General features: G+C 48.1%; 1 protein-coding gene and 1 long non-coding RNA gene across 3 annotated transcripts; one reads left to right on the forward strand and one right to left on the reverse strand.

The window, feature by feature from the left end:
- Window positions 1-8845: 8845 nt before the first annotated feature.
- On the reverse strand, window positions 8846-45793 carry CLDN14 (claudin 14). Of its 2 annotated transcripts, XM_059392330.1 has the most exons (3): window positions 45687-45793; window positions 43145-43282; window positions 8846-9948 (listed from the first exon to the last, which is right to left on the reverse strand). In XM_059392330.1, the coding sequence occupies exon 3, from the start codon at window positions 9900-9902 to the stop codon at window positions 9189-9191; it is 714 nt and encodes a 237-aa protein (XP_059248313.1). In that variant the 5' UTR covers window positions 9903-9948; window positions 43145-43282; window positions 45687-45793; the 3' UTR covers window positions 8846-9188. The 2 variants fall into 2 exon arrangements, with proteins under 2 accessions (XP_059248313.1, XP_059248312.1); XM_059392329.1 differs by lacking the exons at window positions 43145-43282; window positions 45687-45793 and adding an exon at window positions 21256-21359.
- Window positions 21546-35346, forward strand: LOC132012386 (uncharacterized). The gene is made up of 4 exons (XR_009402603.1): window positions 21546-22202; window positions 31239-31541; window positions 31669-31755; window positions 34391-35346. It is a non-coding gene; the product is annotated as an uncharacterized LOC132012386 (long non-coding RNA).
- Window positions 45794-71285: the final 25492 nt, after the last annotated feature.

A 71285-nucleotide genomic window follows, 5' to 3' on the forward strand; every position in this document is an offset into this window, starting at 1 on the left:
CATCTTTTTTCTTTTTTTCCCTTGCTACCCGTCTCGACCCTCTGCCCTACCTCTCAAATTCCTCATATCAGAGAGATCATATGATATTTTTCTTTCTCTGATTGGCTTATTTCGCTTAGTGTAATACCCTCTAGTTCCACCCAAGTCATTGCAAATGGCAAAATTTCATTTTTGATGGCTTCATAGTATTCCATTGTGTGTGTGTGTGTGCGCGCGCGTGTGTGTGTATTTATATATTCCATTATTATATATATACACCACATGTATATCACATAATATTCCATTATATATATAATATGTTCTATTTCACACACACACACACACACACACACACACATATATCTCACATGTTCTTTATCCATTCATCTGTCAATGGACATCTGGGCTCTTTCCATAGTTGGGCTATTGTGGACATTGCTGCTATAAACATTCGGGTGCACGAATGTTTCGTCTGCAGTCTTGAATTGGAGGTTCCCAATTTAAAAGGATAACTGACAATGCTGTGAGAAGAAAGCCTAAGAGTGAATAGGACCCCAGAATTGTCCAGGATTCTTACGACCCCTTCATCTTTACAAAATGAACTTCTATATCCCTTTTAATACTCTTTGCCCTGGAATCTACTTTGTCTGATATTATTATAACCACTCCACCTTTTTTTCTTTAAATCAATGTTAACATTGTATATTTTTCCATCCTTTTACTTTTAGCTTATTCTGCCCTTATTTTTAAAGTAGATTTCTATGCAGGCATCATAGAGTTGGGTCTAGCTTTTTTATCCAATTCGACAATCTCTATTTTTAAAACTGAGGCAATTAGTCCATGTATATTTAATGTGATTATTGATATGGTTATGCTTATATCAAAAGAACATAATTCTAATTTATGTATCTGATAACAGAGCTTCAAAGCACATGAAGTAAAAGCAAACAGAATTGCAAGGAGAAATAGGCAGACCTCAATTTATAATGAGAGATTGCAACACTCCTCTCTCAACAATTGGTAGACCAAACAGAAAAGTCAGGGCAGACATCAAAGAACGGAACAACAACAGGACAGAGAGATACAGTCAAGGAGGCAGTCTGGAGTCTGGAGCAGTCTGGCGGGTCTGAGACCCCCAATTTGTGTGAGGAAGGCTCTTGAGAGGGAGAGAGGCAGAGAGGAAGCAGAACCAGGGATTAGACAAGTGAGCTGGAAGGTTTGGATATAAGACGGGGGAAGCTTAAAGTCTTTTCTTTAAACACAAATGAAAAGATTTTACTTTCATGAAAAGAATTCCATGCATGGAAGACAAGATGTGCGAATGCTCAGAGCACCAGACTGGGACTTCTGTGCTGCTCACCAAGGACCCTGATTTAGCCATCACCCTGACCACATTTAGGCCCAGTAGGGGACTGCGTCTCTCTGCTGTGTATTATTGACTCTCCCGGAGAAACGAGATTCAACCTCCACTTGGAAAAAGGGCTGGGCTCTGGGGCACTGTACAAAATACATCCCTACTTTTTCTTCTCCTTTTCAGCTTTGGGCAAGTGGAGTTTCCAACAACTGAGAGGCCCATGATGCTAGGGGGCCCTGTTTTCCACACAATGTGGCCCTGGAAAGTTCTGTGCAAAGAGATTTTTAAAATAAACGAAGTCACATGTAAAATATGTAAGAAGAACTGCATATCTAAAGGGATTCAGTAGCTTTGGGGGAAGCACAAAGCCGTGAATTCAACCGCAAGTCACTTGTTGAAGAACTACCTTGTGCAATGCCATGGGAATAAAGCTCCCTAGATCAGGGAGATTCACAGTCTCATGGCAGACGGAGGCAAACACAGGGAGAGTTTTAAAGAAAACAAAACAAAACAGAATAAACATATCCCAATTAGGAATGTCCACCCAGATAAATGATCGTAGAGTGACTATAACTGAGTAACTACCACCCAGATCTAGAAAGGGGACATTAACAGCACCCAGAAGACACCTGAGGACCCCCTGCCCGTGACTGAAGTAATGGTACTGATTTGCCTCCTCCATTCTGGGAACAGAGGTCGCCATTGCTTCCCCTCCCTGTCAACACTTGATATGTTCAATCGTTTACATTTTAGCCATTCTACTGTACATGTAGTGATATCTCATTGTGGTTTGAATCAGAACCGGATTTGATTTCAGAGAATCAAAGTTGTGTGATAGTCGGTTATCTGGGCATCACCGACCAACTGATAGTCATTACAAAGAGGGGTGGTGAATTTCGTAACAGAAGTATCTACGGAGCTGTGAATGGAAAAACAGTCTGCCTCTCCAGCCAAGAAGGTTGTCTGGGGAGAGGCTGGGGACTGGGTTTGGTCTAGGCTCAGGGACTCCCGAACATAGCCCCGGATCTCCTTGTTACACAAGCTCGTCACTGTCCTGGACCCTCATGGCCTCCAGCTCTTGTTGACCAAGGTCGTGGTGAATAGCAACCCAAAGCAAACACCAGCTCCCCCAGACACCGGTTGAAGCCACCAGACCAAAACTCTCCCACGTTTTCCCGGCTGTTAAATCCTGCCTTTTTGCTATTTATTAGGCTGGATGGGAAATCTATGCAAATGCTTTATTTTGGAAAAATGCCTGGGATGACTAAAAAAAAAAAAAAAAATCCCAGACCTCCCCAGAGCTGGAGGCAGCTGGTGCTCCTGACCGGAGCTGGTAGGCTACCCTGGTGGGACGGAAAGCTTGGGTCAGTCAATCATTTACCCAGCAGGGAGGCAGGGTGACAAGCTTCTACAGAGAGAGCGCCTCAGCAGAAAGGAATTGAGGTGCATGCTGTGCATAGCGCTGAGCTTTCCTGAGGTGAACTTGCTGGAGAGGAGGTTTGAGGAGGATGCAGGTGAATCACCCCCGGGGGCTGGGCTCTCCCAGATTTATGGGGTGACCTCTGTTGGCCTCTCCCAGGCAGGAAATGGGCTGTTGGCTCTTTCCCCTGCCACGCACACCTGCAAAAGCCAGTTGGTAGTATTTTAAAATAATTTACTAGAATGAAATTTCTGTGTTTTCATTTGGATGGTTGCCCAGGAATTGGCTTTGTGCTTTTTGATTCAAGAAATAGCTTCAAATATCCAGGTCCTCCGATTTTGATCTCTCCTCCTCTGTCTCTGTCTCTGTCTCTGTCTCTCACTCACACACACCCATGGCTCATCCTGGGTGGGAAAGGTGTGAGGATTCTATAGGAGACGCGTGAAGGCTTGAGTCTTCCAAGTCTTAGTTACACCTGCTTTCCTCACCTCTCATTCCCCGGCATCTCCTGCTTGACCCTCCCTCTCCGGCGCGCAGTGACTGTTAAGCGACTGAGCATCATTAATTCTAGTTTCATTTGTCTAAAACTGACGCTTCTGGCAGAAGAAATGGGCGCTGGGTTTGCCTTTGCTCTTGGCGTGAGCAAAGGTTCAGCAAGGCCGTTCCCAGGGACTTGTCTCTCTCTCTCTCTCTCTCTCTCTCTCTGTCCTGTCTCTGGACCTTACAAACCAGCGACACAGGAACTCCCACGCCTGTGTGCTTATGCCTGGTACTGCTCTGGCCACCGTGAGGAGCTCCTGCTCTGTCTACAACACGGGGATACCACCTGCGGGTCACTGGGATTCACTCCCCTGGGCCACCAAGCCGGCTCTAACTGGGTGGTTAAACGTGGAGCCGGGTTTCTGCTCTCTTCAGGAATCATGCTCAGGTCTCGGCTGCTGTTCCGGTGTCCCTTTACCCCCCAGACATAAGGCCTCTGAGGTCCCCGGGAAGCTTTTAGGGTTTATATTAATTTTTTTAAAAGATTTTTATTTACTTATTTGACTGACAGAGATCACAAGTAGGCTGAGAGGCAGGCAGAGAGAGGAGAGGAAGCAGGCTCCCTGCTGAGCAGAGAGCCCGATGGTGGGACTCGATCCCAGGACCCTGGGATCATGACCTGAGCCGAAGGCAGAGGCTTTAACCCACTGAGCCACCCAGGTGTCCCGGGTTTATATTAATTTTTAACAATTTTTCTGAAACTTTTTATTTTTTAGTAATCTCTACAGCCAATGTGGGGCTCAAACTCACAACCTGGGGATCAAGAGTGGCATTCTCTTCAGACTGAGCCACCGCGCACCCCTTCTAGGGTTTATTTTAGTAAAACTATTACTTATGTGCAGAAGGAAATTTGAATTTCTGGTTCCACGAAGTCTTTTCAAGTGATGGGGTTTTAAACGATGTGATGGGTCTTTACGTCATCTGAACAATTTGCTTTGAAAATTTCTTAAAATACTATTTATGCTGATTATTGTTTTGGCCTTGCAGTATTTATTACTGAGTATTGTCCTGTAGTGCATTCACAAAGGAGCACGACTGTCGCTAGTAATGTCCTACTTTATAAATATTTTGACAACACATTTCAATTTCATTGGTTTCCTTTTTGAATCTTACGTAGCTACCTTTTTTCTTTATATTCAAAAGTATTAAGGCGGCGTGGAGGCCCTGGGAGCTAGGACAGAACCTGGCGAGAAGACTCCTGATGCGTTATCTTGGGGGAAAATCCATGGTAGGTCTGCCTTAAAGCTTATGTGTGAGCTTCAGATTTTCCCTGAGGGCTGTTGCAACCTTATGAACTGGCAACAAGAGTGTTCTAACCTCAGGGTGTCCACTTTCCACTTGGGTAGCTTGCTGTCTCTGCCTGGCAGCCCTCAGCTCTCCCTTTACTTTTCTAAGTCCAGTGCCTCCCCTGCAAATGAGGCCCGTCGTAGAGCCCCCATCCCACCTGACTGTGAAGATCAAGTTCATTTAAAGCTTCTGATCACTCCCTTCTCCTTGGTTTCGAGAACATCCTCTTCTTAGTTCTTGCTCACTGGGCACTGCCCCTCTGGCTGCTGGCTAGAGTTATCCAAACCTGAACATCTCTGGCCTCTTTGACTCCTCAACCGGGTTCACTTCCAATGGGATCCTTTCCAGCTGCTGACTTACGTGGCCTTCCTGGGCTGAGGGCCCCCAGCGTGACTCTCCCCGGACTTCAGTCCACTCCACATCTGCACTGGAGGCAGCTCAGATCAAAGCCCTGGAAAATGGATTTAATCTACCTTAGCAGACCAGAACATTTTCTTTCCAGAATCTTCTTCACTTCAGAAAATAGTAACCCCATTCTTCCAGTTGATCCAGCCCCAAATCTTGCCATCAACCTTGAAGCCCCTTTTTTTCCCCCCTACACCCAGAAGCAGGACCTCAGTACATCCTACGGGCTCTGCCTCCAGGCACACCCTGGTCTCTTCCATCCTGCCACCTGGTCCACACCCACATCTCCTGCCCGGATTGTTGCCATTCATGCCTGTCCCTCTGGCTGGCAGGGAGAAAGCAAGGAGGGACCAAGGCAGGGAGAAGCAGGGTAGCATTGTGGCCAAGTATGGGCCTTTGGGGCCAGGCACTGAGGGCGAAATCCTGGCCGTCTTCAGTTTATCGCTACAAAGTAGTACGTGATTGTTGTATAGATCATAAGTAAGCGGGAGTTCTCAGATTGTTTCCATTTAGAGTGACAGTGGGTGACATGAAAGCAGGGTTCTCTGCGAGATGTCAGAGGCTTTTGATTTCAAGAGGCAAAATTCATGAAAGCAATCAGAGTGTGTTATCCAAGAGGGGGACACCCAGGAGCTTCAAGTATGGGAGGGGCGTGGCTCCAGCTTGTCAACTGGCTTCCAGAGACTGGGCTGGACAGAGGTTCACAGGGTTCAGGTTTCCAGCGTCTGCTCACCCGCGGCCAGGGAGGCCCTGGGACATGACGTGCAAGACTGTGGTGATGGACGGTGATGGAGGGGCGGTGGCCAACGAGGGGCGTGGAGAGGCCCTGGGCTGTGAAGGCATAGGCGCCAGCTGTCAGTAGGTAACAAGGCATCCCCCAGGACTAAAGAATGGCCTTCACCCCTGCACATCTAGGGCCTCCCTTAGTGCTGGGGCCCAGAGACATCCTAAATGCAGGGGAGGGAACCGGAAAACATGGCAGGCTTTAGACCTCTCTGGAGCAGAGCCAAACTTGGTTTGATTTAGAGAAACAAAGAAATGTAGCATTTCTTATCCCATGAGAGTCATCGTAATTTTTATCCATAACAACGGTGACTTACGTTTCCTTTTTATTCTGAAATTTGGGGCTGTGAGTTGTACCTCCAAAAAGAGATCATATTGTCATCAAAGCAAGCTTGGTTAAGAATACCCAGTCCTGGGGCGCCTGGGTGGCTCAGTGGGTTAAAGCCTCTGCCTTTGGCTCAGGTCATGATCCCAGGGTCCTGGATCAAGCCCCGCATCGGGCTTTCTGCAGGGAGACTGCTTCCTCCTCTCTCTCTCTGCCTGTCTCTCTGCCTACTTGTGATCTCTCTCTCTGTGAAATAAATAAAATGTTTAAAAAAAAAAAAAAAAGAACACCCAGTCCCGAAGGTTTGGGCAAAAACGGAAAAAGGCATCTATTTGTTGGCCCTGGTGGTAATTTGGCAAAAGAGGGGCCTGCGTTGCCTGAGGTACTTGTCCTGGGAGTGAAGCAGGAAACTGGGAACTGCATTCTTCACCCTGTTACTTGAGAGAGAGAATCGAGGTCCTGTTCGGACCTACTTCCTGTTGGGGCTGGCCAGCCATAGGACAGAGCCGTCCCCGTGTCCCTTATTGTGTGTTGCTTCCTGCTTTCTATGGGGCCCCAGATTTGGACCTCTGGGTCTGACATCACCATGTTTCACCAGTCCGGCTAGAGCCCAGTTAACAGAAGCTCTACGGAGAGATGATGTGGATGGAACCATACATGGTCATGGACTAATGTCTTAATTATTTGGAAATAGTTTGGATATAAAAGTAATTAGACTGTGGGTCATGACACTATTTGAGGGAACATATTTGTTCCCTGCTTACCTGTCTGGCTTTGAATCCTGGGCCTTTTATTCAGAGGCTCTGTGACCCTGGGCAAGTAACTAATCTCTTTGTGCTTTAATTTCCCCCCTTGTTAGACGGGGGGAAGGGAATAGCGTTTATCTCATCGGGTTCTCATGGTTCTCATTGGACCAAATTAGTAATCAGAAAGTATGCCTGGCACATAGTAAGTGACCAATAAAATGTAAGCACTATTGTTATTGGTCTTTCCCCTGAGTAGGAGATAGGGACACATTTTATTTCAGCAGTGACAGAATTAAAGAAAGAATTTGAAAAAAAAAAAAAGCCATTTTATTTTTTCCTTTCATTTATAATAAGTCTATTACCTAGCGTAACTTCACCAGATACCTTCTAGACCGTGACCATCACGGCAGGACTGGCAGAATGTCGTTCTGTTTTTAGAAGATTTTCGTTCCCTTCTTTATTGGTTCAGATTGATTTATTTTTATAATTTAAATAGTAGGTTAAAATTGCTTGTTTCATCCTACATGAACGATGAACTTTCTGGTCTAACTCCCCGGCCTGACGGGATGCAGATCCCAGCCCTCCCAGCTTCTCTGTGGTCAGATGAAGGCTAACGCGTACTGCACCCCCACCTGCCAAACAGGCGTTGTCTGGGGTCATAAGGTCAACAAAAAGGGGTATAGGGCTGCTCCTTTAACCCCCACTTCTCCATGTCAGGAAGCTTCTCCTCTTGTAAGAACTCAGCAACGGGTAGTTTAAGGTAAGGCCTTAACTGGTAAGGCCTCAAGGAGCCAGAGGGTCTCTCAGTGGACACACATTACTCCCGAGAGCCTCTGCCTGCAGGAGAAGTACATGGTGGCTGGGTTTCTTGTTACCGTCTCATTGTCCTGGTCTGAGCGCCTGGAGGACGCCGTCAGGAGGAAGCAGGAAGTCAGCAGAGTATAAACCCGCCTCTGGCCTTGTTGGGTTCAGGGGATCCAGGCTGCGGCCGGCCTGGCCCTTTGACTCTTGTCTGGGAGGCTCCCCTTCCTCCCCCACTGGTCCTGTTGCCGCACCAGTTGCCCGCGGGCTCCATGTTTGTCCTGACTGGGGGTTGCTCTCTACTTTGCAGACAGTGGCTGCCGGAGCCCTGGTGGTCTTTCTCCAACAGCCCTTGAGAACGCAGGGGTTTCTGTAATTGCTGCCCCATGTCTAGGTGTGAGGTCCCCCCTTCCGCAGGACAGGGTATGTTCTTACCACGTTCAGAACTTGAGCTTCTGGACAGAGGCAAGAGCAGGGCACACCACACCACAGGGCCCGTGATGGGCAAGGCTATGAAATGGATGGATGTAGCGGAGGACTACGGTCCCCAGGCTAATAGGCGAGCAGTGTGTGTGTGTGTGTGTGTGTGTGTCCATGTACAGCTCTCTGATCGTGAGATTTAGATCATAGCCAGAAAGCATCATCAGTGTTCTTAAAGCAGTCAGAGCTCATCTGGTTCTCTCAGCAGTTTGTTCCAGCTAAAGGAGAGGCCAACATATTCATTACCCCTCTGATGGCAGCTGCCATCCTGCCTCTGTCCCCAGTAAAAAAGCCAGTGAGGTCCCGTGCAGCCCTTGGGCACAAGCAGTGCTCCTAACTGGGCTTCTTGCCAAGGCCCAGAGAGCCAAGCAATGAGGCTCCTTTTGCTGTGTTTTTAATGCTCACATTCGCTTCCTGACTAGTGGGGGCTACCGGTAGAAAACATTATCTTTACCGTGGGGTTTCTGACAGCCATCGTTCCTCCTAGGAGGTCCTGTACTTCCTGCCCCGCCTCTGGGCTTCAGCTGGAGTGACTGTTTTCAGTGGGTGCTGCTCAAGCAGCTTCTAGACAAACGTCAGCCCAGCCCGCCTCTGATTTCTCATCATGTGTGGGCTGGGGCCACTCCCGGAGTGTCCCCATTGCTTTGCAACATGGGGCCCTGACAGCGTGCTGTGGTCGTAAGACCCCAGCAGACAGAACAGACTGGAAACGGAAGCAGATACTGTCCTTTTCATTAACAACCACATCCACAGGTTTATTCCTATATCGCAAACAAACCCTACAGACCAAACTCCCAAGTTGCCTTTCATTCAGCGGTTATTAAATCACCCACATAAATACATATAATAAATAAAAAACCAGAAAGGATGAAGTCTTTGGTATATAGAGCTTTTCTCCCCCTTTTTTCCCCTCCGTCTCTGTGTTCTAAGCCCACTCCCTCGTGTTCATATTATTCCTCTGGACGCCAAAGAGTAGTCCAGAGGTCAGCTGGCTGCCAGGACACGGCAGAGGTGCGAGCCCGGGTCCTGCGGCGTCTGTGCGCTCGGGGAGGGACAGGCCCTGGGCACTCACACGTAGTCGTTCAGTCTGTACCCGCTGAGCGAAGCCGAGGTGGCCGAGGGGGCCCGGTTGTCCTTGAAGGCGGCGGGGGGTCGGTAGGCAGGTGCGGTGGTGGCCGGGGCGCCCCTGGGCTGGGTCTGGTAGGGCCTGGAGGGCGCCTCGTCCTGGCAGGAGAGGCAGAGCAGTGTGCCACCGATGAGCGACAGGGACGAGGAGATGAAGCCGAGGTACAGGGCCTGCCCGATCTCGAACTTCATGCCGCTGGGCAGCAGCGGGTTGTAGAAGTTCTGCACCACGTCGTGGGTGGTCCAGGACACGGCCACCATGCACAGCAGGCCGGCCAGGATGAAGAGCGCGCCGCCCAGCGCGGCGAACGTGGCCTTGGCCGGCGTGCCCTTGGCGCAGCGGGTGCACTTCATGCCCACCACGGCGCAGGCGCAGGCCGCGCCCGACAGCAGGCAGGAGATGACCATGAGCGCGCGGGCCGCCTGCAGGTCTCGGGGCAGCGCCAGCAGCGAGCGGTAGATCTGGCACTGGTAGATGCCCGTGCTGTGCCACACGCACTCCATCCACAGCCCCTTCAGGTAGGACACGGCCGTCAGGATGTTGGTGCCCACATGCGCCGTGCGGCGCCAGTGCGGCAGGAGGGTGGTGATGAGGGTGCCCACCAGGCCCAGGAAGCTGAGCAGGAAGCCCAGCAGCTGCACGGCCGCGCTGGCCATGGCCCCGGTGGCCGGCTGCCCGCTCGCTCAGGCGCCCGCCGCAGTCCTAATGAAGCCGGGAGGCGGGGCGGGGAGAGAGAGGAAATGGGTTAAAGATTATCTTGATGTATTTTCTGCCGCCGAAACTGAGTTTTCCATAGGCAGTTGGTAGAACAGTTAAGAGTTTTAAAAATAGTTTCTGCGACTTCCCTGGGTGATGGAGTGCGCTGCCGTCAAAGACAGTTTTCCCCTCCAGGGGAGGGGGCGAAGGCAGACATCTGGCTGGCCTGGGCTTCCCAAGGACCCCGAGGAAGGGCAGTCCAGAGCCCCTCTCCTGATCTGTCAGCCCTGAGCAAGCCCTGTGGAAAGTTCTACCTTATGTCCACCCTAAACCACTAATGCTGCATTCGAATCTCATTCCGTACCCTCTGATTAGTGGTCACTTTAGTTGTTAAACCAACACAGGGACTGACAAGAGTTAAGGCGTGTGCTACCTACGACTTGAAATTAGCCTCGGATTGCGGGTCAGGATGAGATGTCTTCCAAAAGTGGGTGACTTCCCTGTGCTCTCGGAACGTGAGAGGGTTTGTACCCACAGGCAGGTCTGACGCTTTCTTCCAGAATTCTGGAGCTGGATGTGAACTTAGAGATTGCCCACGGATGCCAGGGGCCAGGAATGACCAAAGTCACTCTGCCTGAGGTGCTGGGGCTGGACCACAGATCAGCAACCACCCCTTCCAGCAGGCCACCTCCTGTCACACCTCTCTGCAGAGGGGTGGGTTTGCTGTGAACTGGGTACTGCTACCGGCCTTCCAGAGAGACAGGAATGCAGAGCCATTTCAAAGGTTTAAAAATCCTAACCACGGCAAAATCCAGCACATTGTGTGGGGCAAGGACCCAGGACCTCTGTCGTGACAGACAACTAGGGGACACTCGGGAAATATTAGAAAGGAGGAAGGAGGGAAGCAGGGAAAAGGAAGTGAGGAAAGAGTAGGGGAGGAAGAAAGAGTAGTGGTTTAGGTGGACCCCAATGGACCCTGCGGTCTCCTCTCTGGCCTGGGGCAGGGTGACCATCCGTGTTGCCACCCCCACCCGCTGGGTGACTCTCAGGGGGTCTTTCCAGGCTCAGCTTCTTTCTCTAATATGAGGGAGCTCGACTCGGTGGACCCAAAGTGTCTCCTAGTCCTGAGGACAGTAAAGGGATGGTTCTCTGCAGGTGAATAAATCTTTTTTAAAAAATTTATTTATTTGACAGACAGAGATCACAAGTAGGCAGAGAGGCAGGCAGAGAGAGAGAGAAGGAAGCAGGCTCCCTGCTGAGCAGAGAGCCCGATGTGGGGCTCGATCCCAGGACCCTGGGATCATGACCTGAGCCGAAGGCAGAGGCTTCAACCCACTGAGCCACCCAGGCGCCCCATAAATACAATCTTTAAAAAAAACAAAAAAACCCCCACATCTGTGCAAGGATGATTTGTTCAGGACGCCGTATTTTTCACACACACTTCACACTGACTGGCCACCTGCACCTTGTCTTCCCACGAAGGGTTTTTCCTTCCACTCAGCAAGGGCACTGTTTATGGAGATGCTGGGCTCAGGGTGGGGGTGCGAGTGGGGTGGACCCTGGCAAGTCCCTGCTGCCCAAGGGCCGGCTGTCCTGCAGTCACTGTGAGGGAGGAGAGGGTCCCACCCAGGGGTCACTCTGCTGTGTGGGCCAGGGCTGCTTCGGCGACCCCCACCCCCCACCACCGATGTGCTGAGCAGGCTGGCCGAGCTGACACCCAAAGCGCCAACTTCCAGATGTAAGCGGTGCCAGGCGCTGTGCAGACACAGTGCCGCCCGGTTTACTCCCCGCCGTAACCCAGGGATGCAGCAGCTGCTCATCCTGTTTTATACGCGGGGCAGCTGGGAGCAGGAGACGAAGTACTGGGCCTGCCTGGCTGGTCTTCTCTGTAGTTTAATTCCTCCTTCAAACACTTGCTCAAGTAAATAGTGACACTGCTGTGAAGACCTCCCCAGGGGCGGGGGGAGGAGGGGACGGGTATCATCGGTGCCTTCTGGAGAGTTGACTTTTCTCCCCAAAGACGGCCCAGAACATTGGTCTCAGTCCTTTTGCAGTGGTCCAGGCAGCCACGGTGACCGACCATTCTGGTTTGCTGGAGACGGGGAGGCTTTCAGTGTGAATTCGGGATAGTCCCAGGCCGAACCGGACACTCGGTTCCCCCAGGAAGCCCAGAGGCTTCGGACTTTTCCAGGTGGCCTTTAGGATGCTTCCAGTCCTGCCTGGAGGCTGTCCCCAGGCTGATGGCCGTGCAGCCTGTCCCTGGTCCAGGGTATTCTGAGGCTTCTCAAAGCTCTAGCTTGTCAAGGTCAATCATTAAGTACACTGATCCTCAAGAATGTGGCACAGAAGCTAAGCCTCCCTGACCCCATTAGTGTAGGGAAGTGGACCAGAAGTTTATTAGAGGTCTAAATATTTATGGAGAGCCATGAGTGCTAATTTTAGAAACCATTAGGTTTCTATTTTTAAACTTGTACTAAAAGGATTTGCTAATTTAAGAAGTGGGTGTTAATGAGCCCCCAACTCCCAGCCACCAGCTCCCTCACCCCTTCCCGGTAGTTACCAGCAGCTGCTACTGGCATTAGGTCATAACTCAACTTCCCCGCAACCACTTTTCACTTTGGGGCTGTTGGATGGAAAAACAGCTTCAGATGAATGCATCTCCTTGGAAACCACATAAAACTCATCCCTGATACTCCTGAAGGATCCTGCCCAAGCATGCCTCCCAGGAGGGGCCGTGCGTGCAGAACTCAACAAGCCAGCCGTGTTGAAGAACTGCGACTAGCTTCACCGATGAGCTACTCTTTTCCTGCAGATGTGTGTGTGCTTGTGGAAGCATTTGCTAGAGAGACGTGAGTCCAAGACAAATATGGTCCTAAGACTCGAGTTCCAAAAAAGACCCTGACAGGCTGGGCAGGTGGGGCTGAGCGTAACAAGATAAGGCACTCCAGGAATAAATGTTGGGTCTTGCACTGGGGTTCGCAAAGTCCCCATAGCACCCTCCGGGGTGGGTAATACGTGGCTTAGTTGTGTGAGCGAGCAGGATTTAGGATTTGCAGGATGTCTTGTGTGAGGAGTGTATGTGTCAGGTGGCTTTGAGAAGGGCTGGTGACTGCTGGTCTTCTCACCGCTCTGTGCAAGCCCTGTGCACCTCCCAGAAAATTCTGTGTAGCATTTGCTAAACTTACTTGACTAGGGACATCGTCTCTTGGCTCTTCCAGGAAAACCTTAAGTCAAATCTCTCTGGCAAGCAGACCCAGAGGGTACAAGTCCCTTAAAAGTTTAATGGAGCAATGGTGAGCTAGAGCTGCTAAAAAAGGCAAAACCAAGTAATTTGATTTTCGGGAGGCTGAATGAGCACAGATAGGAAGGCCAGCAGGACGTAGGGTTTGCCCCCAGCAGAGTCTCAGAAAGCCCCGGGGCTATAAAGTAACATGAAAATCCATGAAGGGCAGCTGTGGAAAACACCAGAGCACTGTCGGCCCCTCAAACTGGATCTGGTTTTATGAGCACCAGATCTGAAAGGTGAGGGGTTTTTTCCATAACTTTTATGTTGCTCCTTCCTCTGTTGTCTGTGAGCTACAGACAGCTTTAGCACATGGTGGAGTTCAACCTCCCAGCCTGCCTGGACTCCAGCTGTCTCCCAGTGGCCAGTGGGGACAGCCTGGCTAGGACAACAGACTGAAGCACTGTTCTCCCAGCCCCCTGCTCCTGCCTTTTTACTGTCCAGCAAAAGATGTCCTGAGCACATCTAGTTCATTCTTCATTTGCTGGAGTGTGAGCTCAGATCTCCCCCACCATCCAGATGGCCTGGAGGGGTGCAGGTGTGAGGCCAGTAAGACATTTGAGTCACATGATGTCCCCATGCCTTAGAAATGTCACCTTTGGCTACCTGTAGCTGTCACCTACCTTACCCCTCGAGAACTCAATCCCATTACGAGTAGCTCAACTGTGGGCAGGCGTGGCTTGCTGGCCCTTCCCCACCCACAGTGCGGAAGGGTGTGTCAGACCTGGCGTGGGGGTGTTGGGGAAGGAGGGTACAGCCGGGTGTGTGGGATTCTTTATCCTGTATCCCCTGGACACTCCTGTCTAGAGGAAGAGTTGGAAGGTTTGGCCACTCAGCCAATTTTCAACTTGGAACTGGCCTGCAGTGGGAACAGACTTATAGCCATCTGGGAATGAGCCAGCCTACACACGTCTGCCCCAAGGGCTCCTGACATGGTGTTGGGTCCATAGTGGAGACAGCATACAACCTGGCTTCCTAGAGCTTATCAAGGACAAGGAAGAGCTGCCTTAAAGAAAAATGGCCCTTGGACTTCGTAAGTATGCAGAGTTGGTTCAACTTTGATATTCAGCAATTTAAGAAAATGTTTGGTTCAAAAAACCCAACTGGACTGGCTCTTTTTTTTTTTTTAACTTAATTTAATTTTATTTATTTATCTGACAGAGAGAGAGATCACAAGTAGGCAGAGTGGCAGGAAGAGGGGGAGGGGGATAGCAGGCTCCCCGCTGAGCAGAGAGATCGCGGGGCTCGATCCCAGGACCCTGAGGACCATGACCTGAGCGCAAGGCAGAGGCTTAACCCTCTGAGCCACCCAGGAGCCCCTGGACTGACTCTTCATTATTGCTTAGCTATTTCATAAATGCTACACCTTAGGAACTAAGAATAAACTCAAAGTAGATTTGGATTCACCTTAATGAGATGAATTAACAAAATGAACATGAGAAAAGAAATGACTTTTGTGCTATATCCAAATGAAATAACTACACCTAGTATTTCCTAAGTATATGTTGGGCACTGTGTTTCTTATTAATGTACAAAGCAAACCGATCTCTTTTCTAGAAGCTCAGGTATACTCTGGAGGTATGTTATAGTGCATCCTCTTATCCAAATATATAAGAATCAAGAGAAAAGGATCAAGTAATATTTTGGAAAGACCATTTCATATTCATTCAGGATGGGCCACACTGTGGAGTTTTGGGCTCTAAAAATAAAGTTTCCTTCATTACCATTCCAAACGTTCTGTAAATTTTCTTGGGTTATTTTTCAGACTGGTAGGCATCTGTAGTTTAAATTTATGAGGATTTCTCTGCCATCTACAGATGTTGCAGAAGAATGGCAGTCTTTCTGCGACAGCCAGAGACAGAATAATTGTATGACTAACTTATTACTATCATGGTGGTTAGAGATTGCTTGTGCTAATTAGGGATATTGATGTGAAATATCATGCCCACATCATATAGATATGACAATTTACAGATTAAATTTTTCCCCTCTCTTTTGGATGACCAAAGAAAAATCTATTTTTCATAACAAGCACTGGTTTGGGGAGAAGCCTGTGTTAATACAGATGAAAACCATGGCTTTGTGGTTAGACCATTTTCAGCTCAGTGAGATTGAACAGTCTATTGATTTTAGTGAAAACTGTAAGTTTAAGTAACTGCAGCCATAAAAAATTCTAAACCATTTCTCAGGAGACATTATCTCTCTAATTTCAACTCACCGGATTTAATTAGAATCCATTACAAATACAGCAGATAAGTATTTCTAAATAAAATTATTGACTTTCATTTAATAAAATACACTGCTGCTTTTGCATAGCTGTTTTTCCTGATGAGATAGTTGTCTAGATTTGCTATGTTGTTGTTTTTCATTTTTCAAGGCATAGGTGAATAAAAACCTGTTACACAACAAATGTATTAAAAGGTATGGGGCACCTGGGTGGCTCAGTCATTTAGTGTCTGACTCTTGGTTTTGGTTCAGGTATGATCTCATAGGCGGTGAGACTGAGCCCTGGATTGGCCTCCATGCCCAGTGGGGTCTGCTTGAGAGTCTCTCCCTTGCTCCTCTCCCAACTTGTATGTCTGTGCTCTCTCTCTCTCTCAAATAAATAAATAAACCTTAAAAAAAAAAAAAAAGGTAAGAAGATATGGGTATTGTCTAAAGTATTAAATGAGGGGCACCTGGGTGACTCAGTGGGTTAAGCCTCTGCCTTCAGCTCAGGTCATGATCTCAGGGTCCTGGGATTGAGCCCCGCATTGGGCTCTCTGCTCAGCAGGGAGCCTGCTTCTCCTCTCTCTCTGCCTGCCTCTCTGCCTACTTGTGATCTCTGTCTGTCAAATAAATAAATACAATCTTAAAAAAAAATAAAGTGTTAAATGATGATTAGATGACTCACAGTTAATATGTTTCAAGGGAAAGTTTTGTATAAGGGATGTTATAGGCTGAATTATGCTTCCCCCAAGAAGCTAATGTTGAAGTCCTAATATCTAGTGCTTCAGAATGTGACTTTATTTGGAAATAAGGTTGTTGCAGACATAATTAGTTAAGTGAAGTCATACTGGAGTAGGATAGGCCCCTAAACCAATAAGAATGGTGTTCTTATTACAAGACGGCCTTGTGAAGACACAGAAAAATAGGCAGGACACCAGATGACAGAGGAGGCAGAGGTTGCAATGATGTATCTTCAAGCCAAGAAATTCTGAGATTTGCCAGCACTCTCAGAAGCTGGGAGAGGGACATGGAACAGAGTTTTCCTCACAGTCCTCAGAAGGAACCAACCTTGCTGACTTCTTGATTTTAGACTCCTGTCTCCAGAATTGTAAGAGAATAAGTTTCTGTTTTTTTAAGCCACCCGATTTGTGGTACTTTGTCACAGCAGCCCTAGGAAATCAATACAGGAGACTAGCTGAATGGCAGCATGGGACGTTGTAGAAAAGAAGCGCTCGTGTCTGAATATGAGAAGTGGATCCTTCCCAGAACAGGCATCGAGCACAGTCTGATCACTTCACATTTGTCATGGAAAACAACAAGGCAGTAATTCGCGTTATGTCCCAAAGTGGAGAGGACAGAATCTAAGGAGAGGTTAGAGAACACAGAGAAGGAAGAATCTGGAAGACTGTAGTTGTGGAAACTCAAGAGCAAGTGCCAACTACAGTAAGTAACCCATACAGCAATCAAATAACTCAACCTCTCCAGATTGGAAAAGTGTATGAATCCATTGATCCCAGACTGCCAGGCTTTCCTGTGGAAATCCAGTAAAGCTCAGTGGTACCTCCCTTAGGACCTTAATGTCAAAACAGAAATGAAAACAAGCAATAGGACATTGTCCTAGCTGGGCCAGAAGCCTCCATGAATAAGGTAACTCTTCCATGAATTTTATAAGCTTGCGAAACTGAACTGGGGATATATTGCAGTGACTAAAAGTGTGGTGTCAAATGAAAAAATATGACTGAGATTTATTAATGCTAAATAAAATATAGTTAAAAATGATGTTTAATGTTCATTCTCTGTAAATTTAGCTTTTTGGGCCCAGGTGCACAGAAGCTGTTCGTTATTAATGCTAAGAGTAAAGCAATCACAGCTAAATGTACTGTTTGCAAAATGCCAAACATAGGCTACGTGCTTCTGTTGGCATTATCTTATTTAATCCTTTAAGAAATCTGTGATGTGCATGTTGTTGTCCCCATTTACAGATAGGGAAACTGAGGCTTAGAGAGGTAAAGTAACTTGTCCAGGATCACACCTGGGCTGAATCAGAGACCAATGCAGACTCCTGTAATGATCCAGTTGACGATGCTAACAGTAACAAAGGTGAGTGCTGAAAAGAGGTCGGTGAGGCTGACAAGGTTCACCGACAGGTTAGCTGTGGGGTGTGAGAGATGGGAGTCAAACACAGCCCCAGGGGTTCTGCTCAGGCAGCTTGAGGAACACAGCTGCCAATTATTGAGAAGGTAGAGACAGTAGGGGATGGGCAGGTTTGGAGGGTGAAGGGCAAAAAGAATCTTGTTTTGAACATGTTGAGTTTGAGATGGCTATCACTGCCCAGGTGGGGACACCCATGGTTAGATGAAGATGTGCAGAGTTCAGGGAAGAGACTGGATTGGAAAAGGCCATTTGAGACACAACAGCACACACCTGGGATTAAGAGCCATGAGACTGGATGACACCCATGGACACGGAAGGGCAGGGCCTGCCCAGTGACTCAGGAACCCTTTAACATCAGAGATTGGGTGACGAGGAGGATTCAGTAGCATGGGGCACAGGAGTGGCCACGAGAGGGGAGACAACCCAGTGTAGTGAGTGAGGACAGAGATCCATGTTGGAGAGAGTGATGCGCCAGGTCAAGTCATCAGACAAATCAAGCAATCTGAAGGAATACTGAGAAATGTTATTTCTCAGTGGGGTTCAGCAACATGAAGGAAACTGTAGAACCTGGTAAACACAGTTTTGGTGGAATGATTGTAATGGGTTCAAGAGAGGACCAAGATGGGGCAAATGAGCCCAGAACATTCTTTCGAGGACTTGGACAATCAACTACCCGCATAGCAAGTTTGTTTGGTTTGGTGATAAGTTTGTTCTTACCACCCAGGCTGCTTTTACCCAGCCCCTCCTGGGTACTCAGCCCACGTCGTGTATCAATCTTGGCCAACATAGGGCATTTGTATTTTCCTGGATGGCCCCCTGAGAACAAATCTCCTGTCCTTGGCCCCAAAGAATATCACTCACGTCAGTAAAGATATGACTGGCTCAGCCCTAGGAGGGAGACCAGTGATACTTCCAGGTATGCGTTTCTAAAACGTTTTAAGAAATTTGAAGTTAGGGGGAGCCAGGTGGTGGGTATTATGGAGGGCACGTATTACATGGAGCACTGGGTATGGTGCATAAATAAGGAATTCTGTTACGCTGAAAAGAAATAAATAAATTAAAAAAAAGAAATTTGAAGTTAATTGAGTGAGGTATGAAAGTCCAGATTGCAGAAGTCTTCATTAAGGCAAAAGCCCGCTGATGAAATAGCGCACGGCGTTTCTAGCTTAGTCTTCAGACACACACAAAGGGCCGTGTTGTGTGTTTTCTCTGAAGAGTACAGGCCACTATAGGTTACATTTGCTCATTCTCAGGACGGGCTACATCATTGCCAGAAGCCAGTGCAAAATGAAAATGCGGGGTTCCTTGTTCAAAAATCATTACGAATTTCAAGATGAATGAAATATAATGCAGTGCATCCAACAAGCATGGGCCACTCCTGAGGGTGGGGTCTTGTGGGACCTGGCAGGTGGCAGGCCCTTGAAGCCTGTCCTACTGGTTATGGACAGAGCCAGGAGCTGGACGTGGGGAGTTTTCCTTAAGCCCATGAGCACATCTCATTGAGATGTTGAACAGGAGACACTTTTGCAGTATGCTGCAGAATAAAAAAATATGGTTTCCTATGTTTATTTTTTCCTCATTTAAGTGTAGCCCAGATGCCTCTGTAAATGCCTGGCAAGGAGGAGCCTTTGGAAAACAAAGCTATTGCCGGCCTCCTGTGCCCGAGAGGGGTCTCCAATGGAAACAGACCTGTCGTTCTAAATCTGTTTTCACTTTCCTCTTGTTCCAGGGAAGCTGTAGGTGTGCGTGCCATTGGGTGTGCACGTCCAAGCCCAGGAGCGAACAGCTAGCTGCCTCTGGGTGGCTTGCTTCTTCTTGGAGACTCTGCTCCAAGCCCCCGGAGTCTGGCAGGGCCCCCAGCCCCTAGTGAGAAGGGGTGAGGTGCCTGAGCCCCAGCTGCTCCTTGTTCCTTCCAGGGTCCCCCACACGGAAGCCCTCCGAGAGCAAGCCCTGGGCCCCCTCCCAGCACACAGCCCCCAGTGGAAAATTCCCGATGCCTTATTGCTGTTGGCAGCCCCGGGAAGAAGCCTGTGGCCCTGGCGGCCGCTCGCCCCGCAAACAGTATAAGGAGTATGAAGATCATCTGGAGGGAGGAATGTTTGCGTTTCAAAGCGCCAAGAATCACTCCTGAACTGGCAGGACAGACGGACCGTCTGTATTTTAAAACAAGGCATGGGAAGAAGCCTTGAAAACAGACTCTTAGACTTCTTGTTCTGTGTAATGGAAGAGATTCCCTGATAGAAACGAGAGAACAGTTTTTTTTTTTTTAAAGACAAGAATTGGCCTTCAATTGTATTGATTTTTATCTAGAAAACAAATATTTGCAGTAACATTTTCATGGTACCAAAGGAAGAATCTATGTTTCTTGCCCCGCCCCTTTTTCTGGGACAGGTTTCTCTGCAGATGCTTAAGAAGCATCCATCCCATTGTAGATGTGGGTAAGTGACACACAGTAACTGGTAAGTGACACACAGTAACTGTCAGAGATTTTTGCAAAGCAGATGGTGCCAGATAAGAATGGAGGCTGACTTCAGTCTCACTAATTCGAGCAAACAGCTCAGCCTTACATGACTCACCTGGCTATCTACCTCATAACAGCTGCTTCCCAGAACTGTCTAGAAGATGCTGAGATAATATATGTAAAAACCTGTAAGTGCAGTGAGGACGCCCGGCGAATGCAAGGCCTGTGCTGCAGATTTATGTCATCACGAATAAATCCGTTCCTGACTCCATCCAAGCCAGCCTGGACACCCGCACTGAGCCCAGAGCTGGCACGGAGTCGCCAGAGAACACAGCAACGGAGCTCTTCTCTGATTTTCCCGAGACTTCAAAACTAAACCGAGCGATTAAAAGATTTTTGGTCTTGAAAACTGCAGGAATTAAATGTCTCGGTGGGAATGTGCAGCCAAAAGCCAGTGTCCTGAGTGACTCCACGTTTGGGGACCCTCTCAGGGCACTAATCCCAGATCCTTTTCTACGTTGCCTGTGGCCCTCCCAGCAGGCCTCGGGAAGGCCGCCCATCCTGGGAAGACCACGGCAGCTGTTGGGATGTGGGGTTCAAGGTAGTTGAAGGATTAACTGACGGATCAGATTGCATGGAATTTCCCCCTGTTTTACCCTTATTAAGAGAGATCTATAACTTTCCTGCCCCTTCTCCCATGCAGTGTGTGTGTGTGTGTGTGTGTGTGTGTGTGTGTGTGTGTGTGGGTGTGGGTGTGTGTTGGCGGGGAGGGGTGCGGGTTGTGGGGAGGATAAGTCTCCAATGTCTGGAAACTCTGGACGCTCCGCCTGGCCCTCTTTGCAGGAGAAACAAGCCAGTCACAGTGCAAAGGGTCAGGGACAGTGAGCTCAAGCCGACACTGCCTTGAAACACTCAACAGATTTCGTCCTTGCCCCCAGACCGGGGCCAGCCAGTGATGAAAGAGTTCTGCCCGAACACTCAAGAACGGGGTCTTGACCTTCCTGGCTCATTAGGAACCCAGCTGCCCTCACTTCTGGCTGCTGGGGTCCCCCCAGGGGTCCCCAGGCCCCCTCCAGCTGCCTTCTTGCCTATCACCTGGAGAACACTTGCCTGGCCACGGCTCTGGCCGGTAGGGCCTCACAAAACCCCCAGACAATGGACTGTCAACCCCAAACCCTCCCGACTCATCGCCTCACCGCAGACTCACATGCAGAGGCTCTGAGTTCCATCTGCTTCGTCAGGTCCCTCGTCAGTGGGGCTGCTCCAGACCCTGGCCCGGCCAGCCCGTGTGGAACCACGATTCCTCCGGGACGCCGTCACCTCCAGTCTTCCCTCTTCCACCAACTGGAAGCTTCAAGGCCAGAGGATTTGAGAGAAAAGTATTACCTTGCCCTTTGAGAAGGACCTGCGTGGGCACAGGTGTTATCGGTTGAATGGTTAACTGCCCTGTGCACGACAGGAGGCAGCCCGGCCAAGGCGGACATTCAGGACCAACCAGAAATGTCATTTCTGCACTTTGGAAAAGTGCCCAATATATCTGAACATAGTCATCTCCTCCCTAAAACACCCTCCAGTGACTCTCCAGGGCGGCCGGCAGAAAGCCTTGACTGCCCCGCCGAGCGCCGAGGTCCACCCACTGTCAGCCAGGCCACCTGCCTGCGTTCCCTGCGCCGGGCCCGTGGCCTGTGCGCTCCTCCTTGGCGTCCGTACTCAAGTCGCTCCTGCAAACAGCCCGATGCCTGCCCATGATCCAGCCCCTCCTGTGGCCCTGACCACCCACCATCCCCGGGGCCGGTCAGCTGGCAGTGGTTCCCGGGCCGCCTGGGACTTTTATCAAATTGAGCAACCCAAGAGTTTCTCAACTTGCAGGCCGCTGTGCTCTGGACACAAGCCATCGAATTTTGGCCAACATGCAACCGCGTTTTATTTTTTCAGCCACAACTGCAGATATAGGCAGTTAGGTGATGTCTGCCGGTAGAGTATGGGACGGGGTGGGTCGTGGGGCCCGTGTGGAAGGAGGGACGGTTTGCTTTGAGTTGGAGATAAGGGACAAGGCAAAGTCTGAAGCCGGTGCCAAAAGAAGAAGGTGGCTTTCTTGGGATTTATGAGACATTTGCCTGGAGAGCCTGAGAGGACTGGGCATAATCCTGGAAGGTAGGACAGCACCCAAGGGAACGGGGCTGTGCTGGGCGTTCTGGGATCCAGAATTTAGCTAGACTTGTGTGTCTGTCCCTTTCTCACGGATTCCATTATGATGCTCCAAGGGCGGGGACTTGGGCCCCTGTGTTCTCTTCACTGCAGTCCTCGGTCCGCATGGCTTTGGTGGGTGCTCAGCGACAACGAAGGAGCTCAGCCACGGGGGCAAATGGCTCTGAGCAGGGACCAGAGTCTGGCCTCCGTGTCGCTGGCAATGGGAAGGTGAGAGCAGAGGGCGTCTTGTGGAAGCGCTGGGAGCTTGGAGCAGTTCAGACGGGTCTGTTACATTATTACTGACCGAGAACTGACCCACAACCAAATCCACACAGCTTCTTTTTAAAATCTCTTCTCGAGAAGTAACTGTTGTAAACAAAACCATCTTCAGTTCTGAGCCCTCCCAGGACCCGAACCTCTTCTGCCCAGTGAATATCATCTACAGTAAAACGCACCCGCACCATCTGTAATTTTATGCTGGGAGTTTGGGGGGATGATTTTTATCCTTTTGTCTTTGGGGGTGATTTGGCTACGAGTAATACATTTAATTTACAACTGTCTTCGATATCTTGGCACTGATTCTGTATATTTGGGAAACCCTGCACAGACAGACAAAATGTGAACCCCAAATAGTTTCAAAAGATTATGTTTTTATAAATACTACATTTACCAAAGAACAAAGTGCACAGAATGTTATGTTTTGTAGACTTTTTAAAAATTTCCATTTTTAAAAAGCTTTTGTTTATTTATTTGACAGAGAGAGAAAGAGAGAAAGAGCAGTAGGATCCCCGCCCTGGGATCATGACCTGAGCCAAAGGCTGACGCTTAACTGACGGAGCCACCCAGGCGCCCCTATGCTTTATAGACTTTTGTTAAACCTTTGTTAATATCGATTTTCTCTGAAGCAATTCATTCCTGTTCTGGGCTGAAGTGTGAAAACTCCGAGGCCCATGGCCCTGGCCTATGGCTCCTGATGGACCAAACGAGCCTTTCCTGGGCGAGAGGATGAAGACACAGGTTCATCAATTTATTGACTGATTGATTGATTGAGCTCAAACCTATGTGAGCAACAGGGGGCTTGGTGAGCAAGATAGACACTGCCCTTGCCCCGTCAGTGGGTGGGGGGTGCGGGCACACAGAGCCTGCTGCCCGAGCGACAGTCGGCAGACAGGGAGGTTAGGCTTGGGGGCTCGGCCCCTCCTTTCCAAACAGCCGAGACCCTCATCCTCGTCTCCCCTACCTGCCATCAAAGCCCACTCTTGGATTCTTAACACTTTATCCCGCCCAGGAGGTATTTTTAAGCCTAAAGGATAAAGGTTTAATCGTGAAATTTCAAACACCAGTCAGGGTACAAAGGCGGATCGGAAGAGGAAGGTTTTGAGCATTTTCTAATACTCCTAAAGTCACTCCATTGACTGGTGACTTCTGTCCTTGCAGATATGATAGAAGCCAGGAGATACTTCAGATTAGATGGATGGACAGATGCACGGATAGATGGATGCATGGACGGATGCATGGACGGATGGATGGACGGATGGATGGACGGATGGACAACAGATGATGGACGATTCTATCACCTTTATTCTCTCAGCTTGTGTTTGAAGCTTGATTCGTTTTCTGACTTCTCAGAGAGCTGGGCTAAGGTCTGACAGACATTAGGGAGTTGGTAAAAAGTTTGTTGAATGAACAATTTAATGAAAGGGAGGTTATATATGAAGGAGGCCTGTGTTTTTGGGGTTTCTGTTTTGGGCTCCTTTTGATTTGAGTAACACACAAGCAGGCAACTTGAGTCTGCAGTTAGCAGAGTCTTGGCTCTCTTCTTGGGCTAAAGGCCATTGAAAGCTTGACCTTGCTCAATTTATTGACAGCATATCCAATCGAAGCCACGAGACTCCCATGGAAACCTCTGTTTCAGATTTCATTTTAACTTGGCAGAGGTCTGACCTTGGTGGGTTCCTCGTATCAGTAATAACAATAGTAAAATGATACCAAACACTAACATAGCACTCATTGTGTGCTGTTTGTGGTTTTAAGCACATTACATATATTTACTTACTTAACCCTTAAAATAGCCCTTTGCTTTAGGTACTACTATTTATACCATTTTATGGGTGGGGAGATGGAGGCTCCAGGAAGAGAAATGACCTGCCCAGGGTCACCCAGCTCTAAGGGCAGAGGCAGGACTTGAACCCAGGCAGATTGGCCTCAGTGTCTGGGCTCATATCACTGTATACATCACATCCCCAACATCAGCTGGCAGCTGCCATGCTGCCATCACTGAAGGAGAGCTTTTGCTGCCCCCTCACAGAGAGGGCTCTTGTGGGCACCAGGCTGGTCAGGGGCTGGTCTGGAGTCCTGGCATCGATGATGTTGTAACCTATAGAGGGACCGGCGAGGTGGAGGCTGCTCCTTGCCTGCCTGCTGTCAGCTCGGGGGTGAAGAGAAGCCCAGTTGCAACAAGGAAACAACCAGCCTCGCATCCTTACCACCCCACAGTGGGCTGAGCGGGGCAGGGACAGGTGTGTATCCATGTATCCATTAGAGGACTGGGCAGTCTGGTCTCTCTCCTGAGGATGACCAGGGACTCACTGGCCCTTCATGGGGAGGCGGGGGGGGGGGGGGTGGTGTGCATACCAGACCATCAGGTCCAGCCACAGTCTACTTCAGAATTAGGGGCCCTGGGGCCATTTGGGAGAAAAGATACTAGAAATTTACTCTCTCAATTCTGGAGGAGGCCAAAATCCAGGTGGCAGCAAGGCGACGCTCCAGAGCGTCCGGGTAGGATCCCTCCTTGCCTCTCCCAGCTTCCAGTGTGGCTCGCCATCCTAGCCCTGCTCTGCCTGCAGCTTGTTTTACTCCAATCTCTGCTTCTGTCTTCACTTGGCTTCTTGCCTCTGCGTCCCTCTCTTCACCAGGCATTTTCCTCTTATGAGGACACCAGACGTATTGAATGAGGGCTCAGTGACCTCGTCTTCACTTGATTGTATCTGCAAAGACCCTATTTCCAAATGAGGTGCCCTTCCCAGGTACCAGAATTAGGACTCAAACATATCTTTTTTGGGGGGACAGGACTCAACCCATCACAGCTGGGGGTATCTGTGGCTCACCAGGTACTTCTTACCATTTCTATGCTGTGGGATGAGACTGTGATTTTCATTAGGACCAGGAAGTCTCAGCTGGCAGCATTGATACCTGAATGTCGGCTAGATCGATAGAGCAGAAGGTGCTGTATCAGTGAAGTTCATTTCCAAATACAGAGCAAAAGCAAGATGCCGTCCTAATCTTACACTTTGTTTTCTGAAGCTTCTGCCTTGGCTGCCTCAGGACCCTCTCACCCTGAGTTAAATGGCAACAAAGTGACAACAAAGGCAAACCGAGTAATTATCTGGAAGCCATGTAACCGCATCGAGGGGAACCCCTCATTTCCTATCAACTGTAAATCACAGCATTTGCCCATTTCTTGAAAGAATCCTACAGAAATAGCTAGGGTTAATAGTGCTTTGTAGTCTACCTCCAAAGAGTGTTGGAAAAAATTTAGCGGGTACATTTCCAAGTAGGAAATAGACAAGTGAACTGATGGCAAATGTATTTAACAGGGAAGACCATGGAGAAATGAATTAAATAGGATCCTATTCATGCTTTTATCCTAGAAGATGAGGTAGATTTTAGTTCAAGCAGGGCTTCTCTGGTGCTGTCTGAACATAGATATGTTGGCTAAGGCTGGTCTCTTGGTAGGAGATGGGAAGTTTCTGAAATTTAAACAACCCATCTGTGAGACATGACCTCCCTTTTATTAATCTGGTGCCCCTAATGCAGCTGACCGCAGTCTCAGCAACACATATTTCAATGTGATCTTGTATTTGCTAATGGCTCTTTTATACTGTGGACACAGGAAGATTTAACTTGTTAGGTGAGATAGATACCAGGAACACCACAGCCCGAGTGCCCAGAGATCATCTGATACGTAGTGACCACGGAAGAATTATGGCTTAAATACTAAGAGGCCACAAGAATTGAAATTGGAAACTCAAACAGACATTTCTACACCCATTTCATTCCAGCATTATTCACAGTAGCCGAAAGGTGGAAAGAGCCCACATGTCCACTGACAGACGAATGAATAAGCAAAATAAGGTCCCTCCAAACAGTGGAGTATTGTTTAGCCTTAGAAAGGAATGAAATTGTGACACATGCTACAGCACAGGTGAACCTTGAAGACATTATGCTCAGTGAAATAAACCAGTCACAAGAGTCAATATTACATGATTCTACTTAAGGAAGGTCGGTCCCTAGAGGAGTCTGATTCATAGAGACAGAAAGTAGCAGGACAGATACTGGGGCCTGGGGAGGGGGAACGGGGAGTTGGTGTTTAGTGGGACTGAGTTTCTGATGCTGAACAAGTTCTGGAGACAGTCGGTGGTGATTGTTCCATAACAATGTGAATGTACTTGATGCCACCGAACTGTACACTTAAAAATGATCAAAATGGTAAGTTGGATGTTCTTTGTATTTTACCACAGTAAAAAACAAACACACACATACACATAAGATGTGTGTCTTGTCTTTGCCATTCCGTGTGGGGCCACCCCATTCCGTGTGGTCTTGGAGGAGTTCGTTAGTTTACGGGAAAGGAGTTTCATTGGGATAAAGGTTCTCAGATATGAACCGGGACAGCTCTGTCCTCTTATCCCTGTTCTAGATAATTCTGAGAGCCAAATGCCAGATCCAGACCCTGGCCCGCCTGGGAGGTTGGAGGACTGTTGGAGGATTTAAGGCCGGGAAACAGGGGTCTCCCTGCAGTGAGTCCTCCTTTCCTCGAGGAGGCACTGTGGGAAGGCCTGCTCAGCCTGGTACAGGTCGGGTGGGCCTTGCAACCCTTTGCAGGACCTGGTGGGGAGCCCACGGCCGGGTGGGATCAGTGAAGATTGCCTGCCATTCTGAACAAAGGCCTCACCTGTGCCAGACTCCTAATTGTTACCCTCCCCACGCGCAGACAGTCGGATGACGTTGGTGCCACACCTCTGGGTTCCCCACACCGTCTAATTTACCGAGTGCTTGCGCGCAAACTACTATCTAACCCTACAGGCGGCTCTGTGAGGCATCTGTTATCAAGTTTAGGCATCCTGTCCAGTCTTCGCAGCTGGTCCTAGAAAAATCTGGGCCTCCAACCCAAGCTTCAGTTCTTTCCTCCACAGGCTGCCAGCTGGGAGCTGCCCCCGCCCTCTCTCAAGCCTTCGGAAAAGGCCTCGGTGATGAGCAAAGTGGGCTCAGGGCAGAGCCCTGCAGGCCGGCACGGAAGGCTCCATCAAGGTTTGTTGAGTGAACAAGAACAGGGCTCAAGCAGGATTCTCAGAAAGGCCTTGCTCTTCGTTCCGGTCCTGGCTAATGTTCGTTGGGGCTGAGTGACCAGCACGGCTTTGCTGGGGCCCAGATGGAAACTGTTCACAAATATCTCAGCTGCCACGGATCAGGCAGCATGTGGATGGGAAAATCGGGTTCTCAAGACACACTCAGACACCATCAGGCCCCTTTCCGAAGGGACAGGAATATTCTCAATATTCAGTTTGAGAAGCACAGAGTGACGTTTGCATGTGCCCTGACGGACCTTACTCAATCTCCCTTCTGAAGTGTGTGCCCTAAAATGAGGCCCTTGAATCTCTACCTTCAGCTCTTAGTGATCCAGAATCTCCCTCCCTGACCAGAGGCCTCTTCCACGAAGAGGTTAACCAGAAAACAAGAAAGAACACACAGAGTTTGCAAACGCAGAGCAGCAAGGAATGCACTCTGTTTCAGAGAGTCGACGAAAATAAGAAAGGAGCCCGATGTCAAACTTAACACCATCATTTTAATTTCCAAGTGCTTTGGGGTTTTTTTTTCATGTTGGTTTCATGGAAATTTATGTTTGCGGAGAACACTGTATTTGCTACAGGATCTTGCTGTATTCATTTAGCCCGGTAATAAAAACCATCTGCCTGAAATCCCTTTTGGAACAAGAAAGGGTATAAACAAATAGGCAAATAGGCATAAATGACCATGGGAAGGGGGGGCTGCTTCAGAAAGGGGGAGCGTGGGTGAGCCCGGAGCAAACGCTGCAGGCCAATATTTGCAGGAGCTGTTACCTTTGGAAGGCATGTGTGAGGCTATTATGAAAACCTGTACAGCTTTCAGATAAGTATGGTACATTTTGGGAGAACGGGCAGGCACCTTTCCCTTCCTGAACACTCACTCTGTGCTTGGGGTTTCACCACCAGAGTGAGAACAATATTAGGAAGTACTGACCCACGAGTCTCTGCAGTGGGTTGGGTAGTGTCCCTGCACCCCAAAACTCATATCCACCTGGAACCTGATTTGTGGCCTTATTTGGAAGCAAGGTCTTTGTAGATGTAATGAAGAGGAGGTCATACTGGATTGGGGGGGGGGCTGTCAATCCAGTGGCTTCTCCTTGTAAGAGGAGAAGAGGAACAAGAGGAGAGGCGAGAAGAAGGCCATATAAAGATGAGCCAGAGCCTGGGGTGATTCAGCCACAAACCAAGGAATGCTATGGGGTGCCAAGTGCCTCCAGAGGCTGGAAGAGTTAAAAAATGGATCCTCCCCTACAGCCTTTGGAGCCTTCAGGGAACATAGCCTTGATGACATCTTGATTTCACTCTTCTGGCCTCCAGAACTGTGAGAGAATCAAGTTCTGTGGTTTGGGGGGGGTCTCCTGATTTGTGGTGATTTATTATAGCAGTTACAGAAAATGCATACAGCCTCCCCCCCTTCTGCTGGGAGCTGTTTAGGCTGAGAGAGATGGGGCATATTAGAACCAAGGAGAACTTGGTGACATTCTTGGCCCTTAAGTTAGGAGCCGAGGTCCTGGAGTGGGAAGAACTGATCTTGAAAGAATCCATATTGAGCCAGTGTTTGGGTCAGCTGGTTTTTGTCTTGCTACCCGTGAGGAGATCGCCGGATGGCCACTAGCTGCTCCTGACCCCCAAGGAGGAAAGAAGGCGGCTCGAGAGCAAGCTGTTGGTCAGAGGCTCTGTCCTATCCTCCTGGTCTTGGGGTCAGCTCCACAGAGTGGTGGGGCACCCTAGGAGTCCTGGCTGAGCTGGAGGGTCTGTGGGTAGAAAGGGCTGATCTCCCGGCTGTCCCGGAAGGCATGACATGGAGAAAAACTAGCAAGATACTAGGTTTTCTACTTTTGATACTCAACATAGGATTTTATGTTCTCAGCAAGTCAGTGTTCTTAAAAATCAGGCGTTGAATGGCCAGAGATAATTTTAGAAATTCCTTTAGCTCCTATCACCATATAAGGATTGAGGCCTAGAGATTCAATATCTGAAATTCTTATAATCTAGAAAACTCAAGACATTGCATACAAGTTTCTGCCCCGAGGAACAGGGGAGCCTCAGTTCTTTCCAGCCCTGGTGAGCAAGGATAAGAAAGACCAAAGAAGGGAAAGTCGGTGATCATGTCTGCTTGTGCCGATCTCCGCCAAACTGAATGTTCTGGGGGTGACCCAAAGAAAATGGGCTTTTCTTCTGCTCCCTGTTTGGATCCTTGGAGGAGTTAACCCCATCCCCACACGGGGATGCCTGGGTGTCGGGGAGTGAAGCATGGTCACAGGAAGGTGGGAGGAGTGAGCTCAAGTCGGGATTCCTGGCTCCCTTCACCTCCTCTGAGGCCTGCAGGTGTCCTGGGGATCCTCACATGTCCCCAAAGCAGGTACAGCATGTAGCCGAAAGCCTGGCTGGGAGTCAATGGCTGGAAGGAGCCCACCTTGGCCAGGGATGGAGTGGGCATCCCACCAGACATTGGGGGATCTCCAAAGTGGCTTGGTCGCACATGAGAGCTCCTATGCCTCGTCTCTCAGTCCCTTGCGTTCACAAGGACATCAACTGGATGCTCAGAGGGCAAAGCCAGCCCATGCTTCCCCGACCGGGTACCTATCAGTATCAAGACCAACATAGCTTCTTGGTAGAAAAGGCCAGTCAGTACAGGACTGGATGGGAGATCTGTCACCTCCGCGTGGGGACTGGGGGCTTCCCTATGCCCCGGCTGCAGTTCCTCTGTTGAAGTCCCAGCCCCCAGGACCTCAGAATGTGACTGGGTTTGGAGACAGCGCCTTTAAAGAGGCAAGAAGGCAAAATGAAGCCGTATGGGTGGGCACTGGTCCAGTCTGGCTGGTGGTCCTTCCCAAAAAGACACGCGGAGGGAAGACCATGTAACGCCAGGGGCAGAGGCCGGAGCGGTGCCGCCACACGCCAAGGGCTGGCAGGTCTGCTGCAACGGCCGGCCGGGAGCGGGAAGACGCAGGGAAGGATCCTCCCCCAGAGCCGTCAGAGGGAGCGCGGCCCTGCTGACAACTTCCTTTTGGACTTCTAACCTCCAAAATTGAGAGAATAAATTTCGGTTTTTTAAATCACTCAATCTGTGGCACTTATTTCTGGCAGTCCTAGGAACCTGAAAACACAAACAACAACGACCAAAACCCCAAAACCCCATGTCATCAAAATTGGGGTTTCCGAAGGACTGTGCTCTATCTAAGTCTAAGTGCATTTAAAAGCCTTTCTCCTGAGGACAGATGCCTCCAGATTTAGGTGGAGGTGGCAGGGCATCTCCGGGAAGCGTCCCTTGCTCGCCCTTCCTGCTGGAAGTCACCTGGTCTGGAGCCCTAAGAGCAAACTCAGCGTCCCGCAGGGCTGCCTCCCGCGGCTGGAGGAGCAAGCCGGACGGGCGAAGGAAAGAGACACACGGCACACAGGCTGCCTTTGCCTCCCTGAAGGAAGCAGCCCCAAGTCTGTTTTCTTTTCTCTTCTGTCAGATTGCTCTTTCCTATCTCCAACAACTCCTATCTTTCCGCAAACTCAAGCAGGCCGGCCAAGAGCTGTGAGAGTAGCTAACTTCAAAGGCGTCACATAAATCCTCTTCAAGCCCTCAGCCCAGGAAGCCGGATCGACGCCGAGAAGTCACTCCGTATTTCATCGCTGTGTAACTGCGACTCTGTTCCCCCTGCAGGTCCCAGCTGTCACCTTCATGGCCACCACCAGGATCCCCGCCACCTCCGGACACCTGCATGAGCCACCCTGCAAGGGCTGAGGGACCGAGCCGCACCCCAGAGCTGCGGCTCGCGGCTTCCAATTATTCCAGGGGCGCAATCGCTGGGGCAGCCTCGTGGTTCCATTTCCTTTGCCGATTTCAGGGTAGCTTTGAAGCAAACGGAGGGACGCGATGGGGCTCCAAGGGGGTCCGTCTTTGGTCTCAACCCCTGGCAGTGACCTTGTTGGCAAGGGGGGAATGCCTTTGTGCGCAGGGACAAAGGTGAGTGGAGAGCAAAGGGAAAAACATGACATGATAATAATCATGCCTTCTCTCTGGTCCGGAGGGATGGAACGTGCGCTTTTCCTTCTACCCAGAATTTTGTCTTCCATCTCCTGTCTGGGTTTAGTTATCCAAGACCTGGAGGACAGCAGACGGCAGAAGCTGCTTGGCGGCGGGCTGGTGGGATAACATGAGGTTTCCAGTCTCGGATGAGGTATGTGCCCTGAAGCTCACCAGCTGGGTTATGAGGATGAGCCGTGTCTGGAAGAGACTGACAGCAACAGGCAAGACAGGCCCGCAAGGCAGCCCACCGTCAGGCGGGAGCCCCTGGAGCAGAATCCTTGAGCTCCAAGGCAGAGATGACCAAGGATCCCTGGTTCTGGAGCGGGACCGGGCTTGCCGCGCCCTCCGGTGCCACGCGGGCTCGGTGCCCGTGGGGTCCTCGCGGGAAGCTGAAACCCAACCAGGGCTCCGCTCTCCAAGCCCCAGTCCCTGTCCCGGGGTCACGTCCTTTCCTCCTAAGTGACTGACTTACTCAGCACTGAAATATTTTTTGGACTCAGCCACCCAGACGGGGATGTCCTTTTGCAATCCGGCCAACGGGTGAGGCACCCCCCGCCCCCCGTTTTTAGAAACCAATTTTCAGTTTCCACGTGCATGAGCCGCCCTGATAGGACAGAAGAGAAACCTTTGTACGGTTGTTTTTTAGGAAACTTCACAGAGGGCAGGAGGCAGAGCGACATGATATCAATGATGGCGAGTGGGAAGTGACTTCACACACGGGTTGGGGGTGGGGAGCACAGAAGCCCGCAACTCGCGGGAAAGCTATCCTTTGGAGTTATTGTGTGAATGGGGCCATTCTGCCCTCAGCCTTCTCCAATTTTGAATTTATAGGGGGAAGTCCAGGGCTATAATTTAGTGAGGAAAATGGGGGCATTGTGTTTTCTCTTTGAAACGACCCAATACTTAAATGGAAAAACAAGACCTGCTCTTAACAATCATTTGGTACACATTTAATAACCAGAAAAATCCTTTAATTTCCGGAGGAGGCTCAGAAACCTTTAGGAACGAAGCATGTGGCTGCGGTGGTATCTCTGTTTAGGAAACGCGTGGAACAGGAACTAGGAAGATGTGCAGGGGCGCCGAGGGGCAAGCCGTCTGTCTGCAGGCTGCCTCCTGGGAGGACTTTGCCCCCTGTCTTCTGTGGATGGGGCTGGAGGGAGGCAGGCAGGGCTTCCTGCCGGCTTCCTTGCTCAGGTTCCTCTGCTGAGCCACTGCCCAGCCATCCTTCACTCCCGAGGGTGCCCTCACTTTCTCTTCTTCCTCAAGCCCCATCCCCTACGCCCCTTCCTGGCTTCCTGGGGGAGGGGGGCAGGAGCCAACACCCACAATCTGCATGCCTTCAAACAACAGAAATTTGTTCTCTGATACTCAGGAGGCTACAAGTCCCAAATCAAGGTGTCAGCAGGTTGATTCCTCAGGGGGGCTCAGGGGGTTGCCCTCAATCACTGGCCCTCCTTGGGTTGCAGAAGCATCACCCTGATCTCTGCTTCCCTCATCATCCCTCTGTGTCTGTGTCTGTGTCTGTGTCTGTGTCTTTTCTCTTCTTCTTAGAAGGACACCAGTCATACTGGATTCAGAGGTCACCTTCCTCGGGTATGATCTTGTCTTAACTCTATGGCCCTATTTCTAAATAAGGTCACATTCTGGGAATCTAGGAAGGACATGAGTTTGGGGAGGGGGACACTGTTCAACATAGCGTACCCTCATTCTGCACACACTGAAGTCCCCAGAACTCGGAATCCCAAGGACGTCACCCATGGGAGTTCCCCGCCTTACAGCCCTTCTCTGAACGTTATGCCCCCGCAAAGAAATCCATTCCCCTCTACCCCTGTTGTTAGGACCAGACTCCTCTACCTCCATTTTCAACATCCCCCCGCCCCCGCCCCACAAGGTGTGTCCCCTACCGCCCATGCGTTCCCACGCCCTGTATCTCCTCTGCCCTGCGGCCACCACACCTGGTCTCGTGGCTCCTGTCCTCGCTCCTTCCAACCGTTCCTCTCCACTCACTGTGCGCGTCTGTCTGCTGTGTCACCGGCACACAGTAGGTCTCAGTTCACACGTGTGTGGTCCATTGCGTGGGATCCCCTGCCGTCTCTCCCAGGCACCTTGGGGCTGCACTGACATAGCCTCTGTTTCCAGGACCCAGGAGCAGTGATCTGGCGGAGGTCCCTCCGTCCCTCCGCCACGCCCTGACTCTCCTGTTCGCAGGTGTTCCACTCAAAAGCCATCGCCCCAGCTACATTTTAGGCTTCTCGAAGGCTGAGACCCTGATAGACCTGTTTCTGGCCTCACAGCCCACTCCAAGCGCTGAGAACCCTCAAGAAGTTTTCCCTTCAAATGAGTCAGATTGAAGCCATTTTGCTTTATGAGCCTGGGTTCCTAGAAAGAATTACTCACTGGGGTTTGAGTCAGTGTATGATCTTAACACAGTACGACTGGGGATAAAATCAAGCTGTTTTATATGTGTTTTGAGTTCTAAGGGTGGACCTGAGGGCTGCCTGTATTAGCATCTGCACGGCTGCTTGTTAAAACCTGGGTTCCAGAGCCCTGACCCAGACCTACTGAACCAGAATTTCAAGAGGTGGGTCTGGGGGTTGATGTTTTTCCACCAGCTCCGGCCCCCTCTGGGGGATTCTTATGCAGGGTAAAGCTGAGGGTCATGGATCTAGACATATAGACAACAAATATTGATTTTAGATATCCTAGCGGATTCAAGGACAAACTAGTGACTTAAAGCTCACAGACTCAGCCAGGGCAAAGCCAAAAAACGGCTTATTGCTTCCTAGGTGACCAGTCACGTCAAGGACCGTGATAGTCTTCTGGTGCGGAACGACAGTCTCACAAAATCAGGTGGCTGGTGGAGAAGATCTGGGGGACTCTGGAGTGACCCCATGGGCGGTGTTGAGCCTGAAGCCTGTCCCAGCTGCAAACAGAGTCTACCTGTCTTCCTACACTGGTTTCCCCCAAGGAGGAGAATTAGAGAATGCTGTTCATTTATAATGTTTGCTTTGCTTTTGGAAACACCTCGGGGCAACTCAGGATAGGTTTTCACAGTGGTGTTTGACTTGGCTTAGTTGCAAAGTTCCCCCTTTTTAGTCTATTTATTGCAAGTTAGCGCACAGCCCCTATGCAGGAGTCCAGCACCAGGTCTGACAGAAGTCGAGGGCAGGCACATGAAAGGAAATGGTGGGAGCGCTGAGTCGTGCGTCCCCACACCTTCCTTCCTGGCTGAGAGCTAAGCCGAGGTCCGACCTGTTCCTGCAGCCCAGTGATGCCTCGGGATGGAGGGATACCTCCAGCCACGGCCTCCCCTCCAACAGGGCCCAAAGCATTATTTTCGAAGAAGGAGATGTAATCCCTTTTCTTAAGCTCCCGTTTGGCTTACCTGTTTCCTATTCTTTGTAAAAATTCAACCAGCTTTCACTAGTAAATTGCTGGTCCTCTTGATGTTTGCTTTCAAGCTCCAGTAGATGGGGGCGCCTGGGTGGCTCAGTGGGTTAAAGCCTCTGCCTTCAGCTCATGATCCCAGGGTCCTGGGATGGAGCCCCACATCAGGCTCTCTGCTCAGCAGGGAGCCTGTTTCCCTTCCTCTCTCTCTCTGCCTACTTGTGATCTGTCTGCCAAATCAAAAATGAAAAAAAAATTTTTTTTAATTTAAAAAAATGCTCCAGTAGATGCCACGTTACATTTTAATAATAGCCCAACCTTCACCACTGTGCTAGCTGTTGCATTTACACCGCTTCATTTAACCCACACAAAACTCTGTGTGATGGGTGTTATTAGATCTCATGTGATAATGAGAAAACAAATACAGAGAAGTTAACTGAGTGGCCCAAGGTGGCCCAGCTCATCAAGGGAGACCAAGGCTTGCGACTCAGCGCCGTGTTTTCTCAGTGATGGGAGCGCTCTCTGCCTGGTGATGACCTACGCCGGCCTGGACCTTGTTTCTCTGCCTTGAAGAAGAAGAAAACGAGTTTGGCTGCGGGCTGGAAGATTTGCCCTAAGGCTAGCCCCTGTTTGCATGACCTGTCCAGCTCGTATTAGCAAAATGAAACGTGAGAAGATCTGCAGGCTTATACTGACATGTCTGCAGAGAGTTTCTGTCCATATGATTCTTTTCGTAAACCTGAAAAGCGTGATTGAGATTCACTAGTTTGAGGGACAGAAACAGTTTAAGATCCAATCAGAACATAATTGGGACTTTCAGGATATGGCCACCGTCATCTGACTCAGGGAGGACCATGCACAAAGGTGTGGGTATGGGGTAGAATCTGGTACATTTGGGGCTTAGACTGGCGAACTGAGTTGGAACCTATGGACTTCAGTGCCCCACACTTCATACTTGAAAATTGCCTTCTGACTGCTTTCCTTCCATATTTCCTGCAGTGTGGCAGCCTTCCTGCCCCAGCCCCAAGCATGGCCATTGCAATCCGTGGCTATTGCTCGCTCTGTTAATCTCTCTTATCAGCAGCCTGGGCCTGAATTACAGGACCCCTGCTTCTCTCTACTTCAGGGCTCACACAGCAGGCTCCCAGCCAACTCCTGTTCCTGGATAAAGGTTGTTCTTCGGGGGATGAGGAAGACTAAAGTGAGAATAGTTTTGGACTTTGTTACTCAGCCATGAGAGAACACTGGATAGAAAAAAGAGTTCTATGAATTTAAAAAGCCCAGTGATGGATGAAGCCCAAGGACCCCTAACGGGGCCCAGCTATTGTTTAAACATGAATCCCATGTCTGAACCTTGTCTACCTCAGTCGATGGGGGCCGGACCAGCAGGCTGGAAGGGGTTAATGGTCCTTTTCTGCCTCGACTATGCCAGACCACGTTTTGACTTTCTGTGATGAGCTAAAAGCAGTAAGAATAAACCACCACGAGTAACAGTAAGCTCTCACTACCACAGCAGCTGCCCAGTATGTGTTCTGGTTTACAGATACGAATTCTAGTAGCCACAGAAGCTGAAGTCGGTGCTGTTACCCCAAGTTCGCATTGAGGGGAAACAACAGATCTGACTTGCACAAGATTACAACGTTAGCAAGGGGTAGGGCCCAGAAATGAATGGGATCCTTTCTTCTCCACACTGTCTCCCATGTAACACTATTGTTTTCCCTGCTGTGGTCTGATGCAGTATCACATTCTCCTCCTGCACTAGCCAGGTCAAGAGTCATTATGCCATCCTGGTAGTATGCCAAGGGGTCAGTCCCGGAATTAACAGGGTTCACTCTCAGCCAAGAAGAGAATATTCCGAGGAAATGATACCTTAGATGTTTCTTCCCCCCTTAGTGGATAGACATTACTTGGGAGGATTATGGTGTGTTACAATTATATTACTGTGACATCTTGTAAATTTCATAGCCACTGTTTCATACTTCATTGGCATTCCTGATCTCATCTTGGTGTTTACTCCAAATAATATTGTGTGGATGAATGTGTAAACCTCAAATGCAAGTTGTAACATTATTTGATGAGACACTAAATGATGATGTCTACAGGAATGGATTTTTTTCTTGAATATCATGGCTTTAAGGTTATCCATGATTCCTTTAATACGTAGAGTTTCTTTGCATTCATATTATAATATGAATTATAATATGTAAGGAAATATATATAACAATATAACTCTTGTAAGAAACAAGAGTTGTTTACTCTTTGTTTATAAAACAAAACACTGAATGTTTCTCAACTATTAAAAAATCCATTTAATCTTGAAAACATCTGACTTGAATGAAGGAACAAGTTCTCAGTCAACACAATGGAAATTAAAAGTTTGGTCTGATGCAGTATCACATTCTCCTCCTGCACTAGCCAGGTCAAGAGCCATTATGCCATCCTGGTAGTATGCCGAGGGGTCAGTCCCGGGGCACCTGGGCGGCTGGGGCACCTGGGCGGCTTTCGGGGCACCTGGGCGGCTCAGTCATTACACGTCTGCCTTAGGCTCAGGTCAGGTCATGATCCCAGGGTCCTGGGTTCGAGCCCCATATTGGGCTCCCTGCTCACCAAGAAGCCTGCTTCTCCCTCTCTGACTCCCCTTGCTTGTATTCCATCTCTTGCTGTCTCTCTCTCTTTCTGTCAAATAAATAAATAAATTCTTAAAAAATAAAGTTTGGAAGCTTGCAAAAATTCTTTTTTTTTTTTTAAATTTTATTTATTTATTTGACAGAGATCACAAGTAGTCAGAGAGGCAGGCAGAGAGAGAGAGGAGAAAGCAGGCCCCCTGCAGAGCAGAGAGCCCAATGCGGGGCTCGATCCCAGGACCCTGGGATCATGAGCTGAGCTGAAGGTAGAGGCTTTAACCCACTGAGCCATCCAGGCACCTGGAAGCTTGCAAAAATTCTTTATGTGTGGGCTTCATCCCTAGACCTCACCCCTAGACCTATCATACTGTTAGGTCAGATCTCTGAGAAGTGTGGTTTGGCTAGTTAGAACTTAGAAAATTCTGCAGGCGATTTTAATATGTAGCCAGTGTTGAGAACTACTGGGTCTAGACAAAAATAGATTTTTAAATTTAGGGAGTTAGATCTGATTAATATCAATGTATAAATGTATCATAAAGGAGAAAGACCTACGTTATACATCACAATGAAGAGTTTTGAAATATAATGCAATTAAAATGTACGCAATGAATATAATACATACAGTAAGTCAATACAATACAGATACAATTCAATATTCAATAAATATTACTGAATGAATGAATGTCCTACAAAGTTTCATATGGACATTCATATTTTGATGAACTTAAGAAAACTGTAAGAAGTATCAGTGAGAAAAAAAACTTTTAAACTATGATACACCATATATTATAAGCTACGCTCCAGATTAAAAAATGCTCAAAACAAAGGGAAATTGGTTTTATAATGGATGGACTACAGTACATATTAGTAATGACCACTAGATGTCGCTCTAATCTGCTGCTTCAGGTTTCAAAGGCAACCTGAAAACTATTTTTCTCCAAGTACTTAAAATTGTAATAGTTCGCCTCTTTTAAAGACAAAAGACTTAAAAATCTCACATTTTGGGGGGGTTGCTGCTCATTTTTCCCTTGTATTAAGACCTACCCGAAGTATCTCACAAGGTGTAAAATTGTTTAAAATGTGATTTGAAAAGTTTGAATGACTTGATAGGAAAAGTGCAATTGCTTCCCTTTTATTCACAGCCCTAAATTTCACATTTCTCCTGTTTGTAGTGAGTTATAGAGAAGACACGATAATAGCAAGGCTGATGTTTGACTTAAATCAAGAAAGTAAAATCTGAAGGAAAGAAAATGATGTCTTCTAATTTGAAGTCAGGAGATCATGGCACCCTAAACACATGATTACTGCTAGCCATGATGAGAAAGGCCAGGTGAGAAGGGGGAACCCGGGTCAATCGGACTAGACCCCGAGCTTAGCCCATGCCTGGTGTTAATGCTGGGAATTGACCCAAGGCCTCTGTGGTTGAAAGCCTGGATGATTTCCCCTATTGGGTGAAGATCACTCTCCCAGTAAAAAAAATAAAGGTTTGGGGCCAAAAGGAAGTTCACAGAAGCTTCTGGAGAAGTGTATTAGAGCAGTACTCAAACTGTTCCAGATCACCAATGAGATGAGAACAGAAACTGAGATTAAGCATTTCAAAACAGTTTCGTAGCAAAACAACAAAGTCATTTTATGTCTGTGAAATGTAAGAAGAAATTGAACTTGCATTTTGTATGTATTTTTTAATTTCATTTTTCTAGTAATTCAGTATTTCTAGTCTTTTACAAAAGTACTAGTTCATAACAAATTGGAAATTTTTAAAAAGTAGTCTTTCATCCCAAGTAGCTTGGAAAGTACAGCTGTAGAGGTGGGAACCCTAGGACAATGGCCCAATTAAACCCATTAATAATTTTCTAATGGACAACATAGGCCAAAAGGGGCTGAAGAACAGGGGCATCTTGACTGTGAAACATGGAATGACTGGAAAGGTGAAAGGAAATCCTAAGAACAGCACATCTCAGGGAGTCCCAGCCTCTGAGCCCACAGTTTGCAGCTCACCCCAGGACCCCACCAGCTCTGCAAGGCTCAGAGACCCCTTGCCAGCACCCCTAAACTGCTCCCCTTCCACAATGCACACACACAACAAATCGGCCTTGGGCTAAGTGAAATTCAGGTGGCCACAGTGAAAAGAAAATGTAAAAACCACTCGGAATTGCTCATATCTTAAATATACAGTTTCATAAGAGAAATGCAGAGAGAAGGGCATATGTAAACTTCTTCCTGGCTTGACCCAGCCTAAATCAGCTGGCTTTGATGGAAATGAGGCTTAAAGCATGGTGGTTTTCCATGTACGGATAGCCGAGTTGGCAATTACTTCTCTACAAAAAAAAAAAAAAAAAAAAAAAAAATTCCTTGTTGTACTATCATACTATTAGTGTCATTTTTTGGAAAGCGAATTGGGAATAACTATCAAAATGTCAATTGTGAATACTCTTTAACCCAGCAATCTGCCTGCTAGAAATTCATACTACAGATATCCTCTTACAGCAAGCAAAGGCACACGTAACACAATATCCAGCACTCATTGGCTCTTTCTTCGAGGGATAAAACTAGATGAAACCAAGATGGCCTTCAATGAGACTAGTTAGCCGATGGCACCCCACACAGGAGAGAATGTACCATTAAAAGGTTCAGTGCTCCTACAGGTAGTCATGCAGAAAGAGCTCCAAGACACAATTTTAAGAAGCCAGTTGAGTGCAATGGGTACAGTGTGATCATATTTGTGTAAAACAAGAAGTATATGCATTTTGATCATGCAAAGAGCCTTTCCGAAGGCTGTATAAAAATCTGTTCGCTGTGGTTACCTCTGGGAAATGAAGTTAAGGGTCAAGACGAAAGAGAAAGACTTTTGTATCTGACATCACATGCTTCTGTTTCCTTTTTTAAGTAAAAATATGTATTAATATAACATGGAACAAGGTACCTATTGCAGAGAATAGAATCAAGAGCTATAAGAAATGGCAGCACATATCAGTCAGCTAAAAGTTACAACACAAGACAAAGGGCTGCATAAAAATTCAGTCATGCTGTAAAGGTCAAGAGACATCGACAAAGGGAAAAACACAACTCATAGATTGCCATCACCAGTGGCTGGTGAGTATTTTTAGTAACAGGCAATGATCAGCCTCTGGGAACCATATAAACCTCAGTGGAAGGTGTGGCAGGGGATCTGAGGCTTCCAGGTATCATAGCCATCACCAGGTCAAAGAGTCCAGAGACAACTGCCTCAGTATTTAATTACTCTGTGGACACAAAATGGGCAGAAAGGAGGTTGGGGTTGGTTAGTTGAATTAAAAAAAAAAAAAAAAAAAAGGTTATCTGGCCCTGTGTCCTGAATAGAGGGAGTGTCTTGGCCACCCGAAGCTCTGTTAACTTCTACAAATGAGGCATACACATTTCCTGTTTAATCCTATTCTGCACGTGGCCAATTCACTGTGATACCCTTGGTCTCAGAAATAATTTTCTTAGAAGTGGTATATAATCACTCTATTTATATATGTACATAATCCCAACCAGTGGGACCTGGGGAGGGAAGCTCCCTGCCCACTTAGGGCCTTCAGCACAACACACTCTCCACTACAAGTCTTCTCAGGGCAGAGGCAGAGTGAGTTCTGCAAAACACACTGCTTGCTCTGCTTTGGGTTTTCTTCTGCCTTTTATCCCATATTCTAGGGAACAGTTTTGATTCGATGTTGCAGGTCAAATGTGTTTAAGTGATCATTTTGGATTTGCCTCAGACAGACAAAGGAAGAATATTACGCTGGATGTCCAAATGCCAGTTTCCAGGAAGCAAGAGCTGCTTTCATGGAAATGGTACAGGAGGCTGGAGCTGAAGTTCAGGGAGCCATAGGGGATGGGTGCAAGTGCTTTGCAATTGTAAGGAGCATCATAAGCAGAACTGCACAGCTGGGAGAGAGGACGGAGGGCCCCTGAAGGAAGGTCAAGGTAGAAGCCAGAATCAAGCTTATGAAGCCCTGCAGAGCCAGCTTTCCCAACTCCTACACACTGTCTGTGCCATGCCTACCCGATACTGTGTGTGTGGGGTGGGGGTAGGGGGTGGGGCCGGGACTGGCTGAGCCAGGAGTGGTGGGCAGGGGCAGCCGGGCAAGTGGGACAACCCCCTCCCCCAGGATCATTACTGCTCAGGCCTCCTTCTACACTTGGAGGGAGGCTACACGTCCTGTTCGCCAGGGCAAGCCCGCTGAATGTCTGCTCCAGCCCCCGAAACGCCAGCAAGACAGAGACAACCGTCTTTTGCAGAACTGCCCTGGGGGTTGGGGTAGCTGGGGACAGGGAAGGTACTCGAATAGGGCCTGGAGGGAGGGGTGCCGAGGCCAGAGTGAGGACAGCGCCCTCTGACACAGGCCGGGTGCCCCGAATTGCCAGGCTTTTGTTTTGCTCACAGGGGCCTGCGGATTGGAGGCCAGAAATGAAGTCTCTGAGCGGAGGGGAGAGGCTGAAGCTGCCCCCAAGAGCCCTTCTTCCTGCTGGGCCCTCCCTTTGTTTATTCAGAGCACTCAGCCATTCCTCTGAGCAAATACTGAACAAATATTTTAAAAACCACCGTTTAAACAGTGTGGAATTATTAGCCTGTCTCCACCCGGGCCGGGCACAGCTGCTGCGCTCGCCACAGTGCACAACGCCTGTGGGCGGGAACTGCGGGGCTGGCAGCGGGCACTTCCGGCGGCGCCATCTTGCGAGGAGGCTGCGCTCCGACCTCCCGGAAGCTGCATGGACCAGACCTGCGCTCTGACCGGAAGTCACGTGCACAGCGCCCCGGGGCAGCCTCGTTTGCGGCTAAGTCAGGAGAAGCTTTGATGTGTGGGCGTGGAGCTTTCCAAGGGGAAAGGAGTCGGGATGAGATGGAACTTTTTAGGCCCAGGGAAGGGGAGCCGTGGAGTGCTGGCTGTGGTGTTGTCTGAGCGTCTCCCGGAAAGACGAGCAATGGACGGGCGGAGGCAGCGCCTGGAGGACGGGCTGCCGCTACCACATTGAAATTGTCTCTAACAGCCTCAGGAGTCCGGAGACGGTTCTCTCCGGGAGAGCAGTAGCGGCTCCCTCCGAGGCACTGGTTTCAGAGCGACACCCTAGAAACCGAGTCTGTTTGCCAGCCCCTGCCACGCTGCCAGGGGGAGAGATTCAGGGCCCTGCCTGAGACCCGCTTCCTCCCGCGGGGGCTCAGCAGAGACGTCGGGCCTCGGCTAGAGCCTGCGGTGTGAACGCCCAGAGCCCCGTTAAATCCAGGACTCGGTCGTGTTGTTGGCCTCCGGATCCTCAAATGCGGGGGGCACAGCTCCCGCTCCGCTCCCCTGAGCACTGAGCTGCTCGGGGCACTCTCCCATCAGCCCGACTGGAAAAACCGGAAAAGCAAGGGTAGCTGCCCTCAGGGGCAGCGTGGGTATTTTCTTTCCTTTTGGCCAGTGCAAGTTTAACTAGAAACTGGAATAATAATTATAATGATACATGTTTACAGGTTTTAACTAATTGATCCCTTGGAGTCCTCTTCTGGGGGGAAAGCATTCTACCCACCTCATACATCAGGAAAACAAGAGGCCATATGGTTGCGCTGGGCTGGGTGGTCGCTGGTGTCAGTAGGAGAGTGGAGACGTCGGTGTCAACAGTTCTTGACTTCTTGGCTTGGGTCCAGATTGCTGGGTCTTGCAGCCCCTGGAAAGGGGAACACATGAGAAACTGACGTGGACCAGACCATAAACTACCAGGAGCAGTTGGCTCTACTCAGGGCCCTGCCTGTGCCTGTTTCTCTTGGAAAGACGGGCTTGGAGAGGAGGAAAACCCATTTCTTCAGGAGTGTTTTTGCCATCTTTAATTACCAGTTAAAACAAAAACATTCTGTAGAGAAAACTCCACTTGAAAGAAAACTCCAAGTTGCTGTGAAGGTTTCATCTTTCCCTTTTGAATTCCAGGGTCTGCAGCCATATAATCCAATGCTGGCCTGAAAAAATATTTGTCTACAGAAACACCCACATGAGGTGAGGGGGACATCGGTGCCAGGGCATGGAGGTGGAACCTGTATGGTAGCTCCCAGCCAAGTCCCTAAAAATCAGGCTCTGACCTATTTGTTATGAACCCTCTTAACCCTTTGTAACAAAGGTATCTAGATTTTTCTCCCGATTCTACCTTCCCCATCTGCCAGCAATAGCTTCCTCAACAAATTTGGGTGAGATGGTGAGTGTAAGTATGGCCTGAAGGGCCATAAAGATCTTCAGTGATCATGACTATTTCAAGTTTGGGGAGGTGGTACAGACACAGAGGGGGCAGGCTGGGAGTCCTCCAACCCTGACATATGAAGACGCACACAGAGGCAGGCAAGTCAGCAAAGAAATGTAGGCTGGGTTCCCAGAGAAAATTGCTTGTGTGTGTGTGTTTGTTGGTTTGTTTTTTTGAATAAGTGAGCAGAAGGGTCAAGTACAATTCTTTCAGAGTATAACAAGACAGACTCCCAGCCCTTTTTGGAAGAATACCCTTACCATCTCAATAGATTCTCACCCTGAACCCATAATAGGCATTTACTTAGTCTTGATCCCATATTACCTGGTGGTGGTGTCCAATATTTCATATATGGGTACCTTATTTCCCCAAACACTTGGAGACTTTTTAATAGTAGGGACCAGAGTTTTCATAATCAATACTAATTAAAATGATTGATCAAAAAGTTTCCCCTTGTGTGTTATCAGCTGAGGAACATAAACTAATTTCAGTTTCATTCCTATTGCTTGATTTCCTTTCATCGTTCCAAGTTTCCTGTTAAGGCCCAAACTTTGAGAGTCTTCCCCAATGCAAAGAGCACATCTGGGAGACATGTGTTTCATTTCTTTGCTTTTTCATAATGGTAATTTTTTCAGCTACCACAGGAAGCTCATGGATTCAGAAGTACAAGGAGCCCCACCAAGGCCTAAGACGATATCCATTGATGCTATCAGCAGGTCTGAATGCCAACATCTGCTTAAAGAGTGATTGCCTTGAGAGGTTCATTTGGTTGGTCTGTTTGCAAGTGATAACCTCATATTGAAGTAATTTCTCCCCACTAAAGGGTCTAGAATAGGTTCAGTTGTAATCTATTTTATGTAGTTGTGACTGCCTTAGGAAACCTGGAAAGGGTTATTAAGAATGTGTATCTAAGCAAATGGATAACTTTTCCAGCTCAACAGTCTGTGAACACAATTAGTAGCCATTGAAATGGTTCTCCAGGAAGTGTGGGCTGTTAATAACTCTGCCCCGATGTTCCTATGTGAGCTGAACAATGAGATAATGTATAACTTTGCAAGTACCCCAAGTGCTCTGAATTGACAACCGCTCAGATAGATTGAGATGTTGTGCTGTCCTGCACCCAGAAAATACTACCAAAGGAGCAGTGGAAAATTATCAACTCTCTCTTGCTAATAGATTTATTTATCACTCTTGTTGGTAGACAAAAGAATGACAAAGTGATAAGCTGTGTACCTTTACTGGCTCAGAGAACAGCTCCTCGTCAGGCCACTAGAAGTACTAAGACAGCTCTTATGTGGCAAGGGAGAGAGAATCCTTCCATCAATAGCTGTTAATTGACTTTCGTTTTGTAGGAAAATATTATATTAAGTGCCTAGATATAGAAAGAAAAATATGTCCTTGGAATGTTTGTGCTCCAGCTAGAAAGATAAGGCACAAGATTGAAAGGCTACTTAAAATATAAGGCAATGGAATATCTACCTTTGGGATAATATTCAGTCATTACAATGAATGAAGTGGATCTAGAAGTACTGAGAGCTAAGTGGGAAAAGGCCAGAAGCAGAGCAAGATACCACTTATGTAAAAATGAAAGTAAAGCATCTATGTGTGTATGAACATAGGCTTATAGGCAAATGCATAAAGGGGATAGGACAAGGACACACCAAAATTGAGACAGAAGTTCCTTCTGGGAAGGAAAGTGAGATTGGGGGAGGGTAGTGCAAGACACAGTTCATATTTCTACTCCACATACTTCCGTGTTGAATAAGTTACTCAGAGCAAGAAGATATTTATGTATTTCTTATGTAAAAAAGGAAAAGGGTAAAAAATATAACAAAGCACGTACATGATAAACAGCAAAGGGTGACCCCAAAGTTTAGTGTGGTGGTCTTGCAAACTCTGCAACTGCCCCCCATCCCTTCTCCTTGTCTTCAGAGCCCGGCTTTGCTCAGGAATGGGTGTATATGTTTCCAGAGACACCTGAAAAAAAACCAAAATAATGGAGGTTCCAACTCTCTTCAGTGTTTCCTTGAGCTTGATCATAGAATATAATCAGGGCCAGTGAGAATCAAAGGGTTGCCCAGGGGACCACTGGTTAAGCTTCTCTCCTCTTGAAGAGAGGAGCAAAAAAGATAAAGCACCTCTTCCTTCTGCTAGGTACTGCAGTGTCTGGATGTGAGTACTGGCAGGTGGCGACCACCTTGTTCCTTAGGGAGCTACCCCAGCGACCAAGCCAAACACTGAGGATGCTGGCAGAAGAGAAACCTGAGTCCTTGAAAAAAAATTATTGAGCCAATGAATCAACTGAGCCAGAGCTGCCCTGCCTCAGGACTTCTGCTCCAGTGAGAGAACACATTTTTCTTTTTGTTGAGGTGGGGTTATGTGTTGCAGCCCAATGCAACCTGATGGACATATCAGTCAACAGGAGTCCTGGCTGAGGCCTCAAACCCTTTGGGCACATCTGAGGGGACCTTTGGGTCCTCAGCAAGATGGCTTCTTGGTACTAGAACCTACTCCCAAATGGGGAAGGGGTCATGAACTCTTTGGGTGGGAGGAGACTGGAAACTCATCCTGAGACAGAGACCCACACCCCTGGCATGTCAGTGGGTGAGCAGGGCTGCCCAAGGTAGGAGGATATAAGACAAATAGCCCCACAATTGCCCCCTGGGGTATTTGATACAAGTTCCTAACAGAGGCATGAACTTTGCAGGGCCAAAACCCATCACATCAAAGGCTATTTGGAGGAAATGTTTCCTTTTCTTGGAGCAGAAAGCCCTCCAGTGCTTCTGGGGGAGTGGGAAAGAAGGACATCAGCTGATTCCTGAGAGCGGGAATGAGTGTGGGGTTGGGGCAGTGGCTGCCCTGAGTAGGACCTCAGGCTTGCAGAGCCCAGGCCTGGCAGCAGTGAGATAAATCAGTCTGGAGGGAACTCACAGCAGTGGACACTGAGGAAGAGGTGGGAAAGGCTGGGAGTCTGCCTGCTGCAGGTGTTCCCAGGATCACCCCCAACATTTCCCTGGAAGTGATGATCATTTTGACTGGTTTGTAGAAGGGTCTACCTGAATCAAACTCCAGCCCCCAAACTGCTGTTGACTTAAAATGTTTTAAACTGGGTGGGGGGCACCTGGGTGGCTCAGTGGGTTAAGCCTCTATCTTCAGCTCAGGTCATGATCTCAGGGTCCTGGGATCGAGTCCCACTTCGGGCTCTCTGCTCCACAGGGAGGTTGCTTCCTCCTCTCTCTCTGCCTGCCTCTCTTCCCACTTGTGATCTCTCTCTGTCAAATAAATAAAATCTTAAAAATAAGTGTCTTAAACTGGGATAATTCCTTGCAGTGTGTTGGAGCTAGCCCCGGAAGGGAGGGCAGGGAAATGAAATCTTACTTATTGTGGTTGCTTGAGAGAGAGAGGGAGGAGGGCGTGGAGAGACAAAGAAAGAGAAAGATGATTTTTAGTCCCAAACACCCACCAGGGGGATGGCTGGTTTCGACTTGGGCTCTGAACACCAGACCTTGCATGGAGGTATCTGTTTCTTTTCCTAGTCTCACCTCCAGTTTGAAATCAATCACCCTGCTCACTTCTTGGAGTGAAGTCAAGGAAGGCTTACTGTTAAATCATAAATGCTGAGGTTGAGGTGGGGGCTGTAGAAAAAAATCCCAGCCCCTTGGTTTCAAACTGCTCTGTGGAACTCTAAAGTGATGTGACTGTGCCCCGGGGTCCCCACATACTCAACTCCAATCTCATTAAAACATTTTCCCACTCTCCACCCAGTAGGATGGCTATCAAATATATACAATCATATATATAACAGAAAAATTTAAAAAAAGCGTTGGTGAGGATGTAGAGAAAGTAGAACCCTTGGGCATTGCTGGGGGGAATGGAAAATGGTACCATGTCTTTGGAAAATGGTACGGAGAGTCCTCAAAAAATTAAACAAAAAATTACTATCATATAATCTAACAATTCCACTCCTAGAGGTATATCCCCAAAGTTGAAGGCAAGGATTCAGACAGACATTCATATTCCCATGTTCACAGCAGCAGTATCTACAATAACCAAAATCTAGAAACAACTCAAATATCCATTGATGAATGAATGGATAAACAAATGTGGATACACACACGACAGACTATTACTCAGTCTTTAAAAGGAATGAAGTTCTGATACATACCACAACGTGGAAGACCCTCAGAAACATTTTGTTACATGAACTAAGCCAGACACAAAAGGACAAACTGCATGATTCCATGATATAGAAGGCATCTAGAGGAGTCAAATTCATAGAGAAAGAGAGTGGAATAGGGGCTTCCCGGCGCTGGGGAGGCAGAAATAGGGAGTTAGTGTTTAATGGGGATAGAGTTTCTGTTTGGTGTATTGGAAAAGTCCAGAAATGGATAGTGGTGATGGTATGAATATATTCAATGTCACTGAATTCTACACTTAAAAACTGTTAAAATGATACATTTTATGTTACATATATTTGACTGTAATTTTAAAAATTAAAAGAATTCTAATAATTGAAAACTACAATAAAAACATCATAAGTGGGGTGCCTGGGTGGCTCAGTTGGTTAAGTGTCTGCTTTCAGCTCAGGTCATGCCTCAGGGTCCTGGGATGGAGCCCCACATCTCTACATCTCTGCTCAGCAGGGAGTCTGCTGCTCCTCTCTCTCTGCCTACTTGTGATCTCTCTTTGTCAAATAAAAAAATAAAACCTTAAAAAAAACACAAGACATCATAAACATTCAGATACCCCAAAATATACTGTTTATACACCAGAGACCATTTGTGTGTTAATTTGGGCTTCTTTCTTGCTTTCTCTTTGTGCCCTCTCAGGAATCAAGCTTCTCCTGGCATTTGTCAGAGAGAGAGATCACGTTTATTACAAATATGCCAGTGGTTACGATGTTTGTATCTCCAGCACTAATCCTTTAAAAACTCAGACTTACTCTTCTCCACTCAGATAAAATTGTGGGAGCATAGCTGTGACCTGCTCTTGACCCTGCCACAGAGCTTGTTGTATAAAAATACCTGTGATGTGCACAATCATATTCTATTTGTCATTTATTTAAGTTTCTGGTGCATCATATATGACTTTTATATTTACAAATATGCGACTTTTATTATTTACAAATAAGAATATAAACTACCGTCAGGTATTGTCAGTGCTCTGCTGTGTTAGAGAAGCTTCGCTCTCTCTCCTCTTTCAAGCATTGGACAGTTTAATCAAAGAGCATCTTGACACAGTCATCTGGAACTTTCCCTTGATTTTCATATTCATCAAAACATACAAATGTTATTCATTTGAACTCATAAAATAAAATTTTGCTAATAAAATACTATGTTTGCTTTAAATGTTGGGATTTCTATCAGATTTGAATTCCAAAAAGTTTTTGCTGAGAGAAGTTGTTTCAAAAGCACTGTATTTGCTCAAATCCCACTTGACTCAATTTGATAAATATTTATCGAAGCCCTTGTTCAATTGTTAGCTGAACACACAATAAGTTCACGGGGGATGAAAAGTAAGAGAGTTCAATTCACACTGACTGCAAGATAGAAATGCTTTTTACATTTTAAATGGTTGGGAAAAAATCAAAAGAAGGGTAGTATTTCATGACACTGAAAAATTATATGGAATTCAAATTTTAGTGTCCATAAATAAAGTTTTATGGGGACACAGTCACATTCACTCATTTTTGTATTGTCCTCACTGGTTTCATCCTACCACTGCAGAGTTGAGTAGTTGTGACAAAGACTATGTAGTCCCAAAGCCCAAAATATTTACTATCTGGTCCTTTACAGAAAGAGTTTGCCTACCCTTGGATTAGACAATGGCTATCTATCCAGTGAAGTCTGAATATTGAGACCTGAGAAGCCCACCAAAAATCTTGATGTTGCCAGCATTGGTTAGGGGTAGAGGAGGAGAGGGATGTTACATCACAGGCAGTACATCTGGATCAGTGGTTCTCCAGCTTGGGCAAAACTAGCCTCCTCTGAGACATCCAGAAGCATGTGGACACAACTTCTTCTGTTCCAATCATGGGGATACCATGGATGCTATGCGGACAGGGACTTGGGATCTTAAATACCTGACAGTGTATGGGAAAGATCTGCACAGAATTGTTCTGCCCTAAACATCAATGGCACGTCCACTGATAAACAGTGATCCAGAGTCACTGTGACGATTGATCTTACGTGTTGACTGAATTGGCCATGTGACTGGATATTTGGTTAAACATTATTCTTTGAATTTTGAGTAAAGCAGATTACCCTCCATAATATGGGTGGGCCTCACCCAATCACTTGAAGGCCTTAATAGAACAAAAAGTTACCTCCCTGAGCAAGAAGGAATTTTACCCTGTAGATGGCCACTGGATTCAAACTGCAACTCCTCAGGAATTAAAATGTGGAAATCTGTTCCATCTGTTTCCATCTCCTCATCTCATTCTCTACTGCAACAAACACCATTTTTCTGGTCAGCTTTTCCTTCTACCAGGGAAGGACACATGCTGATGTTGATGCCATTGACCAGAGGGGCTTCTCCATTGCCTCCTGCCACTCAGTTCGGAGCTTTCCCAAGAGGGAGTTTATAGAGCACAGAGTCACGGGAGGACACACGATTCAATGCAAGAGGTACAGACATCCAGAGAGCATTTCAGAGTCCTGGAGATGCTCTAACTATCACCACGAACTAAGTGGCTTAAAACAATAGAAACATACTCTCTCACAATGCTGGAGGCTGCAAGTCTGACATCAAGGTGTTGGTAGGATCATGTGCCTTCTAAAGATTCTAGGAGAGGGCCCATTCTTGTCTCTTCTGGGGCTTCTGGGGCTCATCCAAAATCCTTGGCACTCCTTGGCTTGTAGACTCAACACTCCAGTCTCTGAGTCTGTTTTCTCATGGCCATCTTCCCTCTGTGTGTCTGTGTGTCCAAATCTCCCTCTCTTTATAAGGATGCCAGTCAATGGATTAGGATCAGTATTGCCTCATTTCAACTCCATTATATCTGCAGGAATCCTACTTCCAAACAAAGCCACATTCACAGCTATCGGGTTTAAGATTTGAGAACCTCCTTTGGGGGGACACAATTTCACCCACCACAGATGCAGGCTCCATACTTCTAAACAATCCACCAGAAGCCACATAGAGCATCTCTTTCTGGGGCCATTGAAGCCCCACCCTCCTGCCATTTGTGTGCACACAGGTGCCATTCCAGAGGCCCTGGGCAGAGAATGGAAAAGGAGTCATCCACTCTTATTGGACATCTGGTAGGAGGGAGCTAGTGGCTAGTATGCCCTCCTCTTACCTCCCCCCACAGAGCAGCCTTGCTGTTCTGCAGAGCGGCTCTTGTGGGATCCGATGCAAGGCTGGGCTTTGTAGCCTGGGCGGCAGGTCACTTCAATTCCTGAGCCACACAGAACAGGCAGCCCAGAGTGTCAGTGGCTTGGGGGATGGCCAGACTTGCTCAAAAAGCTATCATTTCAGAAAGAAAGGGGAAAAAAAATAACATCTACCTTTTTATTATTTTTTTTTAATAGGCACTGAGAATCAAAGCGTTAAAAACTTGGCAATGACCACAGATTGTCTGACGTGGAGCTGGTCTTCTGTACAGATCAGCCTCTTCAACCAACAGGCCCTCCCGCAGGCTGCTGGTGGAAATGCCATTGGCTTGCCTGGGAGAAACCTGGATTCACATGGGCCCTGCTGGTTCCCGAGCAGGGGCAGGGAGGGCAAGAAGGAGAGCAAAGGTAGGGAGTGACTAGAAACATTTTCTGAAGGTGGTTTCATCCTCTCCCAGCTTCCTGATACGCAGGAGAGGAGAGTTAAGGGAGGGACCTGCTGAATATGTATTGAAGACGGAAAGACGGCCTCAGACATACCATCTTGTAACTAGAGCCACACAAACCTCTACTCCTGAATGTTCCCATGGCAAAGACACAGATTTTCACAACATTCCAAGAAAATCCTGAAATTGAGTCCTGTAGACGGCTTGGAATTTTTTTTGGCCAAGGAAATAATATTCCACGCATCAGAGGTGCATCTGTGTGGGCAGATGTCCTGGGACCAATGGAGGGAGCTCCAAAGCTGGTGGTCACTGCTGGGGGTTGGGGCTGGAATGCAGGCGGGAGGGCGAAGTCCCCCTGCTGCAGAGGCACTGCTGGGCCGGGGGCCCAAGGCCAGAGATGGGGAGCAGCGGGGTAAGGATTCAGGAATGCGTTTATCTTCCCCTACCCCACTCCTTACTTCTCGATGGAAATGGCAGCATTGGCGTGATTTCCCCACCAAAAATCACATTGAAGAATATTTGGTGTTTTATTTAATGATTTAAAAGATTTTATTTATTTATTTGAGAGAGAGAAAGAACGAGAGAGCTCAAGGGAGGTGGGGGTGGGGGATAAGCAGATCCCCGCCAAGCAGGGAGCCTGACGCGGGGCTCAATCCCAGGACCCTGGGATCATGACCTGCAATGAAAGAAGACACTTAACTGAATGAGCCACCCAAGCACCCCAATATTTCATGTTTTATGCACAGAGTCCAGTGGTCATTATCATGCCCTTAGGCTTTAGAATTTTCCATCAACAGCAAAACATCAGCTAAAAAAAAATCCTTATCAAATCATTATAGGAAGTTTATTCATGTTCTAACTTCAAAAAAAATAAAGGCCTGGGCCTCCAAGTGGAATCTTTGCACTCCTCCTTGTGGATTAAACTGATCCCCAAACTGAGAAAGTGGCAGGCTTGCTGGCACCTAGACTTATTATAAAATCCATCTTCTTTTCATGTCCAATATAATCAAGGCAGCCACACCCCACCCTCAGCCAGTCTGGCCTTTCTTTCTCCAATTTCAGACCCTACTTTACGCAAGAATAAATATAATTACCCTGGTAGGCTCAGAGCCTGTCTTGAAATAAAGCATCAGAACCACAAGGGAGAGACTCAAACCCAAATTGTGCATCCTGACTTGGCACATGTCCTTCCTTGTCTTCACTTGTTAACTTGGGGAGGCCCTGAGAGCTCCCCAGGATGGGTGGGGTGTGTGTGCAAACATTCCTGCCCCAAGCCCTGCAAAGGCCCAAGGAGCAGAGCCCAGAACTCCCCTGGCCCGCACCTCAGCCCCTTTGGAGACAGAAGTACAGCTCTGCCCATTCCAGCTGCCTCCATGCTCACGCCACTCTCACAAACCCCAAGCAACAGCATCTGGAGGACGCTGTGATATATGGTGCCTTTCAGAGAACAGGATGCAGATGTGTGGGGGAGGGTAACCCGAGAACTGTGCAAGAAGATGCTTCTGTCCCCGGAGTTTAACACATAAATCACAAACCACAAGTTCAGATTGGAAGGAAAGTATTGACATTTCTCTCTTTCCCTAACTCTGGCCTTTTGTGCTCAAGGTAAGTTTGCGAGGACTATAGCTTGGACCCAGATGACCTCTTCCCGCCCTGTTTCAGCCCTCTGCTGGGTCTGCTACAAATAGTAAGTATGTCTGTCTCGGTGACAAGGTCATGAGCCGTAAGGACCGTGCCTTTATTGTCCCGCCACTGGCCAGCTACAGATCCCTAGTGTTGATGCGTGGTCTTTCTGGGGAGCAGAAGGGATTTGCTAGGGGAAGGGGAAGCTGAGATGGTACACACAGAGGTTGGTGGACATCCACAGCATTGGAGAAATATAGCCTGAAACCAGTCAGGGCATTCGGAATGGACCACCCCCCACCCCACCCCATCCTGTCCAGCCACACTCATTGTCGTGAATGGACACCTCCCTACCCCGTGCTTCCACCCTCCCAACTACAAGGAGCAGGGAATGAGCCTGGGTGCACCCAGGAGTCCCACACACAGAGGGCTACAGGTGCTGACACCTTTGTGTCTTTCTGATCGCCTTTGCACAGAGCAAACAGACAGTTTCAAATAATAGGTTGGTGTCCTGTGCATCATGCCATGTCTGTCCCAGATTTTAGATCCTTCTCTTGAAATTCCATTGGGATACAAATAAATGGGGTATGTGTGTGACAAATGGAATATTCTTCAGCTAAATTGTTTGGATGGTCTGTGTTCACCTAAACTTTGGCAAACAAAGAATTGCACTCAGAACTTCAACTGTATAATAAAATGATTAAGGAAGTTTCCCACTTCAGGTGGAAAGTGGATTAGGCACATCCTATGTGATGGACAGTAGACAGAATGGAGAGACAGGTGACCTCAGTACTGGGGTCGACTGTCCTCTACGAGCACAAGGAGCCCTCTTGTCAGTCCAACTCCTGCAGCAGGGCAAGCTGCTGGCCATGGTCATCTGCCACTAATCTTAACCTGCACCAGGGAAATGGGGAGTCAGTTACACTGAGAAATGAGGCTCCCCTCCCTGCAAACGAGGCTTCACATGACCCTGGTGGAGGCTGAGGAACGAGGAGAATTGTTAGTATGGGTGCCACGTGACAGCCAGGATTATAAATCCATACCCTGTGGGACCTGGGCCCACTGGGGCAAATGCAGCCATTTGGTGTTCAAATATTACATTCAGACACAGCCACGGTCACCTTCCAATAGGACCAGTAGGCACTGTTAGGAGGAGAAATGGGACCCCTGCGGAGATATTCTGCCCTATGCCCTCAGCACCGGGCCATGATACACAGTGGGACTAGCACCAGGGTGAACAAGGGGGCAGAAATGCTCACCTTCTCTCAGGTCATTCTGGGTGCATGCTGGGACCCAATGCCCAGATGCAAGGGGCTCTCTACTTGGCCTTCCCTCCAATGCTGGGCACCTTGACTCTCACCTTTGGAGTTCTGGGCCCTCTGAGAGCCTCTCCTGTCCTGCTGCCCATGGCAGCTGCTCTGTGCACCCTTACACAGCTGAGTGGACCGTCCACCCGCACAGCGGTGCTCTGTGAAACATAGCAGTCATATCCCAGGGAGGATAAAGGCGGGGTTGGCCAGACCACTCAATAACCAATTACACACTGACCCCTAGTCGAGGTCCAATCCTGGGACCTCAAGAGAAATATAAGACGGAGACCCAATGGTCAAGAACGTGTAGTTGTGCATGGAGCCAGAACTGAGGAGCACGTAACGAGAAGATGTCAGTCTTCTGGAATATGCTGGAGGAGGGGAACCGCGCTTGGTCTCGAGAGATGAAGTCGTTGAGCTCACAGCACGGAGAAAGGGAAGGCTCTGTGGCTGGGGAGCAGCAAGTGACCAGGGAGGGGTTGAGCATAGGATGAGAGGCCCATAGCCAAGTGAGAAGCCCATAGCCAAGACAGGGAATGCTGGTGACAATAGAGGAGCCCACACAGGGCTGGAGGCATCAGGGAGGCTAACCTGAGGGGAATTTTGGAAACTGGGCTGAGACTCCAAATGGTGACTTTCTGACCAGAGGAGCAAAGGCTGGGAAGGGCAGCCACCTGTGGGATGCCTGGAGCAAGATGCCCTCTGGACAGCGTCAGGGGTCGCCTGGTAAAGCTCTCCCTCCCCCTGACAAGATCTGACCCACCAGCTACAACAGTGCTGGGGAGCCATGGGTACCATCAGTTTCCTTCCTGGGAATCGTCTGCTGCAACTTTTGAACATGGTTTAGAACAGAGTTATTGCAACTTTAGAACATGAGCTGGGCCCCTTGCCTGGCCCACTAACTCACATCCTGCCAGGTAACTACAGCTCTCCGCACACGTGAGATGGGCCCCAGTGATAACACCTGAGACCAATTTCACTCCAGTTTAATTATGACCGATCTTGCCCCACCTGCTGACGTCTTCCACGTGCTGCGTGAGATTCTCAGCACCGGCGGGTCCCTTCCCCGGACGGCAGGGCCGGTATGCCTACTCCTGAGACGTGGGGCTTCGATGGGTAAAACCTCCGCTCTGAGGACCCCTGGAGAAGCACTGGGTTTCCCCAGCGTTTCGGTCATGCTCGCAGTAAGAGCCTCTTTCTCTTGTCATTGTCAACTATGGGAACCGTGTACCCCAAATAAGAAGAAAGCACCACTCTCAAAGGGAAAACGTGGGGCTCCGTGGCACAAACGGACCAACGTCGTGATGCTTAACTGTCCTTCCTTTTGGACGTGATAATTTCGTATTTTTGGACCACCCTGTCAGCACGTCAGATTTAAAACATTACACGTGGAATAATGAAAAATTGCCAACATCTCACCACCGTCTTTTGATTAATGGGTAGTTCCTTAGAGATTGATCAGTTTGTTTGATTTTGTTACTCAGAGTGACGGATGGCGATTTTAAAAAATACTTAGCTTTAGAATTACCGTACATGAGATAATTTTCCTACGCCTTGTGTAGCCCCGTCTAGAATAATTGGACTTTATTGCCTTCCTTCCATGCATGAACTGAGGTTCCCTGGAGAAGCAAAACAGATTCAGACTTTGTTGCTTTAATATTTCCACATAGATCAGCTGCTGTATTCATAGAGCGGCTTTGGCCAGATGGCCAGCCAGCCTTGTAGTGACATTTCCCATTTCCCGTCCATTACTCACCCATGGAAAATAATGTGATGTGAATTCCCCATTTTGGGTCATATGTGGTTATAGGCTTGTTGTACCTGCACTAAAGATAAATGACTTATCATGCAATAATTTCTTAACTCTCTAGGGAGAAAATAGGAGAAACAACAGTTCACCATGTTTGGCAGGAAAAGGAACCGTCAATGTTAAAGGTATTCACCAGGACAGCTAAATTTAATTTCCTAATTTTTTTTTTTTCATATTGCTTATTTTCTGTTACTTAGAGAGAAAGAAAAGCTTGTTTTTGCTGTTTAAGATAATTAAGCTCAGGTTTGAGAAGGGGTCATCACCAGGATGTCCTTTTTCTAAACCCCAGTACGGTGCAGAGCTGGGGTGACAAAAATTAATGGAAAAAATTCCAATGGGATCATCCAGACTGACTCATTGAATTCTTGTTCAAAGTCGCGTTAGAATTTTTACTTTTAAAAATATTAGTTATCACTCCTCGACGTTTGACACAATGTTGTCATCCTTGGTTTTCAACCTCTCTGTTTGATTCGCCCCTGAAGTTAATTTTTTAAACTAACACTCCCTTTAATTACCGTTAAAGATGAGCAAGTAGTAAGGATAACATTAAGAATAAAGTATGCACAATCAAAGCTAACGTTTCTTCAGTCCTTACCATGTGCTCGGCAGTGTGGCAAGAGTTTGCCCACTTAAGTCATGTCGTCGAGCCTGCTGTCCTTTGGGACAGGTACTGTTATCACCCTCCGTTTCCCGGCAGGACAGGTGAGACTGGAGAGGAGCACGAGCCTGCCCACGTCCCACAGTCTGGGTGGGATTTGAACTCACATATCTGATTTTAAGCTTTTAACTTCTGTGCACTGGGGTAGGCCAAAGTGGTAGGCCACCCTTCTTTCTGGAACATTCCAATTTTTCCCTGGTTTCTACTTCCGGGTTTCTGCTCTTCCTGCCGGGCTGCGGGTCCCTTCCTGACTGATTCTCACAGGAGGGCAGAGCTAAGGAGCCAGGCTGGGGTCCTTTCCCCATGAGTCAATTCCAAGGAATGTGGGTCCCTTGAACCATCCCATTTATAGAAGGGGCGTCTGTCCCTGTCCTGAAGACGGGTGACTCACCGGGCTCTAGTCTGGCTGCTGGCAAATCAGTTTTGCTCAATGAAATAATCTACGGGTTGGAGGCAGCAGAAGGCTCTGGAAGCTGCAGAAGTTTCTGGAAATGACTTCCTCCTTCCTCCGCTCCTCCATCCCTACCACAGGCAGAGTCTGTTACGGGGTGAGCTGCAACCTTGCCAGGGCACTCCATCCACCAAGCCCAAGGAGAATGCGAGTCAGGCTGTACCTGACAACATTCAGCAACAGAACTCAAACAAAGAAGGTCACCTGCCCGCCAGTTTACCCCTTTTATAAACTCATTTGTATTCATCCAGACGGCTGTTTTGGCTAGAAAGAAATGCTTCCTCCTCACTAGAATTACAAATAATTTGAGCAGAAAGCTACAGGCAAGACATATTAATCATGTTTGAAAGGATGCATCTTTTCATACAAAGGGTTTGCTTCAACTAAGGGGGAAAAAAATAAAGACCAAAAAACTTTCCCTGATCTGTACCTATATTTACTGGCGGTTCTAACACAGAGAAAACGCACAGCTTGCTTTATTTCTTTATCTCCTCCCCACATCCCCCGCAGGTGAGAAATCCAGTCCTTATCCCATTGATGAGCCCTTTTGATCAGTCTGCCTCAGTAACTTGTATGGGGTTCGGAGGAATGACCTACTATGGAAATTTTTCTATAATATTTTCTTTTATCCCTTATTTGTATCGTTAGTCTAAAAAGACAACCTTACCCAACAAATGAAATAAGTGTATTAAGGAATTAAGGAAATGCCTTATACTGCTAACATATAGTTCATATGTTATGTTAACGTCATGTCTGGATGCCAGCTAAATCCGTCCCTCTCTGAGGATCTCGCAAAACAGATGCCCGAGTGAGCCACTCGCGGGAGGTAGATTTTAATAGGATGATTAAAAGGGTTAGCATTTCCATGATTGGTTTATGCTTCACCCTCCACTTCTGTTAAAGATTAAATCTTCACATCAGGCTGTAGCTCAAAGGCAGGTTTGGGAGGAGTGTGGAGTATTTTCTTTCTTTAAAAAAAAAAAAACCCAACAAAACAACAAACCCTCCTAGATAGAGTTAAGTTTATTTTTAACAGGAACAGAAGCACGGTGGGAAGCTGGTTTGCAGATTCCATTTCCTTCACAGACCGTGCTCTGCAAACAAAAAAAGCTGCCTTGAGTCTCCTTAGGGGAAAAGTGTGCTGGGGGGTGCTCTGGGGCAGCTCCCCGCTGTGCAGGGGCCCCGGCTGCAGGCCGCTCTTCACCGAGGCTGCCTTCTGTCTGCCCTCAACTTTGTGCAGTGGTTTCTCCTGACCTGTCCCCTTGCCCCAGCTCAAGCAAGCCCACCGCCCTTTACTGAGCACCTGTTACGTGCCCGACTTGGAGCGTGGGTGCCGGGTGGGTGAATAAACACAGACAATGACCCCGTCTTCACAGAGATCGTCTGGTAGAAGAGGGGGGTTAGAGTTACCTGAAGATGTAATGAGGGAAGATGAAGAGCTGATACAGATGTAAACGAGGGGCAGCTGGGTGCCTCCGTCCGTCCGTTGTTGAGTGACTGACTCTTGGTTTTGGCTTGGGTGGTGACGTGGAGGTCGCGGGATGAGCCCCCTCGTCAGCCCCTCGTGCAGAGTCTGTTTGAGATTCGTCCCTTCTCCCTCAGCCTCTCCCCCTGCTCGCACGTGCACTCTCTCTCTCTCTCAAATAAAGCAATACAATCTTTAAAATATATAAATAAATAAACAACATCTTTAAAAAGAAACAAGACCTAGGTGAAGTGCAAGGAATCACAGGACACGTGCGTTGATCACAGACGGTGCCGCGAAGGATGAAGGCAGGCAGAGGCGGGCGGCAGAGAGGGCCGCCTGGGCAGGGCAGGGCGGATAGGGCTGTGCAGGCGAGCAGCGGGAAAGGGGAGGTAATTCAAACAGTGGGAGGACTGGGAGCATCCCTGCTTTAGGAGCACCTGGTAGAGGCAAAGTGCCAGCGGCAAGGAGACGGCCGGCGGAGGGAGGCCGGAACCAAATCTTCCAATAGCCCCCATAAGGAAATAAGGGCTTCCATCTCTATAGCCAAACAGAAAGATCTCCAAGACAGACTGCTGACCAAGAAAACAAGGTGTGAAACCAAATAGCATTTTTAAAAAACCACTAAAAACAATCTATATTTATGTGTGTACACATATATATTTTAGGGATATGTGTGTGTGTGTGTGTGTGTGTGTGTCTGTGTTTCTGTAAATGTCTTTTTAAAGGTCTCTATTATATATATTTCCCAAACCAGTAATAGTCTCTAGGAGGGACAGGAGGGTGTTAATTGGGGGTGTGGGACAGGGTGGCCTCCAGTTTTTTTCCTGTAATGTTGACTTTTTAAATTAAGGAGAATTTTTTTTTTTTTTAATGAAGGAGAATATATTCTGTATTAGCTATGTAACCAATAATCTGTTTACTTTTTTAAAGATTTTATTTATTTACTTGACAGACAGAAATCACAGGTAGGCAGAGAGGCAGGCAGAGAGAGAGGAGGAAGCAGGCTCCCTGCTGAGCAGAGAGCCCGATGCGGGGCTTGATCCCAGGACCCTGGGATCTGACCTTAGCCAAAGGCAGAGGCTTTAGCCCTCTGAGTCACCCAGGTGCCCGTTTACTTTTCATAACCTACGCACTGAAGAATATTACATTGTCTGACCACGTTTAGGTTTGGGATTTCCAAGTTAAATGCATTCTGGAGAAACGGAATTCCTGGTCCATAAAACCTCAAGTTCACCAGGTCTAATTCCGTTATTTTACAAATGAGGAGATGTGGGTTTCTCATGGCCTTTTTGTTTAGAGTTATAGGAAGAAGTTCGTAAAATAGCTCATGGAGAAGTCATTGTTGCCTTTGGGTTTTCCAGGTAGCTATGAAAACTACATTGCAATGCGTTTTTTCTTTTTCCTTTTTTTTTTTTTTAAATTCATTTGCCCAACCACAGAAGGCATTTCCTCTGCAGAGAGGATGCTCTGGTACCACGCTGAGCACCACACACTAGCAGTGGGACCAGGAGTCAAGTTCTGCCCAGTAGCCGCCACGTGACCTTGACTGAAGCCAACCTCAGCGTCCCCATCCTAGCCCTGGGGCACTTCCGAGCCCTCAGGAAATATTTTTACTTCACAACAAAGGGAGGTGCTGGCTTTCAAAGATGTGCTCCAGACATTTTCCTAGAGCAAGTCTGTAACCTCGACTCACAAGATCTCGGATACAAAAGCTTGTTTGGTGGAGTTGAGGAACAGGAGGACAGGAGGGGCTTCTCTGGGGAATATGGCGCGCGCGAGAAATCTGTATTTTGACTAAAGAAAATATTTAACTTATGATCGGAAATATATTTGCAGAGAAATAAAAAAAAGAAAGTTTTCCCCCTCCCTTAAATATTCACAGCTGGCTCTCCGGCCATATAAAGTTACTGTGCTACCAAATGACTCAACTTGCAACATCTGTATTGGTGACTGACATCATGTATTAAAGGCTATCTAACTCTGCGAGTCACGACACCCCTGTTTGATTGAGGTTTATTTTACTAGCACCAAGAGACTCACACATTTAACATCTGTGGTGCTGCTCCTGAAATTCCAAGCCGTAAAACAAGGAAATTCAGCATGGTCTGAAATTCCAGAGCAGAGCGTAGCAACCAACTGTACAGAAAATACATTCGGGCAGAGTGGGGGCGTGGGGTGGGCGCGCTGGTCGGAAATCGAGCAAGGCTTAGCTCAGGCGGGACTGCACATCTGGCCACATCTCCCTCACACCCCACACCAGCAGGCAGGAGCACGTGCCTGCCGCCTCCGTGCTCTGTTCTCACCATGCCACCCTCGGCAAGTGTGGGAAGGAGGAACTGGGGGCGTCGGGGTCCGGCTGAACAGCGAGAGATGGGGACAGTCAGCCTGGGGAAGGGTCTATCCTGATGCCATGCTGTTGGGAGGGGGTTCCAGGACTGCTCCCCTCTCAGTACCGGACTGTAGAGACGGGGCACTAGCCGCTTGACACCCTGTGTTGTGGCTGTGTTTTCAGAGGCTCACGGTTTGTAACTGTGGGTTTACCTTTGTATTGAGCTTGGGAAAGAGTTAAGCAAAGGTGAGCTCCACTGGTCTCTGGGCTAGCACAGTACCTTTACTTTTTATTTTTCAAGATTTTATTTATTTATTAGAGAGAAAGAGAGACAGAGAAACAGCATGAGTGCTGGGAGGGGCAGAGGAAGAAGGAGAAGCAGACTCCCTGCTGAGCAGGGAGCCCAATGCGGGGCTGGATCCCAGGACCCTGAGATCCTGTCCTGAGCCAAAGTCAGATGCTTCACCGAGTGAACAACCCAGGCGCCCCACAGAGCCTTTAAAAATGATGGCTACCTGTATGTTGGGCCAACGTGGGAAAATGCTGATGGTCAGACTAAGCCAGAGACGAAGAACAGACAGGGGTCTGGGCAGCAACAATGTAATGGTAATAATTTGGCAAGACCTGATGTACACATGCAGCCCAGGGCTCAAGCCAAACACAGAAAAGCAGCAATAGTTCAGTTCACTGGGGTGAAAGGATTCTTTTAAAGAACAAAGCCTATGAATGGAAATGGAAACTTTTTTATTACATGAATGGAAGTTACGCTAATGGAAATTAATCGTTTTAAAGACATAATCCCTGCTTTTTAGGAATCCTAGAGTCCTGGGGGAGGTGTAGAGGCTCCATACGAAAATACCACAAGGTCAATGCTGAAGAGTTATGGGAAAAGCGCAGGACAAGCCCCACGGGAGCTGGAGAAAGATCAGGACTTCAAAGCTCTTTGACAAGTACAGGATGATAAAAACACATGGCTTCCGGAGAGCTCACAGCTCCCCATCTTGCAGGGGGCTGATACCCAGAGGTCCTTCAGGTCCCTCTTTCGTGCGAATACACAGTGTGCTTTGGATGCAAACATACTGGAGAGGCGGGGGTGGCTGAGTCCCCACGGCACTCCCCCAGCACTGTGACACACAGACTCCTTCGCAGCCCGTCTCCCGACACCCCACAGCAGGAGCACGTGCCCTGCCTCCGCTTACCGCCCAGCTCTGGGTTCTCATTCACGTGACAGCCCAGGTCATCGCCCGCCGCCAGCCCTTGCATGTTAATACCATGACACAACTTGAGCTGACCCAGCTGCGTCTTTCCCAGCCACGACCGGAGGAAACAGAATCGCCTTTCCCTCTAAGGAAGGCAGAATCGAACCCTCCCAAACCAGCAAGAGTGGCAGCCGCCCCTGCTCTTACCATTATAGACACGGGAGTGTGATTCATGTAGGATGAAAAGGAGTCATGAAACAACAAGTTTTGTCCAAAAATGGGGCAGTGGCTCATTAAATTGTAGTACATCCATTGGGTGGAAAATCACCTATTTATTTAAAAAAATGATTTTTTAAAGATTTTTATTTATTTATTTGACAGAGAGAGAGAGACCACAAGTAGGCAGAGAGGCAGGCAGAGAGAGAGGAGGAAGCAGGCTCCCCGCTGGGCAGAGAGCCTGATGTGGGGCTCAATCCCAGGACCCTGAGATCATGGGGAAAACAGCATGGCTATGCTGTTCTGAGCTGAAGGCAGAGGCTTCAACCCACTGAACCACCCAGGCGCCCCTAAAAAATGATTTTTTTAAGGATTATGCAGTAAGGGGAAAAAACACATGATATGAAATTAAGTGAGAAAAGGTACTATATACAAATTATAATTATAAATATGAAAAAATATTTTAAAGACTGTAAAGGAATATGAGTATAGATATATGTATATAATATACATCTAAGTATAAATGCATGGAAGGGGCACCTGGATAGCTCACTTGGTTAAGCATCTGCCTTAGACTCCGGTCATGATCCTGGGGTCCTGGAATCGAGCCTCACATAGGACTCCTTGCTCAGCGGGGAGCCTGCTTCTCTCTCTGTCTGCCATTCCCCCTGCTTGTGCTCTCTTTCTGTCAAATTAACAAATAAGGTCTTTAAAAAATAAATACATGGGTAATCGCAAGTTTTACTGCAGAAGGGAATAAACAGGTCCCCTGATAGAGAACAGGAGGGCTCATGGAGATTCTGTGAGAGCAAGTGGCTTAGCTGATTTTCAGGAGTGGTGAGTTTATGGGGGACTTTCTCTATTTCCCAGAATTTCGGTGACATCTTACATAATGTGTAATTGAAAGTTAATGTATTGTGGTTTTCTGGCAGACACATTCCAGAGTTTGAATGGGCATACTAAGCTGGGTAGTTGCATGGGGTACGCTTACAGTTAACCCACCCCGGTGGCCTGCCTGGAGGTGGAGGCAAGATGGCACGAAAGGGGCCACACATGTCCTCCCTCCTCCTGGAGAATAGAAATCCATCCTCGTTCTCTCCTCTCTAACTATTTTCCAAAGGACAGGGGAAAACAGCATGGCTGTGCTGTTCTGAGCTTGGGGTCTGCACTTATGCAGACAGAAAACAAATTCTTAGAAAATCTTGGTAGAGCTTGCAAGTCCAGCTGTGGCCACCTTCGTACAGAGGTAGTGGGGTGGGGACGGGCCGAGGGGGGCTGCCTGTCTCCGAAGCCCATGCTTCAGGCTCTCCCAGCTTCATCTTTGCAGCCACCCTTGCACTAGCTCTACCTCTATCTCCGGGGTTCAGTGGGGACTTGCCCCCTTCTGAGGACCTGGCCAGGGGAGGCCAGCGTCCGCAGTGGGGAATTGAGGACAAGGGTCAAGGCCAGGCGGTCTCTCGTCTAACCATCCTCAGGGTGTGCCAGTTCTCTGCTAGTATCAGGAAATCAACTTACATAAACTGGACTCATTAAAAAAAACAAAAAAAACCCTTCACTGCATTCCATTTTAGTGTTGTGTCCTTGGCATTGACCTTGTGTGTACAGAAGCAGCTCAATGAAGAGTGTTCCCAAATCACGGATGAAACTGTTAGGAGATGCTCCTTGTTATTTTGTTTGTTGTCATTTGTCTAATAAGACTCCACGGGACAAATTATTTTTGCAATCTAGTACAGCCGAAGTTCATATTTCCTAAAGACAACGTTTTAGTGTTTTGGGTTGTTATTAAGTTTTTGCTTTGGCAGCCAGAAAACTTGCCGTCACATCTCATGTCGAGTCACGTTAACCACATCAGTGTGTGTTTCTGGCGTATTTGCCCCCTTCATCCTAGCTCCTGCCCTCCTACATGGTAAAAAAAAAATAAAAAATAAAAAAAGAATTATCTTTTATTCAACAGGCTTCCAATTCTATCGTAAGCTGCCTTAAATTCTTTTTAGGTGTAGACAGTGTATAAATAAGGCCACACAGTACCATATCTTGAGGAAGCGGATCATAGACAGACGTTCAGTTTCATATCTTAAGGAAGGGTGTTCACACCGCTTAAGCAAAAGCAAATCCACAGCCAGGACAAATCCAGAACACTGGGCTTTCTATCAGACAACTGGATCGGACAGTTCAAAAGTCAAAACGATACCAAAAAGTCTGGGAGATTGTTCTAGATTAAAAGAGATAAGGAGACTCAACAACCTACATATGTTGACCTTTAATTGGATCTTGGTTCAAGGAAAAATAAAACAAAACTCTAGCTGTAAAAGAGATTTTGATGCAAATGGAAAAATTCGAACGGCAACTAGATGATAGGTGATGTTCAAATGAAGTTAATTTTAATGGGTCTAACAATGCTACTGTGGCTATACAGGAAAATGTCCTTGGGAGAATGAAATATTTAATGTGAAGTTTCATGATCGTTTACAGTTTACTTTTAAATGGATAAGCAAAACAACATGAAACATACATGTGTGCACACACACATATACATGCAAAGAGGGAGCAAACAGGGCAGAATATCAATAGCACCGCGCTGGAGGCTGAAAATAGCCCCGTCACATCCCTCCCAGTTCCAGTCATCAAACGAACATGCTTCCAACTCGTGCCTGACCCGTGAAGCTATGACCCAGCTTCTAACCATGGAATCAGAGCCACAGATCTTATGTTGACTCACTCCAGACTGTTGGCTAGAGAGTCTCTCTTGCGCCTCACGTCAGTTTAAGGGATACTGAGAATGAGCTTCAAATCATTTACTTGAATCTTTTAAGAACAGTTAATGAGCACCTACTATGTTCCAGGCACTGTGCTAGACAAGAACTTACATCAGTGAATAAATCAGATGAGGGTCTTGCATTCATGGTGTCTAAGGTCTAGTGGGAGATGCAAGTAATAAAACAGGCAAACAAACAATATGTGTGTGTTTATACCTGTATATATAAATACACCTCAGTACAAATTGATTTGTTCTCAAAAGGAAATAAACAGAGTCCTGTTGGGGTGCCTGGGTGGCTCAGTGGGTTAAGCCTCTGCCTTCGGCTCATGATCTTCATGATCTTCATGATCTCAGAGTCCTGGAATCGAGTCCCACAACGGGCTCTCTGCTTGGCAGGGAGTCTGCTTCCTCCTCTCTCTCTCTCTGACTGCCTCTCTGCCTATTTGTGATCTCTCTCTGTCAAATAAATAAATAAAATCTTAAACACAACAACAACAAAAAACAGAGTCCCATTGACTAGTGGTGGACATTGGGCAGCATCGCCCTCTGAAATCGCATCCCTACTCTGACGAGAATGAGGGGGGCGCAGAGGTTGAGGAGAGTCTCTGAGGAAGAACGGGGCACCTAGACGAGGGAAGGAGGGAATCAGTGCGGTGAAAGCTGAAGAGAATACTAAGTCCAGAACCACAGGAAGCAGTTCAGGAGGAGTCGGAGGAGAATGACTGAAGATGTGCCTCAGGTAACCTTGGGTCTGACCTTGCCAGTGACAAACAGCTCTGCATTATTCTAAGTGGATAAGAGGCCACTGAATAATTCCAAGATGTGCATGGACATGATGTGATTTAGGTCTTAAAACACCATCCTGCAGCAAGTCGATTACACGCAGGCAAGAGTGGGAGCTATTGCTGCCGTTTGAGTGAGTCATTTTTTCCTTAAGTAGGACAGTGACCATGGAGTAGGAGAGAAGTGGATGGAATTGACAAGTTTGGCTAATGGGTTGGATGCTAAGGTTGAGAAAGGAAGAAATTTCTGGTTTAAGCAAATGGTAGTGCCAGTTAGGGAGAGAGGAATAGCCTTAAGTGAACAGTCTGGTATAGAAAACACTGAAGTCAAGAGTTTAGACAGAGCTTTCCATCTTCTGAAGAATAACCTCCTCCCTTACTTGGTGAGGGTTCACCATGTATCAAACTCTGCACATTCACCTTGACCATATTTATTTCAATGATGATGATTTGAAAGGTCTCGCAATAAAAGTCACAATTATGAGAAAACTACTGAAAAGGTGTGTGTGTGTGTGTGTGTGTGTGTGTAAACATAAGAGCCAAATAACAAAAGGATGGAAATCATAATGCCCTAGTCCTAATTCTGAAAGAAGTCACAATGATTGCAACCAAAAAACTTGGCTCTGAGCTTCCTAGCAGCCAAAGCAAAAAGGGGAAGGCGAGTTTTATGGAGTTCATTGTCTCCTAACAGGAAGCATGCTGGTTTACGTGGAGAAATAAAACTGTTCTTATTCTCTACTTTGAAAGCCTTTTTTTCACTACATAACTTCTCTAAGGGCCAGTGATCAATAAGGCAAAAAATTCTGTCAATGAAAATTTAACACAAAATACAAAACCCTTCCCTATAAACTTGAAAAAAGCCCAAATGTCTGGGAGAATGGGCCATCAGGGGCACTACTCAAGGGCATAGGTCTTTTTCTTTCTTTCTTGTTTTTGTTTCTAGTAGTGTCATTGTAGCAGCTGTCTGGTATCCACGGACCTAATTACATTTTTTGTCCTAGGATGTATATCTCTTTTGTGATTCTTTCTGTGTGTGTAGCTGTGTGCGTGTGTGTGTGTGTGTGTGTGTGTGTGTACGCACACGTGTGTGCGCGCGTGCTATGTGGAAATTGGTTGCAGATCTTCTAAGACGTTGTAATAAACCTCACACACTCCCACATTCCCTCCCCTTGGTTGGAAAATTCTGACTTCACTTGCCCTGGGAAAACAAGCCTCACGCAACAGAGCTGCCAGACCTCCTTCATGTCACAATGAAAATACTCGTGAATTCCTTTGTTTCTGTCCCCCGATCAGCTGAGCCGCCCGCGGCAGACTGCCAGGGAGCGCCCTTCCTCCTGGGGACCGGGGGGGTGCTGCAAACCCTCAGGGCTAGCCTGAACCAGACTACTCAAAAGCAAGGCGTTGGAAGCATCCTAGAGGGGCCTGGGATGGCCACGCCCAGGGGCACCCCCGAACTCACCGGTGCTGGGCGGCTTCGCACCGGCTCATGACCGCGCAGGGGTCGATAGCTGGAGCGCGGCGGCGCCCCTCGCGGTCCCGGGCGGCGGGGAGCAGGGTGAGCCCCGGAGAGCCGCCGGCGCTGGGGCCCGAGCGGCCCGCGGGTGGCCCCGAGAGCGAAGCGCGCGGCGAGCGATGAATAATTGACGCGCGGAGTGGAATTACGGCTGTGGGTGCCCCCGCCGCCCGCCGCCCGCCGCCGCCCGCGGCCGCCCCTGCCGCTACCCGGGGGAGCGCTGCCTCCTTCAGAACCCGCTCCCCTGCCAGCACGCGCACAGGCACTGCCTTCTGGCTGGGAATACATTTGCATCCTCCGTTTCAGGTTCCAACGTGTGCGCATAAAACAGGATTAATTAGCACAACCTGGCGAGGTTCCCCTCCTGCCTGGCAGGAGTGTGAAAACCCCAGCGGGCCGCGGCACCCCAGATCCCGGGGGCGGGCGGAGGGGCCCGTCTGCTGGGGCTGGGGCTGCGGCTCTCGTCTGCGGCGGAAGGAACACCCGTTTCCACCGAGGCGCTAAGAGACCCACCAGCTGCTCTTCGGGTCTCTGCCCTTTACCATGCTTTTTTTTTTTTTTTTCCCCCAACAGACATTTATTGAGCATTTGTTACGTGCCAGCTCTGTGTAAGCGGGAGAAGGGGGGATGCAGCAGTGAAAACAAGTCCCTGCTTTCCTGGAGCCTCCGTTTGGGTGGGGGGTGGGGCGGGAAAACAATAAAGAAATAACAGTGGATGGGAATGATCTGAATAATTACCCGTGGAGGAATGTTGGAGGAGTCATTCAAGATAATCAAGAGATGCGGGTCTGTCTAGCAATTCTTGGATTTTTTTTACAGTAATTTAGTAAATGTTATTATTTGATGATGACATTTACCAAGCACTTAGCATGTACTAGGCGCTAGAATGAGCGCTCGAGCACTTGTGCTTTATGCAGTTGTCACAGTGACCTCGCAACATGGATCTGTGGCTATTTTATAGAAGGGGAAATGGAGGCAGCGGGTTCCAAGGCCACTTAGCTAAGGAATGGTCAGGCTGGGACTTGAACTCCAAGCAGCTGGCTCCAGGACCCCATTCTGAAATGCTCAGCTATGATTTACACATTCATATAGTTTTATATTATATATATATAATAAATTATTCTATTTATAATTTTCCCCACTTTCCCTAATGTGTGGTAAGACCAAGATGATCTAATATGCATAAAAGCTCCTTGAAAAGTAATGGGCCACCCCATTCCGTCTCCTTCGTTCTTGCCCAGCTTTCTAGTTGATTCCTAAAGCAACAAAGAGAAGGCATGACTGTAGGGGCCATTTATTAGGTGAGTCGCACAAGAGTTTTCAAGCTGCCTGAAGCTGGGGGCCAGTGTCGCAGATTTCACCTGTTACTCGAAGCTGCGCCAGCGCTGGCTGCGATCTAGTAACTGGGTTTCAGTTTGGGGACCCAGTGGGCGACACCCGAGAAGACAGGAGTCACACCAGCTCCCGGCTGGTGTCAACCAGGTTTCCATTACAAGGGTGCTGCCTGCCAGTCAGGTGGGTGGTGGCACCCTCCAGGAACCGGGGTCACATATATGTCCCGCTCAGGTCCCCACCCAAGGCCCCACTTGGCTGCCATCCACCTCACTTTTCGAGGAAGTCCGTGCGAAGGACAGTGACCTTTCCATGGCGGAGGGCGCCAGGGAATCAAGGCCTTGAGCCAGAGAGAGCCAAGACTCCAAAGCACCCCACCCCATCCACAGGGAGGTCTGGCTGGATTCTGTGCACCCTCCAAATGGGACTCAGCCAGGGAGACTAGAACAAAGCTCTCCAGGAACTGAGAAAGTCAGCCCTGCCCCCACGTCCCAGGCTGTTCCCTTAGGAGGATTAAGTGGGGCTGGAGCTGGGATTTGGAAGGGCAGCAAGTTCAAGGCTGGGGAGAATATGGACTGTCCTGTGCTTTAACCACAGACAGCTATTCCCTCCCCCCAGACTACACTCTCAGACCCCCAATGAGCCGAAATGAAATTTCTCTGTGTTTCATCCAAATATGCCGTGGACTTTGGAATGAACTCTTCCTCCTCCTTCCTGCTGACCTGACGGCAAATCAGCTTTTGATGGGGTTGGACAGTTTGGAGAGATGGGCAGCGATCACGCTGAAATATGATGACAGGGGCAAGACTGGAAGGACAGCCTCGAGGTAAGGCATGTGCGTCGAGCAGCCATGTGAAAACAATTAGGACAATAAATTCACTAATTGCTGAAAGTAACTTAATAGCAAAACCACAATGGTCTCTGCTAGGAATCCCAGCTCCCGCAGCGGGCGCCCTATTGCGTGGTGGAGGCACTGGCTGCAGTATTTGTGGACATCAAGCAAACTGAACTGGGTAGCTGAAAAGAAAAGGACTCTCTAGCCTCCAACCAATTCAAAGGGCCAGGGGTTTGAGGCATTTCTTAAGCCCTGGAGAGACAGGAAGGAGGCAGGGCCCCTCTCGCCTGGTATGTCTCTCTCTTGTTCTCCATCACCTTCTGCACTTTCTACATTTGAGCTAGAGCCATAGGAGTTACTCAGATCTGGGAGGCTTAAGATGATTTTTAACAAGTGGTGATTCAAATGCAGTGTTTTGAGGAGTGCCGGAGTTTTAAGATTGAATGGGTAGAAATGGGGTCGTAAGCAGGTGCAGGGAGCCGTTCTGAGGTCGGGTGAAGAGCCTTCAGTCTTGAGGTCCCCAGGTCTTCGGGACTGCTTGTTATAGGTGAATCTTCATCAGAAATTAAGCATCGCATCTTGGTATCGGGTATATAAATGCAGTATGTTTGGGGCCTGGAAGAATCCTTCTCCCTCCAGAAGATCGAAGATTACCATCAAACGTGCCACACTCAAGAGCTCACAGACAGGCACAGGACTGAAATTTCCCTAAGTAGCTGAGCTCTTTGTGCCCACATTTCTCTTAAAGTTGCCTGAATCTTCAAGGGTTTGGATCACTGAATCCTCCTTTTTCTCTCTCTCTCTCTTACATATCCAGAAAAAAATAGACCAAAAAAAAATTTTTTTTAAATACATTTTTATCTGCTTTTACAGTGTGTTTGACTCTGTATCTATGGGAAGGTAAATTTCAAAAATGGAGGGTCCAGTTGATACATTATTGTGATGTTTTTATCATTTCAATGATCAGTGCAACTATTTCTTTCCAGTTAAAATGATCATGGCCTAAAACTTTGAAATTTGGGGACGCTTGGGTGGCTCAGGTGGTTAAGCAGCTGCCTTCGGCTCAGGTCATGATCCCAGCGCCCTGGGATCGAGTCCCGCATCGGGCTCCTTGCTCCACAGGGAGCCTGCTTCTCTGCCTCTGCCTGCCTCTCTGTCTGCCTGTGCTCACTCGCTCTCTCCCCCTCTATCTCTGACAAATAAATAAATAAAATCTTTAAAAAAAAAAAACTTTGAAATTTGAAAGACCAGGTTTGTTTCTGCAGGAACATCCTCAGGGGACGTCTGGCCAGCCCTCCTGGGAGCCTGAGTGGAGGAGGGGCGGGATAGGGTATCCAGAACATTCTGAGGATGCTCTGTTTTTCCACGGGGGCTTAAG

This window comes from Mustela nigripes, chromosome 2 (assembly GCF_022355385.1).
Source record: "Mustela nigripes isolate SB6536 chromosome 2, MUSNIG.SB6536, whole genome shotgun sequence".
Lineage (NCBI taxonomy): Eukaryota > Metazoa > Chordata > Mammalia > Carnivora > Mustelidae > Mustela > Mustela nigripes.

Bases quoted from the DNA above. Each gene is read 5' to 3' on its own strand.
- CLDN14 (XM_059392330.1), bottom strand. From the start codon at position 9,902: ATGGCCAGCGCGGCCGTGCAGCTGCTGGGCTTCCTGCTCAGCTTCCTG.